Source organism: Magnolia sinica, chromosome 2 (assembly GCF_029962835.1).
Source record: "Magnolia sinica isolate HGM2019 chromosome 2, MsV1, whole genome shotgun sequence".
In the NCBI taxonomy this organism is placed as follows: Eukaryota; Viridiplantae; Streptophyta; class Magnoliopsida; order Magnoliales; family Magnoliaceae; genus Magnolia; species Magnolia sinica.
The window spans coordinates 1,227,597-1,290,142 of record NC_080574.1 but is presented as its reverse complement, the minus strand read 5'-3'; the positions used below and the strand labels follow the sequence as shown (position 1 = coordinate 1,290,142).

The window sequence follows — 62,546 nt, the reverse complement described above, 5'->3', positions numbered from 1 at the left end:
TATTTTTAATGGTCAACGTTTATTCAACATTGATTCCGGTGTGGTCCATTTGATACATTATATACCTCAGTTCTGGTATTATAACATAAACATGGGCCCACAGAGCACCGACCGTAGCCGATTTTGCTGGACGCGGATTGCCCGCACGAATTTCCAGCACTGGAAACTTGGGTGGGCCTACCGTGGTGTTGGTAATGAATCCATTTCGTCCATCCGTTTTGTGAGCTAATAGATTCAAGTGGGTCGCACTAAAGAAAAAGGTTGTTAGGGAAATCTTTACCGTTGAAACCTCCTGAGTTCGACAGTAACGTTTATATGCCACCCATGCCGTTAATATCGTCATTCCTATTGAGATAGAACCGAAAATGCAAATATTTGCATGTTTCAAACTTCTATGGCTCCACAAATATTTCAACTGTGGACGTTCAAATCTCACGTTTTTTGACCACTTGAGTCTTGGATCCTGCTCAATTTTGATCTTCTAACTTAAAATTAGCTAATAAAATGGATGGACGAATTGGATTCTTTACAAACATCACGGTAGGCCCCACCCAAGTTTTCATCGCAGGAACTTTCGTGGGAAAGGCTTTTGCAGGAAATCGGTTGCTTGCGAGTTGCGAAAGTGGGAACGGATTGGCTACTCCCCCTGGTCCGGTGGCCGGTGCTATGTGGGCCCTACCATCATGTATTTGTTTCATCCATTCTGTTCATGCATTTTTAAAGATCATTTTAGGGTTTTATCCCAAAAATGAAAGGAATATAAATCTAAGGTGGATCACACCATAGGAAAACAATAACAATGGATATCCACCATTAAAATCTTCCTAAGGAATAGTGTACTATTTATTTGACATCCAATCTGTTTATTAGTTCATATAGACAAAGATGAAGGAAAAAAAACAAAGATCAGCTTGATTCAAAACTTTTATTGCCCCTAAAAAGTTTTTAATGGTCTACGTTCATTCAACAATGTTTCCTGTAATGTAGTACAATTGATATTGGTATATATCTCATTTTTTGTATTATACCATAAAATGATCTAGAAAAATGAATGGACGGCATGGATGAAACAAATTCATTGTGTTAGGGCCCACAGAGAACCAACCACCAGCCATTAGGGAGTAGCCAGTCCGTTTCCTGCCAAAGAGGGAGTAGATTGTCTGGTGACGTTATTTAAGTTCCGTGGGTCACATGGTGAGGTGTGTGTTTTATTCAAACCACGCTGCAAAAAGCAGTGGGGTATGAAAGTCTACCATTGAAACCTTTTCTATGTCGCAGAAGTTTTGGGATCAATATGAAATTTGCTTTTCCTCTTCATCTAGGTATTCGTGACCTTATGAGCAGATTGGATGGAAAAAAAAGGTTATAACGGGCACTACAAAATTTTTAATGGTGAAAATATTATCCCTACTGATGTTTTTGGTGTGGTCAATTTGAGCTTTGGATATGATTCATTTTTTGGCTAATATTCTAAAATGATTTTTTAAAATGAATGAACGGCTTGGATATAATAAATACATTATTATGGGGCATGTAACTTTGATCTACTTTTAACCGTTCCTACCACTCGGTGCTCGAGGAGCTTCGGCACTCGTCTTCGCACGACACGTGTCTACAGATACATCACGGTGGGCCCACCCACAGAACTGCCCGTTCTCGCCGTAAAATGATTTGAGAAAAGGGATAGACGGCTTGGATATACAGATACATCACAGTGGGCCGCCCACAGAACTGCCCGTTCGGAGCTAGGGACGGGCGGGGGTAGTACGCAATCCGCGTCCCACCAGTGTGTGTGGTGCGCTTCCGCGAAGGGAAAAACGGACTGCGGTTACGTCGCACGCACCCTCGGTTGTGTGTTAACGTCACCAAGTTCTGTGGACCCCACCATGATGTATGCTGTTATATCTATACGGTTCAACAATTTTTCAGGATCATTTTAATTCATGGGATAAAAAATTGAGGTAACTCAATAGCTAAAGTGGACCACATCAATTCTGCGGTGGAACAGTGATGTACATCATTGAAACCATCCTAAACCTAATCCAACATGTTCATAAGGTCACACAGACCTGCATAAATGGAAAACTCAAAGATCAGATTGATCGAACCCTTCCGTGGCCTCCAAAATTTTAAGCATTCAATCCCTACTTCTCTCTGTGTTGTAGTTCATTTGAGCTTTGGATCTACTTCATTTTTTTGGGCCTGCCCTATACTTATCTTGCAAAATATATGAATGGTATGGATATAACATATACATTATAGTGGGACCTACATAACCTGGTGACGTAAACACGAGTACATGGCACGCGCAATCGGTCGCAAATTGGGTACCCCAGCCATCTCAGTTGGAACGGGCAGAGCTTTGATTTGCCACCGCGATGTATGGGTCTTATCCATACCGTCCATCCATTTTTTTTCGTATAATTTTTAAGCTATAAGCCAAAAAAATTAGTCCCATGGGTTAGCATAGGCCGAGAAGTACATTTTCTTCAAGTTTGCAATGTTGGAAAACAACACAGCCACATGAAGTAGTTATAAAATTTCTTTGTTATTTATAGAGGAAGCTATGGATTTAGAAAGCCAAGAGAGAGAATAAAAATAAAAATGAGTAAGAGACTGAGCATATAATATAGTCTTAAAGAAAAAGAAAGTAGCAGTAAGGATAGTATACAATAAATGCAATTACTAATTCATTTTTAATTAGCCGGTCATCATCCCTCGCACTCTCTTAGAGTACTTGTAATATCTTAATGAGATTTCCTATATTGCATCTCAGTATTAAAATAAGATATGTTAGTACTTTAAATATTGATCTACTTTTATCTTTGATAATCTAAACCATTTATATAATGGGTCTTACTTTGTATGGCATATACCAATAAATACATTCGAACAGGCAGAGTGGGTATCTAAGATCTTCTCTCTTTGTACATGCGGTCCTTTGTTCGGAATATCCAGATCCATGTGTTTTGATCTCTATCTTACCAAGTTTATTATTACAGTGTAATCTTATACTTGGGATTGCCTAACAAGGTTTTGGCACTATTGCCAGGGAATTGCACTGAGAATACTTAGGTCTAGATTAGGTTTTTGTTTTATAGTTATAACCTAGGGTTTAATTCTGGAAGTTCTAGTTATGTTGTTTTTATGGATTTTTTTTCTTGAATACTAACATCGTTTCTGTTTTTGTTTTGTAGCGTCCTCTAATCCTAGTTATTCTAAATAGTAACTTTGTTCCTCTCTTCTTCTAATTACTTCTAGTTTCCTCTATTTGCTTTAGAATTATATATTTTTCTTTTATTGTAGGATTTTTTTTTTTCAAGGTTTATGTTTAGAACTTAATTTTCTATGCATGGTACATGCCCAGGTGGGTAAGGGACCATACACAACGATTTCTAAGTGAAGGATGTTTAGTCGATGGGTTGTCTATTCACCGTCGAGTTTGAAAATACCTAAGGGCCTGTTTAGATTCACGTATTAGGGCGTATTGTATTGTATTAAAGGGCTTGATGTGAAATGTACGGTGTTTGGTTTGGAGTTAAAGACCATGGAAAACCATGTGTGTGAATACAACGTGGAACTAAAAAAATACAGCCATTATAATGTATCGTCAGACGTCTTAACTGCCATATTTACAGCCTATTCAATGCTTTGTATTCGCTTGTGAGTGAGTTTCAAAACCCTGTAGAGAGTTATCTCCATGAGGAGAATGGTCAGGTTTCTACACCAGTACTTCCTTAGATCATCTCTAACCTATTCGAACATCCACAAATACAGATGGAAGCATGCAGCCACTGTCTCCATTGAGAATGTGATCATAACAATCCTGTTTTCAGCTCATTCTCATTCAAGGTGGATTTCTTGGATGGGAGCATTAAGCACATCCCGTCCGGGTGAGTCGCCCCAAACCAGCTTCTTTTCTGCAAAACGCATATCAGCTTCAAAACCCATCGTTAATGGCGGATTCATCAGATATGGATTGATTCAACGGATAGGAATTAAATCTCCTTTGTTTACATGTGGTATGAGAGCTATGAGAATGAATGAGGAAGAAGATGTCGTTAATGGTTGTTTCTATTGTAGGCATCCCTCTTGAGAATTATATGTGGAAACAGCAATGTCGAATACCATCGACGACAACTGTTGCAATTCGTTCATCGTTATTACTGCTGGAGACAGAGACCTTTCTATGCCTTAGATCCTGGCACAATGCCCTCAATTCCAGAGCTGTGAAAGCCATCTCAGGCTAGAATCATTGGGAGCCGCTATCCATAATGATGGGGGTATCTATGTAGAGGGGTTTATTTGGAAATAAAATAAACCTGTACAAATGCTATTGTATGTTGTATAATTGTACAATATGCAGGCCTAATACGTTGTATCCAAACATCCATCTGTACAAGAAATTGTATACTTGCCCGAACAATACCTCCTATCCAAACATTGATTAATAGCATGTTGATTTGGATGTATTCTGAAAACCATCCAACATATACATGAACAGTACCTGGATACAATACAATACACCCTAATATGTGAATCCAAACAGGCCCTAAATACTCATGAACCATCCCAAACCATGATTGTAAATGCTCCAAACATGGTTGAGCAAGACCCACACTTTTGATGAGAATGTTGATGATAAACCTTACACGCCACCAGATAGGACGGTACGTGATGAGAACAATGCACACTACATTCCTCCGGTCAGAACTTTTAGAAAGAAACACACTCCACCCTTCGTCACTTTTCTCTCAAAATTCACATATCAACACAGTTGAGAAAAAGAACTCCACGACATGTTCTTTTGAGCTGAGAAGGCTAATAGAAGTTTTTACTAGCTTGGGTGTCGCCACCAAACTAGGTCAATGCATTTGCTACCCCATTTACCTCCCTAGGCACAAAGGAGATGATGACTTCTGCACTTTTGGAAAGAGAAACTACATAGGCCCATCAATACCATATAGCAAAACTCTGAGGGCGATCCTTGTTGAGAATACTAACCACTAGCTTTGAATCGCTCTCCAAAAGGATCTTGGGGAAGCCTCTTTTAATGCACCTTGAAAGACTGTCCATAATAGCTTTGGCCTCCACTCGAACATTGGAACCCAACCCATATCCACTAGAAAAAGCAAAGATGAACTCTCCACTTGACCCTCTACAAAACCCTCCTCTCTTGAGGCCTCGCACCTAAACCCAACACTTAAATGGCTAGTTGATTTGACAGGTTGTTGTCCTTAACAGGGGGAAGGAATGGTTGCAAGACTCTTAACCACCACTTAATTCTTGATATAGTTCTACTGCTAGAGACTTTCTACTTCTTAAAACGATCGGAGTTTTTTTACAACCAAAGTTCCTAAAAGAAAGGAAGTGTGGTATAAGGATTACACATTTAGTGTGATGATGTGTGTCTATCCTTAAGAGGTTCTGAAGCTTTCAAATGTCTCCAACGAGACATAACTTTAGTTCTACTTACTCAAATTAGATTGCGCATACTAAGTGAGAAATAGAAATAAAACTTTATATCAAAACCATCAAACTGTATAAAATGAGATTCTAAATGTCTATGAAAAACAAAGTACGCTCAAGCTCCCACTAACTAAAAACATCTGTGGGATCAATGACTCCCATAGATGTCACATGCTCTTGAAATGGCGTGATAGGGAGCCTCTTAGTGAGCTGATCTGTAATCATTTGCTTAATGCCGATGAACTCCACAGACACTTGATGATTCTGAACTCTTTCCTTTACAATAAGATATTTGATGTCGATATGCCTCAACCTTGATGAATGCTTGTTGTTACTAGAGAAGCAAATAGGGAGTTATTTGTCAGTTCATTTAAGAGAAAACATATACGTTAAATCATATGATGGAAAGCCTTACCTTGAAATTGATGGTCAGATGGCTTGATCTATGAATGGATATCATTCCTAATGGTTAGTTTATGTCAGGGCGAGGATGTAAGGCTAAGATAGTTGGATTGGCATCGTACACGTGACATATTAAGTAAATTTCTTGGTAACGCAACTTTCAATACTCGGGTATTGAAATGTTTAGGGCATTACAATTTACCCCCCTTAAACGTGATTTTGCCCCTGAAATTTAGTACTTCCATTATACAAGTCATTTGTTATGAATCTAATGATTCCCCATTTTCTATGCTCTATGTAATATGAATAGATGGTTGTAGTGGGTTTGTGCCTGATACACGAATCCTTTGCCTACGCGATACAGAGGATCTACCGATATCAACTTATAATCCTGTTAAATCTCGGTCCTTTGCTTGATTAGGGCATTGTGATCATTTGAGATTTTTTAGGACTTAGAATTTGAGCCAAACCGAGCAAATCTCGCGTAAACATATTTCCATCAATCCATAATCTCGATTGTTCTAAACTCATAGGGAATATCATGAAATCTTATACTCTCGTTAGGGGAATTTCTGTGTCGTCCATTAAGCTTTCACTATGTACTTTGATTATCTAATACACTACCCGAAATTACTTCTATTATCCTCACTAATTCATTGTGCTTAAATTATCCAACTTATTACTTGTGAGGTATGTATGTATATGTCTAGGTGCGGATAATTGGCTATATGAATCAGGACGCTATATCGGGGACCTAGCCACCTTAAATAGATGTTGTGGTAAAGAGAGTTTGAAACCCATCACAACTCTCTCTCACGGCTCCACAATGTCTTATCCTAGTTAAACTCAAACTGCTCTGCGTATCAAGCTATAACACTCCAACCCCTTATGCATACATATGCAGACACTGCGTGAATCACACTGAAGTGGGGTCCACTGGTTTACCCAATCACATAGTCTGACTATCAGATCAATCTAGACCGTTGATCAATAAGGCCCACCTTATAGAGTTCTAACACATGGTGGACCCCATAAAAGTTTCAACGAAGGATATTTCCCTCTTCACATTTTCCTGTGGTTAGGCATGCTCGAGTTTTAGATCTACCTTAATTTTAGGCTCATGTCTTAACATAATCATAAAGTGGATTTCTCAAAATCCTCATGGTGGGCCCCACCTAGCTTCCCACTTCAAGAATTTCCTAGGGTGGGGGTTGTAGGCCCCACCATAAATGACATGATACCTGAATGCTGCTAGTAGATAGGGATGTACATGAACTGAGTTAGCTCGGTTAGCTCGCTCAACTCGACTTGAAAAAGCTCTTCGACTTGGTATGAGACTGAGTTCGAGCCGAGTCGAGCTAATTTTTTGAGCTCGTGCCTGAGCTTGACTCGACGTGAATCGAACCCCAACTCAAATCGAACTTAGATCAAACTAGTTCGGCGACTCGGTTATTTTGATATTGATGTTGCTCTGCAAGTGTTTGATGAAATGACTCAACGAAGTGTTGGCTGGTGGCAAAGAAGATATGGATATAAAATAAATACCTTTGTATATTCATTTTTATGTTGTCCATTGAGTATTTGATGAAATACCTGTAAACTGATGCTGCCACTTTAGAGAAATTGAAGGTGCACTCCACATATTTGACAAAATGCCACGGAGGCTCGATCTTGGCTCGAATTGGCCTGAGCTACTGACCGAACAGAGCAGAGCTGGCCAATCAAGATCGAGGACTGAGCTGAGCCAAGTTCGAGTTGAGGTCAGCAAGTGGCCGAGCCAAGTCAAGTTGTGCCAAGTTCGACTGGTGTACACCCCTACTCAGTGGGCATAACCACGCTTAGCATATTTAATAAACCTGCACCCAGCCGTTGGGCCTAGTATCTCAGCCCAACCCCACTCAAACGAGGCCTAGCCCAAAAGCCTGACAGCCCAGTCCAGCCATTGACATTTCTCGTCTCATCTCAACCACAACTTAATGTGGTTTGCTAAGCCCGTGCGTGTGAAGCGCTTCCCATCCACGTGCCAATGTCTCACGTGTGTAACCGAGCTTTCCATCTTGTGGCCAAAACAAAAGGATGGTTAGTATGATCTTCGTAGCCGTCCATTAATTTGTACACTCTGGTCCACTAGATGAATGACCTGGCCTGGCTTTTAGGCGAGAAGTTTTGACAGTGGCCCACCTGATGGGAAGCTGGGAGCACGTGTGAAATATGGGCACTTGTGCTTGCGTGTGATCCACACGTAGGCAGACTTAGAGAAATGATCAGCTACAACTACTGTATCTGAACCTAGGAGACAGCCAACATGTCTGATTTAATTGTAGAATATCAAATTCATGAAAAAGGCGGTCCCACACGGTGATCAGCATTATCACCTGATATGAAAAGATCGCTGATCACTGATTGGTGTGGCCCACCAGTGCATGGTTACACAGTTGGCTGCCCATTGATTTTGATGTTGTGTTCTGATCAAAAATTGGATCGGCCTGATTTTCATAGCAGGTGATCAAGATGGTGTGGCCCATCTTTTGAACGGATTGGATATTCTACAGATATGACATGTTGGTGGAAAAAATCGCTGCATGGTAACTTCTGATACAGCCTTTGCATCTGATCACTCATCCATGAATTATATATAGAAACACAGTGTATAAACTATCTCAACCGTACAATTAATACAGCTGCCTCTTAGAATAGACGTGCACAAAATAGCACGTGTAGATTGATCCTGACCGTCTGATCCATAGAGCGGTTGACCGTAATTTTCAGTGACTATTGAAAATGGCGCGATTGATTGTACTAAGAAAAACAGGATCGATGCCATCGAAGAGGTGGACGGCGGATTGAACAATCTGGGTTGATGCACACGTGCAAGTCTGGATAAGATAAATGGCGAAAATAGGGCGATTGATTGGACTCAGAAAAACAGGATTGATGCCATCCAAGAGGTGGACGAACGATTGAACGATCCCTATTGATGCATAGGTGCAAATCTGGATAAGAGAAATGGTAAGTGCACCTCGTTAGGAGCATGGCTGATGAGGTGCGCTCATATGGTAGAGGGCTGCTGCGGGTCCCACGGCAACTGTGCGTTCGATCCACGCCATCCATTAAAATGCACCCTTCCCATGGGGCCAAAAACCAGCCTGAACGGAAACTCAGGTGGGCCACACCTTGAGGAAAAGTTGGGAGGGGATGCCGAAGTAATAAAACCTTTCCCAATGTTTGTGGGGCCCACCGTGTTGTGTGTATGACGTCTAATTCTTTCAACAGAAGATATCCACTACGATGAACGGTCACACCAAAAATAAGGCCATTCCAAAACAAGGTGGCCCACACCATGTGAATTCAAAGATCTTAAACATGATCTTACATTTTTCCCTGTGTTGTGATCCATCTAAGTTTTGGGTCGACATGAATTTTGATTTTGCAGGGTGATTATGTGTAACATACTAAATTTTCAATATTTTGATTTACCAAAGAAATCCTTATATATATATATATATATATATATATATATATATATATATATATATATATATATATATATATATATATATATATATATATAAACTAGATTAGGCTCAACATGTATTGACCTTTGATGGTCGAACTAAGCCTTGTACGTGAGTGGTACCAATAAAGAACCGTACAAATAAGAATATTCAACCGTAAGAATTTAACGAATTAGATCGATTACTTAAACATCGAGCTTAGCTCTATGATTTATTCACATAGGACCCAAGTCTAGTCGACCTGTCACTGAATAATCAAGATAATCGCAACTAAATAAAGATCTACCCAAAGTCGAGACAACTAGGGGTCGGATCTTAATTAACGAACCAAAGTGACCCAATTATCTTTTTTAGTCTAAGAACCAACGGTTGTGAGTTATTATGACCGAATCGCCATTTTCGTTAATCGCAAATAGGCCACACTATGAACATAGTTAATCCAAACCTTAATTATTGCGCATAAGGAATCTTGATACCTAATTCATTTTAGAAATGCCTTGACTATCCAAATGAGCTCTAGACTGCTCATTAGTAGGTCACTACTCCCGAAACTATAGAATAATGTCCATCTCACTGGGCTTGACACCCATGGGGGGTGGCGAACAAAGAAAATGCCTAGAACTACTCAACTTGGGCTAGAACCCAATGCTTGCAATGTGCGAATTCCCTAAGCGAAAATTTGAAACTTAAGTGAAATAGACATTCCGCTCTTTCACAAAGTTGTGGCTTTTCGACTGTTAGATTGCAACCAAATTTAAAGCATGAGTTAAGGATATTTTCTTGCTCATATCCACATAACTGTAGCCCCATATCGATCATCGATGACCGCCCATCGTAAGCGGGGCCCCCATGGTTGATCGAAGTGTCTGATTGTCGCCCAATTCTGACAAACCCTATAAATCGAAATTAGCCCCCTAGGGACAAGTTAAATATGAAAGAGGCCCCCACGGCCATTTGCACACTTATTTGGGGCTATAAATAGCCCAGATTTTTACTCCCTCACTCCCATATGAATTTTATTGTAGCGGGGAGAGGGAGTGAGGAGAAAATGAGAGAAGGGGCATGTTGGGGAGGTGAATTGGGAGATTTTTTCTACCACCACAGGCTGCAACATATCCCACGATCATGCCGTGCCATAGGAAACCAACCCGGCAACTAGAAAGAGGTAAATATTGGGCCCTCTTCGTGATTTGAGCCTTATAGGCCGGTTGCATGCGCCTCTTATAAGCTAATTTTACTAGCGCATGGCACCGACAAGCTAATCTACGGATCCCAACATTGGGAGCGGCATAAAAAAAATCGACAAATCACTTATAGGTGCGGACCATTACCCATAGGTTTCCGTTTATCGAACCTCATGTCACGATTAGTGATTTCTATTATGAATGGATGAATGTATGCTAACTTGTGTCAATCAATGGTTTGTGTCATGCGTAGAATAATGCATGCTAACCAGTGTCGATTATTGGCTTGGGTACGTATGAACGAATGCGTGCTAATTAGTGCCGATTGATGATTGATATAATGCGTCGATGAATGCTTGCTAACCAGTGCCAATTATTGATTTGGGTAACGTATGACCAAATGCATGCTAATTAGTGCCGATTGATTATTGATATAATGCGTAAATGAATACATGCTAACCGGTGCGCACTTGTATGACCGCTTACTTTCCATTATTTGCTATCTTAGTGTAATGCCACTTGCACGTTCGATGAAATGCATCATAAAGTAAGATTTTTTAAATTCATTATTTATATCCCCCACTGTTAGTCATGGTAGTCAAATTATTAGTGCAGTTGACTGATCGGGACTATCTGGGTAGCCGAGTTGACCGACAAACCGTAAATCTACAAGGTTAGCCCTGATTAGGTTGGGCACCTGAGACTAGTTTGATTGATCCAAGCCGAACACAGATAATCGATAGTAGTCAGACTACATGGGATGCTTGTACCAAATGCTGGTTACGCCGAAGTTAGTCTGAGTCAACCGAATTAGCCTAATAGCTGACCAACCATGTGTGTCCACCATATATGTTCACGTCGGCTTGAATCTAGAGCACCCTCATATCCTCGAAAGTATACTGATAATCATTAGTGATACGATTTTCAAGTCTCAGGAGCCGGGCATGGTGGTATGGGACACTGTGTCCATGCTGTCGGCCTACGCTAGGGTGACGAGTCTCCCTGTAGTGACCAATGAACAACCAATAAGGCTTTGAACCCAGTACATTAAACCATAATCATGCCACAACTGTTCCACAATTGCGTTTGGGTGATGACCCTTACATCATTTGTGGATGCCCTCCACCCATCGATGGGCGGCCTAACCTTGTACATCCGGGTCCTGAGTGATCAGTCGAGGCAGTATGTTAGCTCCACATTGATTGGGGAGTTATCGTCTAGAAGATAAACCTTAACATGAATCAAGGATGTGGCACAAAGCCTCTATGATCGCCCTGGGCTTAGCAATCTGGATAAGGCCATTGATTATATGGAGATGTTTCATCTTTCCCAATCTTACTGGATGAATGGACTTAATTAATTCACTTGGCTAACATGAGCATTCATTGTATTACATTAGTTAAGTATGACGACTCGGCAGTTGAGGTTGTGTGCTTGGGAGTGTTGGTCATTTGTGAACGTAAGATAAAGTCGCTATGAAGGAGTGTTGGATGGTGAGGGCATGCATCATATCATAATGACAGACATATGCATTAACAATAGTGTCTAGGGACTGTCTGCTTAAGTTACTTTTATTAATTGTGCATGTGGATATGATAACATGTGTAACTTAGAGTTAATGGAATCACTAAGTTGATCACTTACTCCTACTCTGGGATTGTTTTAAAACACCAACCAGATCCCATCATAGATGCAGGTACATTGAAGTCCAACGTGTTGGGCAAGGCATCCATGGACTTAGAGGAGGAGTCCACGTATATCCAGTTGCTCAATGGGCTGATGTAGGACGTCCGTAGGTCGTCGATGAGATCCTAGAGTTGACACATTTATAAATTTTGGACTTTATACTTTGCTTAGCGGTAGTCCCGTATTTTGTATGGACATGTTTTACTAATAGCTGATTTACTTACATTAAATTCATGTTTATTCTAAGGTACATCGCATTGTCTATTTTAATTATATAAACTGCTCAAATGCCTGGTGAAACTAATTATAAAATCCCGCTTCTGCAAAGCATAAGTGACACCCGAGATATCGGAAGTCGAGTATTTACTCGGCTCTCCAAATCCAAGGTGTTACATTATGAGTGGAGAAACAAAATGGACGGGGTGGATTGGATTAAAGGTCGATGCATGCCCCATGGGAGCTCGGTACCTATTGACCCCACTTCAACTTAATTGGATCTACATTTCAGCCCAGATCTGACCCATTAGTATGTTGGATGGGGTCCAAGTCCACATAAGCACGGGCTACATAAACATTAGATATGGGTCAGGTCCAAAACATCATGATCTAGACTCGACACATATTGAAGGTTAGTTATAGATTGAGCTTAGGTGGGTGGTCTGAGTCGGGTCTATTTCCAAGTAGTTCAAATCCAACTCATTTAAAGGTCATGTCTAGGTCGTATGAAGTCATCTTTAAGAGGTTCCAGATCCATCCAATTTCATAATCCAAGCAGTTTCGGACCCGATCTAACGCAGTGGGCCCACTTCTAGATCCACACCCTTTTTTTCTAATTTAAGAAAACAAAGATATTATGTTGTCTGGTCAGCTACAATGACCTAACCAATCGGGTTAACCAAACCCATTTCCAACCCTGTGCGGAATCGGTACTACCCCCGCTTATCTTGAGCTCGGAACAGGCTGGATCTATCAGGGTGTCACCGTGATGTAAGGATATATCAACACCGTCCATCCATTTTGAAATATAATTACAAATTTTATTTAGATCCAAGTCTCAAGTGGACCACACGGTCAGGATTAAACTCTGTAATTAAAAACTTCTTAGTAGCCGTGGAAGTTTTGGATCAAGGTGATATTTGTGTTTTTTCCTTCATCTAGATCTATGTGATCTTATTAACATGTTAGATGACAAATAAACATCACGGTGGGCCCTAGGAAGGGTTTCAACTAGGGGTGTACACTGAGTCGAACTGAGTACTGAGCTGGCCTCAGCTCATCTCGATTCGGCCACTAGCTGACCCCAGCTCGAACTCGACTCGGATCGGTCCTCGAGCCTGATAGGTCGGCTCGGCTCGGTTCGGTCAGTAGCTCAGGCCAGTTTGAGCCGAGTTCAAGCCAAAATCGAGCCTCTATGGCATTTTCACAAACACATAATAGACTTTCAATTTTTCACTGTATGTAAAACAGCAGTAGTGATTTACAAGTATTTCATCAAATACCTTATTGGCAACATCAAAATTAAGGGAAAATGGTATTTGTTTCATATACATACCTTCCTTGCTACCAGCCAACATTTCGTTGCACTTGAGCAAAATCAATATCAAAGTAACCGAGTCACCAAACCAGTTCAATCCGAGTTCGATTCAAGTTGGGGTTCAATCCGAGTCGAGTCGAGCTCAGGCAAGCTCGAACTCAGTTCGAAAATTTTCCGAGTTAAAAAAATCAGCTCAACTCAGCTCGCTTTTTCGAGTTGAGTCGAGCGAGCTAACCAAGTTAACTCAGTTTGTGTACACCCCTAGTTTCAACGGTGGGTCTCATTATCAACACTGCTTCATGTGGTGTGGTCCACTTGAGCTCTAGATCTGGCTCATTTTTGGGCTTGTAATCTAAAATGATATAGAAAAATGGATGTACGGTATGGATAAACCTTGTATCACGGTGGGCCCCTCAGAGCCACTACCCAATCCGAGTCCTTGCAAATATGTCCAACTACATCTGAGTCGACTCAGAGCTAACCGTGCCGATTTAAGTCTGTGAGTCTTCGATCCATTCCAAGCACCGTCCAGATCGGTCCAGTCAACTTTGAGACGATCTGGACCGTTCAATTTGATTATATGAACCAGGACCCAGATCCAACCCAGTGGGCCCAATTTCAAATCAAGAACTCTTATTATCAAGTTGGTCCCAATGACCTAATTAATCAGGTGGGCCCAACCAATTGCAAACCCTAGATGAGTGTCCTATGATTCTGATAATATTATCTTACCAACATAGCAACAACTATTTTTAGGTGGATGGAGATTGAGCCCTTGAAAGATGACAGTTAGGGGACAAAGGAACATGGTGACCCCCCTACTTTGGGACTTTGGTCCCTGAAATCTTAGCCCTCTGGGTGGAAATAGCTATACTAACCCCACACGCGCGTATAACCACACATGTGAAATATCCAAGCCATTCATTAAGTGGACCACTATTTAGTTTCCCGTCCCAAGAAACAGGTCGGTCCATCAGTCCACGGGGTCACAGCTAACTGAAAAAATGTACAGTTGTTAGAAAATCTGCTGAAGTTTTACAAGTCGTCCACTTTTTTCTAATATAGTGGCACATTTAGTGAGTGAACGAGCTTTATTTTTGTAGAAGTAGTATCTACAGGGTGATGCCTCTGTGATAGAAGGCTTGGATATTTCACATGCGTGCTATAGTGGCTTATGTCCTGGCGTGTGTAATATCTTGTACACGCGTGTGGGCTTATGATAGCTATGCGTGGCACAATGCTGTCTTGCATGAGTTTGATTTCTTTATTAGGAAAAAAAAGAAAAAGAAAGAGAAAATACCTTGTATAGCCCTTGCTATTTCTAAGAATTTCATTCCCTCCAAATGGGAGTTTATTTGATACTTTGCCAGCGTATGTCACTTGATACACAGGCACTCAAATATTGTAAACCCAGCATACATCAACTCAAATAAAACTGCAAAATACCTCACCTTTCATTTCTTAGAGAGCAACTCTTCATTGTACCGTGTAAGCACCAATTAAAAATAATTGGCGCGAATTTAGAAGCACTTCAAAATTTGATTTTTCAAAAGTTAATTTAAGTACCTTTATTAAGGATAGATGATCTTGTGAAATCAGGAGTCTAAGCAGGATCCCTGCACTAAAATGTCACTTTCATCCGCATAAATGCAATTAGCAGTCTTTTTAAGGATCCATTTGGGTAAGTGATTTTGCATAATTTGGATTAAGTCTAATTTTGATTTTAGTAGGCCCCATGATGTCTACATATGATTTTTTGTACTAAATCAATGCTTTCCTTCACATAAACGCAATTAGCAATACATTTTTGTTTAAATCGTAATTGACAGATATTGGGGCCTGCCAAAATTAGGATTAGACTTAATTCCGATTGTGTGGGATGTGTCGCCCAAATAAACTTTAGGAGCCAATAATGACATGGATTTTTTGTCAAGCCTTGTGCTGATTGGCCCACCTCCACAAGTTTGATTTGAATAGTTGGGCCATCAGCCATCTATGCGGGGGACCCACCTGGGAATTTTTGGTCCATGTGCTGATTGGACCAGCTAAAAAGCTTTCAAAGATGGGAAACATGGGAGCACCATCTTTACATGCACCTCACATAAATGTAATTCATGGTTTTTATGTTTTTTTTTTTCTTCTTCTAAAATTTCCTTAATTGCATTTATGCATAAGAAAGTACTAATTTAATTTATTGTGGCAAATCTCATATTATGGATATTGGGGGCCCCAAAATTGTGATTACACTTAATTCTTATCATATGGGATTTGTCGTCCAAACGGACCCTAAGAGTCAAAAATTAACATGAGTTTTTTTATATATTAGTATCATGTATGTCTAATGGCTATTAAATAAAAGAAATGATGATAAGAGTTGTAACAGTTGTTATGAAAAAATTGATCCATAAAAGCTGGTACAACTCCTATTATGTCCCCCTGTAAGGGATCATTTGGCACCATGAATCCGGGGGGAATTCAAATCCCTGCCATATTTGGCACCATAAGATAACTGGGGTTTCAAATTCCCTCAAAGAGGAGGTTTGAAATCTAAGGTGAAAGCTTGTATTAAATCTAAAATCCTTCTAAGAGTTGCATATGTAACATGTGTGTCACTAAGCTATTAATCTATTAGGCATATGACCCACCGATGATATCCCAAAACAATTAGATTATCAATTGCATTGCTATAATTACTTATAATACAATGATCTATGTCATCCAAATGTTGTCCATGTAAATCAACGGTTAAAAATTGCTAGTCATTCACTCAGATGTGATCTTATGCTTGTGTCTTATCCATGATTTGGAGGTTCATCATTTTTTAGCAAAATATATATTTCAATAGGCTTATTATAACCATTGTGTAAAACATTACATACATATACTACTTAGAGATATTAAAGTTGATTTAGCAATTAAATTCAAACCCCTTGTATATATTATACATAACTCCTTTTGTATTACAAAGGATTCTCAATCCAAGGTGCCAAATGTAACAGGAGGATTTTAAACCTAAGGGTTCCAAATCCTCACTTCCAAACAGCCCTGAAGGTCATAATAGCTTTGTAACAATCCATTATAAAGTTGATATAGATTTTTCAAACTTTTTTATGAATAAAAAACAATTATAATAGTTATTACGATGGCTATTTCATACATTATGACCCGTGTAATAGAGATAACAGTGGTTGCTGAGGCAGTCACTGTTATCGTTATTGAATACTTTAGTCAGTATCGAATATGTAATTAGCCTTGTGCCGACAGGCCCACTTAAGCAACTTTGATTTACATTGGTGGGCAATCAGCCATCTATGCAAGGGATCCACCTAGGTATTTTTGTTGTATTTTGTTTTAAAATAATATTAAAATTTGAATTTTCAAATTTTCGGTGTTTTTCCTCCACATTTGAAAAGCTTTGGTACTTTTGTGTTGTGGGTTTTGTCCCACATCGGATTTGAAAAGGTAAACTATCTTGTATATAAGATAGTCTTTTTGCCTAGGGCTTGAGCCCTTTTCAGGGGGCATGTGAATTTGGTCCTGTGGGAAGGCTATGCCAATAGCTCTAATCTATGCCATTGACCACACACGCGCGCACGCGCCGAGCCGAGCCGTGCCGTGCCGTGCCGTGCCGAGTTCGAGTCCGAGTCCGAGTCCGAGTCCGTGTGCGCGACGCGACGGGACGGGACGGGACGGGACGGGCTGGGTTGGGCGCGGGCGCAGGCGCGGGTGCGGGTGCGGGTGCGGTGTGTGTGTACTCGCGTGGATGTGTGTATGGGTACTCGCACGACTATATGTGCGGGAGTGTACTCGCACTTGCGCCTTTTCGTTTTAAACCAGAGAGATGCGTCCCTTCCGGTTAGTCGCACTTGTTGGGTTTAAACCCAACGGACCTAACCTTTTATAAAGGGTGCTCATGCACCACTTCGGAGTCTATATAAAGACAACCGATTCCAGTTTCATATATACGAAAAATTCTTCTCTTATAAAACGCTCTCTGATATTCGGTTTTAAGCATTTTTCTACTGAGTTCATCGCTGAGTCAACTCAGCACTTTCGGATTAAACTGCAAGTGGTTCGAGCCCGTGTATAGTGAGTGCACCGCTGGGACCAGGTCATAGTCGTTGTATCCTGGAGGTCGATTGCTCTGGAAACCTGTTGCACTTGGGACGCTGTCCAAGGGGAGCAAATTCGATTTCAAGCCGAGTGACTCAGTCACGCCTCGACTCAATTCAATAAGTTCTTCTTTCTCAAAATTTATTTTTCTTTTTTTGGTTCTCGATTTTAATAGTCTATTTAATTCAACCAAATATTCCAACAATCTTGAAATCGAATTTGTTGAATTACATAGACTATGGCTATAGTAACAGTAAATGCTTCTACTGAGTTAGCCAAAATCGAACCGTTTGCTGGACATTCATTTAAACGGTGGAAACAGAAACTGATGTTCGCTCTGACTACCCTGAAAGTTTCATACATTTTATCTAAATCATTTATTATAGATCCAGCAAATCAAACTGAAGTAACAGATGAAAATAATTGTAAAAATTATAATCTAAACTCTTTATCCAATGAACTAGTTCAGGCTTACCTTCAAATATGTGGGGAGAAGCAATTCTATCTACTTGTTATATTCTAAATAGGATTCCTTCTAAATCTTCTGAACAAACACCATATGAACTATGGAAGAATCATGTTTCTAGTTACAAATATATTAAAGTATGGGGGTGTCTTGCTAGAGTAGGATTACCTGAAACTAAAAAAAGAAAGTTAGGTCCTAAAACGACCGACTGTGTATTTATAGATTACGCACAAAATAGTGCGGCCTATAGGTTTCTATTTTTAAAAACTAAGAATAATATTCTAGATCCTAATACAATTATAGAAGCTAGGGATGCAGATTTTTTTGAGAACGTATTCCCTATGAAATCTAAATCTATAGGAATAGAGGAAGTCAAAGAATCAGATATTGCATCTACTAGTAAAAATACATACAAGAAAGTAGTAGAAGAGATACAACCAAGAAAAAGTAATAGGGTTAGAAGAGAAACTAACCTAAGAGATGGTTTTTTCACTTTCTTAGTAGAAGATGATCCAACAACCTATATAGAAGCAATTAACTCTCCAGATGCAATCTTTTGGAAGGAAGCAATAAATGATGAGTTAGAATCTATTATATCTAATAACACTTGGGAAATTGTAGACCTACCACCTGAAAATAAACCAATAGGTTGTAAATGGGTGTTTAGAAAGAAACTAAAACCAGATGGAACTATTGATAAGTTTAAGGCTAGCTTGGTAGCGAAAGACTTTAAACAAAAAGGAAGAATAGATTACTTTGATACATACTCTCCTGTAACTAGAATTACAACTATCAGGGTCTTAATAGCGATAGCCTCCATATATAAACTGGTGGTACACCAGATGGACGTAAAGACAACTTTCCTAAATGGAGACTTAGAAGAAGAAATATATATGGAACAACCTGAGGGTTATAAGATATCAAGAAAAGAAAATAAAGTATGTAGACTAATTAAATCATTATATGGTTTAAAACAGGCTCCTAAACAATGGCATGAAAAATTTGATGGTGTTTTAAAATCAAATGGTTATCATATAAATGATGTAGATAGATGTGTATATAGTAAAATTTCTGAAAATAATTATGTTATTATATGCCTTTATGTTGATGACATGCTTATTTTTGGAACTAATATTAAATTAGTTAATATAACTAAGAAATTCTTGTCATCTAAGTTTGACATGAAAGACTTAGGAGAGGCTAGTGTAATCTTAGGTATTGAAGTAACCAGAAAAAATGGTGTTATTATATTATCTCAATCTCATTACATTGAGAAGATATTGAGAAAGTTTAACCATTTTGACTGTTTACCTGTTAGTACTCCTTATGATTATAGTGTGACTCTCATGAAGAATACAGAAAATAGTGTGTCTCAATTGGAGTATTCCAGAATAATTGGTAGCCTTATGCATCTAACAAACTGTACTAGACCAGACATTGCTTTTGCAGTAGGAAGGCTAAGTAGATATACACATAACCCTGGAAAAGAGCATTGGAATGCTTTGTCTAGGATTTTGAGATACCTAAAAGGCAGTATAGCCTATGGTTTACATTATAATGGTTTTCCTGCTGTATTAGAAGGATACAGTGATGCTAACTGGATTAGTGATTCAGATGAGACAAAATCCACAAGTGGATATGTCTTCACTTTAGGTGGAGGAGCAGTCTCTTGGAAGTCTACCAAGCAGACATGTATCGCTCGGTCTACTATGGAATCCGAGTTTATTGCCTTAGAAAAGGCTGGAACAGAAGCCGAGTGGCTTAGAAATCTCTTAGCTGATATACCATTGTGGCCAAAGCCTGTATCGGCCGTATCTATTCATTGTGACTGTTAAGCAGCTATAGCAAAAGCAAAGAGTAAAATATATAATGGAAAGAGCAGGCATATTAGACTCAGACACAACATAGTGAAACATATGTTACGTGATAGAGTCATATCTATTGACTTTGTGAGGTCAGAAAAGAATCTAGTAGATCCTCTGACTAAAGGACTATCTATAAGGTTAGTCAATGATACATCGAAGGGAATGGGGCTGAGCCTAATATATGAGCTGTCAGTGTCGGCAACCCAACCTATACAAGTGGAGATCCCATGAGATAGGTTCAATGGGTAAACAACAAGACACGAGGTAGACGATTGCACTGAGTTGTATGAGCCCCTTCTATGGTGTACAGTGCGAGCAGCAACGCAGAAGGATGAGTTGTTAGAACTCTTAATAAATCCATAGCCATATATTTGGTGGTGTATACAGTTGCTGCATACACTTGATGGAATTCATCTATATGGGTGTGGAGGTGGAGGCCGCTTCCTATGAGAATCTAGGCGAATTCTCTAGAGCACTCATGAAATCCAGGTAATGGTGTATGGCCGAAACGCACAGAACCGCAGAATCACTTGCAGAGGAAGAGTTGTGTGAGTGGCATGTACTTGTGATCTACATTAAAAAGATTCAGGTTCAAGACTATGGTGTCACCTGATTCCTGTAGACCTGTCTTGCTTACTCTAATGTTGGTTTAAGTCTATGGTGACACCGGCACCATTGCACAACTACTACGCTTTAATCCGAAAGGGTTTATTTTAGAACATGTGGGGGATTATTGTATTTTGTTTTAAAATATTATTAAAATTTGAATTTTTAAATTTTCGGTGTTTTCCCTCCACATTTGAAAAGCTTTGGTACTTTTGTGTTGTGGGTTTTGTCCCACATCGGATTTGAAAAGGTAAACTATCTTGTATATAAGATAGTCTTTTTGCCTAGGGCTTGAGCCACTTTCAAGGGGCATGTGAATTTGGTCCTGTGGGAGGGCTATGCCAATAGCTCTAATCTATGTCATTGACCACACACGCGCGCGCGCACCGAGCCGAGCCGTGTCGTGCCATGCCTAGCCGAGTCCGAGTCCGAGTCCGTGTGCGTGTGCGTGTGCGCGACGAGACGGGACGGGACAGGACGGGCTGGGCTGGGCGCGGGCGCGGGTACGGTGTGTGTGTACTCGCGTGGATGTGTGTATGGGTACTCGCAGGACTATATGTGCGGGAGTGTACTCGCACTTGCGCCTTTTCGTTTTAAACCAGAGAGATGCGTCCCTTCCGGTTAGTCGCACTTGTTGGGTTTAAACCCAACAGACCTAACCTTTTATAAAGGGTGCTTATGCACCACTTCGGAGTCTATATAAAGACAACCGATTCCAGTTTCATATATACGAAAAATTCTTTTCTTATAAAACGCTCTCTGATATTCGGTTTTAAGCATTTTTCTACTGAGTTCATCGCTGAGTCAACTCAGCACTTTCGGATTAAACTGCAAGTGGTTCGAGCCCGTGTACAGTGAGTGCACCGCTGGGACCGGGTCATAGTCGTTGTATCCTGGAGGTTGATTGCTCTGGAAACCTGTTGTACTTGGGACGTTGTCCAAGGGGAGCAAATTCGATTTCAAGCCGAGTGACTCAGTCACGCCTCGACTCAATTCAATAAGTTCTTCTTTCTCAAAATTTATTTTTCTTTTTTTGGTTCTCGATTTTAATAGTCTATTTAATTCAACCAAATATTCCAACATTTTTGGTCCATGTGCTGGTTGGTCTACCTAAAAGCTTTGGACGGTGGGAGAAATGGGAGCACCAGGTCAACATGCACCCCCAGCGCATCCAAAATCTCCCCCACGCTGATGGGATTTTTGAAATTTTGTGCGCTTTTGAAGGGCATTATGGGAAAAGGGCAAAGAAGCACTTCCCCATATTTTTTCCTCGTTTGACTTCGGTGATTCCAACGCTAGGGTAAGGGAAATTGACCGTACTGACCTCCATGTTTGGTCAAATTTGCTAAAGAGATTCAACTATTTAAATAGTCCCAGGGTGGCCTTCTGTCAAGCTTGTGAAAATTACTTGGACCCAAATGCCCTTTGTCCTCGGTTCCATAGTTGTACGATTTTTTCAGTGAATAAGAAGTTATGTCGTATTTAATGATGTATACGGAACCCTTTTTTAAGCATGGGCAAGGCCTAATTGTATGATTTTTTCAGTGAATAAGAAGTTATGTCGTATTTAATGATGTATACGGAACCCTTTTTTAGGCATGGGCAAGGCCCAACTCGTGGGGGCCCACACTAATGTATGTGTATAATCCACGCCGCCCATCCTTCTTGCCATGTCATTTTAGGGTTAGGGCCCAAATATCAGCCTGATCTAGTGCTCGTGTAGCTCACATAATAGAAAATAATGATAATTGTTGAAACTTTCTAGGTTTAATGTGATGTTTGTTAGAAGTGGACATTGGCCAAGTCAGGACTTTTTGGGCCCACTTCTAGCTAGCCGACAAGGTGGATGGATCGGATCACCCTATTGTGGGCCTTAGGCTATGGTACTAATTGTTAGGTAGTAAAGAAAGTGAACACGTGGATCCATGCAACATGACAACTACAACCCATATAACATGTCAACTACGACCCATATAACATGACAACTACAACCCATGTAAACCATGATCCATATGGGCTCACAGTAATGTATGTGTATAATCCATGCCGCCCATCCTTTTTGCCATGTTATTTTAGGGCTAGGGCCTAAATATCAACCCGATCCAGTGCTCGTGTGGGCCACAATAGAAAATAATGGTGACCATTGAAACTCTCCATATTCACTGTGATGTTTGTTAGAAGTGGACACTACCCAAGTCAGGAATTTTTGGGCCCAAGGCAAGCTGGCAGATAAGGCGGATGGATCGGATCACCCCATTGTGGGCCATAAGCTATGGTATGAGTGGTTTGGTGGAAGAGGAAGTGAACACATTGCAAACCACGATCCACACAACATGACAACCACAACCCATATAACGTGACAACTATCACATTGATGTATGTGTATAATCCATGTCGCCCATCCTTTTTGTCGTGTCATTTTAGGGGTAGGGCACAAATATTAGCCTGATCCAGCGCTCGTGTGGGCCACAAAATAGAATATATTGGTGATTGTTGAAACTTTTCAGGTTCACTGTGATGTTTGTTAGAAGTGGACACTGCCCAAGTTAGGACTTTTTGGGCCTACGGTAAGCTAGCCGACAAGGTGAATGAATCAGATTACCCCATTGTAGGCCATAAGCTATGGTACTAAAGGTTTATTAGAAGAGGAAGTGAACACATTGCAAACCACGATCCATGCACATGACAACTACGACCCATGCAAACCACGACCCAAATGGGCCCACATTGATGTATGTGTATAATCTATGCCGCCCATCCTTTTTGCAGTGTCATTTTAGGGGTAGGGCACAAATATCAGCCTGATCCAGTGCTTGTGTGGGCCACAAAATAGAAAATATTGGTGACTATTGAAACTTTATAGGCTCACTGTAATGTTTGTTAAAAGCAGACACTGCTCAAGTCAGGACTTTTTGAGCCCGCGGCAAGCTGACCGATAAGGTGGATGGATCAGATCACCCCATTGTGGGCCATAACCTATAGTACACACGCATCCGCACTCACACCATAGTGGGATTTCACCACAAATGGAACTTATTAACATCCCACATAATATACTGTCCACATCAAGGTTGGCTCTACATAACGGATCATCCACATGAAGATCAACTCATAATGATGAATAGGTCACATCCAAAGCGGGTTCTGGTGGACATACTTTTAGACTAAGGTGATGACTCCTAAGTAACTGACACTTAGGGGCGTTTGGATTGCAAGTTACTTTGGATAAGCTACTTACGCCATAATTTTACCATTAAGTGGACCAACATAATTACTTTTTAGTCTTCAACATCATTAGTAATTATCCCTCAAGTTTGTTTGGTCTCCCTCACACCCATCATCCATTGGGTGAAGCCAATCATTGATGTGGACCATTCGTTGTGTGGGCCCCACCTTTGATGTGGGTTGTCCTTCATACCAGGCCCGCATTGGATGTTGCTCATTCATTATTATGGTCTGACCTCTAACGTGCACCATTCATTATGTAGGGCCTACCTTTGATGTTGGTCATCCATCAAGTGGGTTTCCCCATCAATGTTATTGTCCATCATGGGAGAGCCCACCTTCAATATCCACCTCCCACCATGTGGAGCCGAGCTTTGATGTGGACCGTCCATCATGTGGGCCTCATCTCTGATGTTGGTCATCTGTCATGCAGGGGCCCGCCTTGGATATGGGTCACTCATCATTATGGTTGACCTTTGATATGGATCATCCATCATGTGGAGCCTACCTTGAAGAAAATCATCCATGTGGGCCCATCTTGATGTGGATCATCCATCATGTGTAGCCCATTATTATTAATTGCCCATCATGTGGAGTCTACTTTTGATTTAGATTGTCTATCATGTGGGCCTGACCTTCGATGTGGGTTGCCCATCATGCCAAGCTTGCTTTGGATGTGGATTATTCATCGTTAGGGGCCAACCTTAATTTGATGTGGACCATCCATCACGTGGGGCCACTTCAATATGGGCCATCCATCATGTGAGGCCCGGCTTCAATGTTTGTTGTCCATCATGTGGAGTCCACCTTTGATGTGGACTGTCCATCATGTTGGCCCAACCTTTGAAGTGGGTTGTACTAGCCCACTTTGGATGCAGGCTTTTTATCATCATAGGCTGACCTTTGATGTTGACCATCCATATGTGGGCCCACATTAATAAGGGATCATCCATCATATGAGGCCTACCTTTTATGTGGACCATTCACTGTGTGAGCTCACCTTCAATGTGGACAGTCCACCATGTGGGTCCTCCTATGATATGGATAGTAAGAGAGATCCTAACAGTAAATTTAGCACTTCAAGCTTCCAACAGTAAATTTTTTAAACTGATTTTTCAGTTTATTAAACCGCACGTAAGTACAGTGGACCCTGGCAAACTGTGTTTGTGTAAGTATCTAGACGCGACTTCAGTGCATCCTTAACTATGGTGCCTACCTTAATGTTTTTTTTAATTATATCCATGCTCTACATCGATATCCCTGCATTAATTTATAGCATGAACTCAAAACCGTAAGCAAATCCAAATATCAAGTGGACCACAACATATTGGAAACAATGATGATAGTGTGTCATTAAAAACTTCTTGGGAGCCACTGAAATGTTTATTTTCCCATCCAACCTATTGGTAAGGTCACAAAGACCTGTATGAAAGGACCACACAAATATCAGCTTGATCCAACCGTTGATAAGTTTTTAATGGTCAATCGCCACTGTTTCCTGTAGTGTGATTCACCTGAGATTTGGATTCATTGCATTTTTGAGCCTAATACCCTAAAATGATCAGGAAAAATGGATGGACGGTGTGGTTATAAGACAAATACATTTCGATGGGCCCACAGTTAGGGATCCACCAACCTTGGTGGATAGGGGGAAACACCGAAGCTACGTCCTACGTAATCCCACTCACGCTGTAATCCTACATAAACACCTTTGAGTAAATCCCACTCCCGCTGGCATTCTACGCAACCTGCTCAGTCGAGGAAAGAATAGATACCTTCAATATAAAAACAAATACACCACACGCCCTCTGATCTAAAAACAAAAGACACCACACTTGTAACCGTAGGAATGGAAATCCACTCATCCACCCGATCTCCTTCAACAGACCATAATGACATCAGACCAAATGTAACAGACCATGTTGAGATCAAACCAAATGGTTTACATTTTAACGAGCCACCTCCCATCATGGAGTCACAGCGAGGAACCACCTTCCTTAGGGCTGTGCTCAATGGCATCAATGCCTTATCAGGTCTCTCTCTCAAGATTTTTTTTTTTTTTTAATTAATTTTTTTTAAAAAAGTTTTTAAGTGAGGTCATAGTGACAATGTTTTTTCCTTATTTTTTTTATTTTTAAGTTATAGTTGTTGAAATTTTGTTTAAGGTCCATGTTGTTCAATATGTGGACCCTGCTTTTAACATGCACTTGCTTAGTGTTCAACAGGTGGACCTTGCTCTTAACATGCACTTGCTTAGGAGTTGAGCAAGTCTGGACATTGTGGGCATTGATCTTATACGTTTATTGTGTTGAAATGTGTATGCGTGTTTTTCTAAATAAATGACATGTATGGTCCATGCAATTAGTGGTTCTAAATATGAAATAGATGGGGACCAAACCTTAAAGTGGAAAAGAGATTTACTAGTAGAGTCGGGATCTTCTACTTGCCACAAGTAGGAATTTTCCGGCTGTTGCAATGAGATAATTAGTCTATGTCATCATTGCCATTGTGCATCGCTACATTAAATGCAGGCAGTAACGATGTGGCACAATCATACTGCAACAACAAAAAAAATCCCAGCTTGTAGCAAGCACTGGATTAGGATTCAATATGTAATGTAAGGTTCTTCGTTAAAATACATTGGATCCCATGGATGGACCAACGACTAACCAAAATCTTTTAAGAAAGGGTGGAGAGAGAAAGGGTCTCAAGTAAACTTCCATCAGGAAAAGGAAAGGTATTGCTCCCTCTTTAAAGCCTCTGATTTTACTACCCTCTTTGCATGGGACGCAGTTTGCCTCCTCACTATGCCTCCATGTACTGGTCGGTACTATATATGCTCCACTATTATATATGTATTTTATTCACACTGTTCATCCATTTGTATAGATCATTTTAGGGGTTTATTATCTACCATTATATATGTATTTTATTCACTGTCCATCCATTCGTATAGATCATTTAATAATAAAATTTAGGTTGATCAAAATCTCTCAGGTGAACCATACGACAGGACACAGTGGTGATTGAACACCCACCATAAAAAACTTCTTGGGGCTATAAAAGTTTTAGATCAAGAAGATATTGTGTTTCCCCTTCATTCAAGTCTCTGTGACCTAATTAACAGGTTAGATGGCAAATAAATCTTATAGTAAGTCCTATGAAGTTTTCAATAGTGAATGTTTAATTACCACTATTTTATTGCAGCATGGTCTACCTAAGATCCAGGTCTGGTTTTGCGCGCATGCCCGAAAATGATAATTTAAAATGGACAGAGAGCATAGATAAAACACAATATATCATCGTAGAGGCTACATAAAACCGTCCAGCAGCGATCTAGCTACTTACCATGTCAGTACCCAATCTATTTGGGCCCATCATGATGTATCTGTCACATCCACACCATCCATCTATTTTATGAGATCATTTTAAGCATGAGCTAAATATTGAGTCAGATCCAAACCTCAAATGGACTACTGCCCATGCCATTTATTGTTGAAATTAACCTTCCCAGGGCCCACCATTATGTTTATTTGTTATCCAACCGGTAGGGTCACACAGACATATATGAAGGGAAAACACAAACATCAGCTTGATCCAAAACTTCCAAGGACACCATGAAACTTTCAATGATAGGTGTTTAATACCCAGGGCTTTCTATAGTGTGGTCCACTATAATGTATATGATGTACACACCCACCATCCATATTAAAAGATCATTTTAAGGCATGATCAAAAAAATGTTGTAGTTTTAAATCTCAGATGAACCATAGTGCAGGAAACAGCGATGATTGACCATTAAAAACTTCTTGTGAGCCACAAAAGCTTTGGATCAGGATGATATTTCTATGGCCTTCTTCAATCCAGGCATTTGTGACCTTATCAACAGGTTCGATGGCAAATAAACATTCCAGTGGAATTTATGAATTTTTTAATGGTGGAGATTCAATCACTACTGTTTCCTGTGCTGTGGTCTACCTGAGAATCAACTTCAATTTTGGTATCCTAACTTAAAATGACCTTTCAAAATGGTTTGGACGGTGTGGATTTAAGGCACATACATCACTGTGAACCTTAGAGCCAGGGGTCTCACCCACTACATAAAACAGCTGTGATTAAATGCCCACCATTAAAAATTTATGAGGGTCTGAAAAGTTTTAGATCAAGCTGATCTACGTGTCTTCCTATTGTATGGTACCTTAAAATTTTCTCATTCTTGGGGGCCGCAGATTGGATACTGACAACGTTAGTAGCCAAATTGCTACAGAAGTGACGTCACCAAACTCTGTGGACCCCATCCTGATGCATGTGTTGTATCCATACATTGCAAACATTTTTAGAGATGGTTTTATGGCATTGAAAAAGAATGAGATAGATCTAAATATCAAGTGGACCCACCACAGAAAACCGTGTGGGAGCAGTCACACCAACCGTTGAAACATTTATAGGTCCCATCGTGATGTATTTTTGAGATCCAACCTATTCATAGGTTAACATAGAGATATATGAAGTGAAAACTAAAATATCAGTTTGATTGGAAACTACTATGGCCCATAAGAAGTTTTGAACAGTGGATATCGCTGTCCCCACTATTTTCTATGGTGGGGTCCACTTGAACTTTAGATCTAACTCATTCTCTTTGTAATGCCATAAAATGATTTATAAAAATGTTTGGAACATGGATACAACACATGCATCATGGTGGGGTCCATAGAGCTACTTCAGTAGCGATTCGGCTACTGATCTTGTCCGTATCGAATCCGCGGCGGATTCTTGGTATATGCACTGCAATGACTTTGGGGCCTACAGCACAGACCAGTACCGAGACCTCGGTAGTGGAGGGTCACTGCCAAGTTCGAGTACCTCAACGACTGTCATACCTTATGATGAGCGGTCACAACCACCTCACTACTATATCCATGTATTCACCTAAATCCAGACCGTTAAAATTGTATGACCCATTGTGGACGGTGCATATAATGAAACTTTCACTGATCAAAAGGTCCTAACCTGGTTCTCTAAGGGATGGAGCAAAATAAAATGATTGGCATTCTCATTTAAGTCAAATCCACCCGTCTACCAGTTTCGACAGATCATTTTAAGACGTGGCCCAAAATATAAGCAGATCCAAAAACTCAAGTGTTCCATACGTACCCAGGAAACAGAGGGTATTGAACGTCGACAATTAAAACAGTCACAGGTCCATGATATTTATGAGAAATCCAGTGCGTTCATCAGTTTCTCTTGATCATTTCAGGGCATGAGCCTGGAAAATAAGGTAGATGTAAAACTTAAGTGGGCCGCCTGACGAGGAAAGGTGGAGACGGAACGACCACCATTATAAAAAACTCAAGCCCACTGTGATGTTTCTTTAAAATCCACCTCGTCCACCAGTTTTGCTAGGAATTTTTTGTGCGAGAGTCCAATAATGAGTCAGGTGGGCCACATGGCAGGAAATGGCGGGTATTAATGCCCACCACCCATGGGGCAGTTACAGGCCCACAGAAGTTTTGGACCATACTACTATTTTTGTGTTTTTCAATTCATCCCAGTGGAAATGACCTTATAACCAGCCTGGATGGAATACAAACAGCCTGATTGTCGAAGGTTCAACTATAACCATTTCCTACCATTTGGCCCACTTGAGTTTTAGATCTCCCTTTAATAAGAGCTGGCAAAGTGGATGGATAGGGTGGATTTATCAAAAACATCACAGTGAACAAATATAACCCCAGAATAATGGACATTAGTAAGTTGAATTTGGATTTTGGAACCATTTATTATTTCTCATTTTAGCCATCCATTAGATTGATGGATTTGAGTTTTTGCTTATATACATATTGATTATTGTGGAAGTAATACAAACTGATGTTTGGTTAAACTAATATGTTTTTAGGTATTGGAATAATCTCAATTCCGTATGCACTATCAGAGGGAGGATGGATGAGTTTCATACTTCTCATACTAGTAGCAACGATATTTTGTCATACAGCAATACTATTGAAAAGGTGCATGGATGCTGACCCAGAAATCAAAACTTACACGGACATTGGTGAGCGTGCACTCGGTCCTAAGGGAAAAGTTGCAGTAGCCATCTTCACGAATTTTGAATTGTATTTTGCGTGTGCTGTTTTCTTGATACTTGAAGGTGATAACTTAGCAAAGTTGTTTCCAAAGATGGATTTCAAAATCAAGGGATTGAAAATTGGAGGGAGCCGAGGGTTTGTTATACTATCTTCCCTTATAATTATACCTACCACATGGTTAAGGAGCTTAAGCCTACTAGCTTACATCTCTACTTGGGGAGTATTGACTACTCTCATTGTCGTGGCTTCTATTTTTTGGGTTGGTGCATTTGATGGTGTCGGATTTCATGCAAGAGGGACCTTATGTAATTTCCATGGATTTCCTACTGCTATGAGTTTATTCATCTTCAGTTACAGTTGCCATCCTGTTTTCCCCACCATGTACACTGGTATGAAAGACAAAAGACAATTCTCTAAAGTAAGTGAAAACAAAAGTACCTTCTCAGTTTCGACTTTCCATTTTATATGGTTGATTTATAGATTTATAGATGATGGTGTTTTTTTATGGTTTAAAATAAAATTTTAATTTATAACACACACACACACACACATTAAACTGAAAGAACTTTATTCAAGAGAAGCAAAGATGTACAATCCTTCGGGCCGGCCCCAACAAAAAGATCCAGGACACGCCATCGTGTGGAATCCTAGACAAAGCTATACAAAAGGTTGCCGGAAAAATGATAAAGAGGGAGAGCAGGGGGGGCTGAAGGCATAAAAGGGCCTGCGGTCCAGCAAAACTGCCCGCCAGATTTGCCAGCATCTTGGACCGAGCCCATAAGCGCTGCGAAAGACCGGCATCGGAGCCTGCAGACAAACCAACAGGAAATGGCTGCAGCAACAGGCCCAATTCGACAGAGGGATGAGAAACTGGCAGAGTGACCAGAGGAGATCGCTAGAGCAGGAGGAAGCCGTTGGTGAGAGGGGCCACCAGGACAGAGGCCCATAACCTTTCTTGATTTTGCAGAGGCGGATCTGCCCTACTCCTGCTCTATCTAAAACCAAAGATCCCTTAATGTGCCTGGGAAGATCAAGACGATTGAGGAAGAATCTATCCGGGGTGCCATCGCTAGCGATGTTGGCATGACCATCCGCTACAGAATTCCCTCCCAGTAGGTGTGGCTGAATTTGAGGTTGAGGGGATGCTTGAGTTGAAGGATGGCTTCAAGGATATACCAAAGTTTCCATCCACAGGGTGTAGAATGGTTTGATACTGCTTCAAAGAGAACTCGGGAGTCTGTTTCCACAATGATTGAAGAGAGACCCAAGTCCCTGCATAATTTGAGGCCATCGATCATCGCATGGGCTTCAGCTAGCATATTCCAGATCTGACCATAGGAGTGGTGATAAGCAAAGATAAGTTTATTGGAATGATCTCTGCATACACCTCTGCCACCACTGGCCCCTAGGTTTCCACATTCAATTTCTTCCAGCTCTCAGGTGGTTTTAACCAGTGAATGATAGAGACTTTCCTTGCTGGCGAGTGGGAGGTCGACGCTATCGTTGGGAGACCTTGCAGAATAATCTTTGACCACAATATATATATATATATATATATATATATATATATATATATATATATATATATATATATATATATATATATATATATATATATATATATATTGATGTGCTTTTTAGGTACTTAATATTGAGATTACTTCATAAATTTGTCATGATGTTTCAAAGACTGGCCTATGAAGTCCATGTGGTGTGTGTGTGTGTGTGAGAGAGAGAGAGAGAGAGAGAGAGAGAGAGAGAGTTTATAAAGTCAGAAAACTCAATTCAATTTGATTTGATATTTAATGATTAAACTGGGAGATTTAATTAAACTATAATAATATACATTTAAAATACTATGAATAAATAATTTGTAATTTTTAACATAAATAACCACATGGTCCGCTGATAATTATGACACGGAAGTTATATGGTATGATGTTCTTCCTGTCATGCTTGAGTAACTTGAATTTTATATGTAAGGTTTTATATAAGTGATCAATCAAGTAATTGGTGTTATTTTTCTAGATGTTTTTTTATAGCTTCGCTAACCTATTTTCTTATGTTGTCTTGTATTCTAGATGATTATCCTCTGCTTTTTTCTTTGTACCATCATTTACGGAACAATGGGGATTATAGGCTACCTAATGTATGGACATGCTGCGGAGTCTCAAATCACATTAAATCTCCCAACAGATAAGATAGGCTCAAAGATTGCAACATACATCACATTGATCACCCCTTTTGCTAAATACGCTCTGATAATGACACCAGTAGCAATGGCCATTGAAAACAAGCTCCATATCAGCGACGACAGAACCATTAGCATCTTCGTGAGGACTTTTTTGGCGATAAGCAATGTTATTGTGGCCTTGACAGTACCCTTCTTTGGATACCTTGTGGCTCTTATTGGGTCATTTGTAAGCAGCGTGGTAGCGATGATATTTCCATGTATATGTTACCTTAAGATTTGCAAATCTTATTACATGGCTTCTTGTTATCGTCAACTTGAGGCTGTGATGATTCTGGGAATTTTAGTAATTGGGGTTTTAATTGCAACAGTAGGCACTTACACTGCTCTAAGGCAAATTATACGACATTGGTAAGCAGTGTTCTTCTTTTTCTCTTTCATATGTAATTTCTCCTTCCCATGTATTCGATTGCAATATTAAAGGTGACAATTCTATATTATAAAGTCGAATCATATAATCCTCGTGCAAGGATGTGTACCGTAGAAATTTTCAAGCGGCTACATTATAGAGTTTGTGTTGTTATGATTTTTTATTTTTTTTGGTGGTATTACTGTAGATAAAGAAGGAGAGAGGGTTTAAAAGATCTTGTTGGAGATTTTTAACAAATATACATCATTCTGGTAAATAAATGATCAATTCTAATTAGATTTGTCCTGATCAACTTTAACATCCCTCTCAAACTTACGGTGGTTCGAGGGAATAATATGAGTTTGAAAGGCATACATATTTATTCAGCATAAAGGAAAAGAGAAAAAAAATTCATGGCAATGTGATGATTGGATTTTAGAAATGCAATGCAATAATAGATTTTGAAAATCCAATTTTAATTCATTAATTAGGATCCTCATTTAAATATGGTCATGTTCCTTACAAACTAGAAAATTCTAATTAATTAATCCATACCTGATGCGGAATCGTTGATGATATGCCCCTTAACCATGGAGTTTCTCTAAGATACATTCAAGGTGAAGATGATGGAGAGCTATATAGAAGCTAGATATGACCTTTGAGTTGTCCTAAAATGAATCACCATACACAGGTGTGGAATTGTAGACCTATAAGGGCTTGGGCGTGGCCCACCTCATCTCTTTCTCACTTTTTCTTTCTTTTTCTCCATTTTCCCTACAATAAGGACATCCACCACCAAAAAGAGAGCATAGACATCTAAGACTCTCTCTTTCTTAAGATAAAATCTTAAAATAAAAAATGAGTTAACATAGCAATTCTTTGGTGACAACTACAACAATCTCACGATTGTCTAGATTTCTCGTGCCTGTCTCACGACCATTCAAAATTGAAAGATTGTCAGCACCATGGCTATTTCACCATCAGGAATAGCCGTTGATATTTCGTTTTGCCTTCTTTATTTTATTTATCAATTGTACTTCATTTATATTTAAGATCAATAAAATTGAAAAATAATCTTCTTCTTCTTCTTATTTATTTACTAATGTATGACCGAATTCGAATTCGGATCATTCATTTGAATTGGATAGCAAAACCATGCCACTTGAATTTAAAGGTTTTTGTGTATAAATTTAAGGCAGAGTGTCTAATCAACCTTTTTATTTTATTTTAACTTTTACTTTTTTTTTTTTTTGGATTGAAACGAGGTATCTTAACCCAGTCTACCAGTTGAGCTAGGGATCTGGGTGTAGTTTTGATTCAAAATTGAACAAGGGTTGATGTAACTGATGGATGGAGGATTTCATACACGATGCGCCAATAACCGACAAATCGGAACCATTCCAAGTGATTTCTCTTATTGTGGCTTTAAAATGGATGGTAAAAATTTATGAAAGCGTTTAACTGTTTCAGTTAAGAGGACAGGTGATAGAAAGGGATAGTTGATATTGTCCAATTAGTTTCTGAACCATGGACCATCTTAGACATAATCAACTAGGCAGAAGGTCCTCATACGCCGTCTATCTTTCCACGTGGACGGTGAAAGGTGGACCTATGGGAGTGCTCTATCTTATCATTTTACTCACAGGAAATACGACTGGTTCGAACTAGGTCCGGATCAGTCCAGGGCATACCAGATTCGTATCAGGTCAGGCATGCTGGACTCAATACTGAGCCGGGTCGAGTTCGGGTCAGGCATATTTCAAAAGATCGAGTCGGGTCAGCCCTAACTCGGTCCGAGTCGACTCGATGCCCAGCTCTACTTTCCATGTGGACGGTGAAAGGTGGACCTATGGGAGTGCTCTATCATATCATTTGACTCACAGGAAATACGAGAAGAAAACGAGTTAGCAGGGTCTCTAGTCACGGACGCAGATTAGCTACTGACATGTTGAGCAGTGAGACAACTGAAGTGACGTCACCAACTTGTTTGGGACTCACCATGCTGTATGTGTTGTATCCACACCATCCATCCATTCGGAGAGATCATTTTAGGGCTTGAGACAAAGAATGAGTTAGATCCAAATCTGCAGCTGACCCACCAGTGGGAAGAGTGACGCCCACCGTTGAAACCTTCCTAAGGTCCACTATGATGTTTGTCTAAGATCCAACGTATTCATAAGTTAAGACAAACATTAAAAACGGGAAAACACAAATATCAGCTTGATCGAAAACTTTTGTGGCCTTAGAAAATTTTAATGGTGGGCGTCACTCTCTCCACTGTTTTCCACGGTGGGACAACTCGAGCTTTGGATCTGAGTTTTTCTTTGGCTCAGGTCCTATATTTATATCTCCAAATGTATGGACGGTGTTAATACAACACACACATCATAGTGGGTCCCACAGAACTTGGTGACGTCACCTCAGTAGCGAGTCTCGCTACTCAAACCTGTCAGTAGCTAATCCGCGTCCTCTAGTCACCTGTTTGGGTCGTTGGAGGCCTCAAGATTTTAACGATATTTTCATGGCTACTCGAGACAGACCCCAAGATTTTCATGATATTTTCATTGCTACTTGAGAGAGAGATATGACAATCTCGACTCTCCCTCCCAATCCCATGTCTCCCCAGATCCCAATAACAAACGACCCAAACAGGCACCCAATCCCCAAACAGAGAAAGCCCCCATACTACCCTGCCTCCATCTCTCTCCTCTCCAAATGCAAATCCCTCAAACAGCTCCAGCAAATCCACGCCACCATAATAAAATCACAGCTCCATAAAGATACCCCCACCCTCACAAAGCTCATCCACTTCTGCTCTCTCAACCCCTCCACAACCATGGACTACGCCCGACACCTGTTCGACCAAATTCCCCAACCAGACGTCGTCCTCTTCAACTCCTTGGCCCGTGGCTACTCTCGCACCCATACCCCAATTCGCGCAGTGTCGCTCTTCGCCAATATGCTCAGTTCAGGCATCTTCCCTGATGATTACACCTTCCCATCCCTCCTCAAAGCATGCGCCACTGCCAAAGCCTTAGAAGAAGGAAAACAAATACATTGCCTGGCTGCAAAGCTTGGATTGCACCGTAACATCTATGTCCATCCTACGCTTGTGAACATGTACGCTGAGTGTGGCGATGTGCAGGCCGCACGCCAGCTCTTTGATCAGATGGACCAACCTTGTGTAGTTTCCTACAATGCCATGATCATGGCGTACGCAAGGAGTTCTTTGCCCAATGAAGCATTAGCTTTGTTTCGAGAATTGCAAGCGAGCGATCTAAAGCCGACTGACGTCACGATGCTCAGTGTTCTGTCATCGTGTGCATTGCTTGGAGCACTGGAGCTGGGGAAATGGATGCATGAGTACATAAAGAAACACGGGTTCGATGTGTATGTGAAGGTAAACACAGCCTTGATCGACATGTATTCTAAATGCGGGAGCTTGGAAGATGCGGTATGTGTGTTTGAGAAGATGGGTTGTAGAGATACACAGGCATGGTCTGCTATGATTGTTGCTTATGCGATTCATGGACATGGAAACAGAGCCATCTCTTTGTTTGAAGAGATGAAATGGGCGGGAATTAGGCCAGATGAAATTACATTTCTAGGCGTCTTGTATGCTTGTAGTCACACAGGATTGGTGGATGAGGGCCGCCAATACTTCAATAGCATGAGAAACCATTATGGGATTAATCCAGGAATTAAGCATTATGGGTGCATTGTAGATTTGCTAAGCCGAGCCGGGCTCCTAGATGAGGCTTGTAAGTTCATTGAGAGCTTGCCAATCAAGCCCACACCTATACTCTGGAGGACCTTGTTGTCCGCATGTGGGGTTCATGGCAATTTGGAGCTAGGGAAACATGTGATTGATCGGATCTTTGAACTAGAAGATTCGCACGGCGGCGATTATGTGATCTTATCAAATATGTGCGCGGCTAATGGTAGATGGAAAGACGTAGATTATATAAGGAGGCTAATGAAAGACAGGGGAGTGGTCAAGGTGCCGGGGTGTAGTTCAATTGAGGTGAGCAATGTGGTCCATGAATTCTTTTCTGGGGATGGAACCCATCCCCAATCAGTCGAGCTGCATCGGATGCTCGATGAGTTAGTGAAACAATTGAAGCTGGTAGGCTATGTGCCTGACACTTCTCTGGTGTTTCATCCGGATATGACAGAGGAGGTGAAAGAGGTTAGCCTCCGGTATCACAGTGAGAAGCTCGCGATTGCATTTGGGCTTATAAACTCTCCACCAGGGACAACCATTCGGGTGGTGAAAAACCTTCGGGTTTGTGGGGATTGCCATTCTGCGGCGAAGCTTATATCGATGATCTTCAATAGGCAGATAATACTCAGAGATCTCCATCGCTTCCATCATTTCAAAGATGGGTCATGTTCATGTGGGGAATTTTGGTGATTAAAACATATGGAAATGTGTACTATAATAGTTATGTGATTGAATTCATGCTGCCTATGTGTACTGTAATAGTTGTGTACTATAAATCATTTTGGGTATTCTAATTTGTTCTTTGTGGAGAAATGAAAAAATAATGAAAGACTAAGGTTGTTGTTTTGAAAGAAAAATGTTTTGTCCATGCTTCTTGGTAACCATAATAGGTATATGCAGTGTTTTAAATATCGACGATATCCCACGATATATATCCCATGATATATCTTGTATCCCACCTGTGCGATACGAAACACACTGACAGTGTTGATATATCCCACCTATTCGATCTGGTGAGCATTTTCAATTTTTGATCCATGTTTTTACTGTAAATCACATTAAACCAATGTTAAATGGTTACAAATCTATGATTCTTCATGTTTTCCATGAAAAATCATTGGAACTTTGATTTCGAGATTTGGGGGAGATGGGCTTAGTTGTGGAAAATTGAGAAAAATCTAAATTTCTCAATTTGTCGTAAATCAGTTGCAATCTTTGTATCCAAACACAAAATTAAACATGTATGTAACCTCATCTAGTGATTCTTCTTTTGCTTTTGAATGTATTGCTTGGGTTTCCAATTCCATACATGGCTTCTTGCTTTTATAAATTATATGAATAGACTTTGAATATACTTGCATAAGTTCAGTTGGAAAGCGCATATATTACGAGCCCATACAAAGGAACCCCTATTATGTGCACTTTTGTTTTTTTGGTAATGTTTTGATTTTTATGTGCATTGATGTCTTTTTCAATTATCCCTGAAGTTTCAATGAAAAATTCAACCAATTTTCCAATGTTCCCATGTTTCCCAACATCAACGATAAATTATGCGATACAATCGATATATCCCATGCGATAACCAATATGTATCCATATCCTAAGGGTCCGATACATTACGTGATAACGATATTTAAAACATTGGGTATATGTAGGGGGATTAAAAGGTTGAGAGAACTGTCTTGCAGTATTGCGGTTTTGTTTCCAATCATTGTAAGAGAGGACTTGTAAAATAACACATTTTGAATAAGAAATCTTGTTGGGTTTTTTAGGATCTAGGATATAAGTAATTTGGCAGGAGTCTGTGTCTGCTAATATAAATTCATAATATTTCTGCATTTTTGTCCCTATAGTAGCGGGCCTGTGCCATTCTGGTAGAAAGTGCCATTGTAAAGTCTGGAAGATATCCTGATTTTGGTATGCTTAGTCAAGGGGTAAGACGAGAAGAATATCTGATTTGTAAATGTATTGTGGATTGAGATTAAAAATATTCTGAGGTTGTTCTGGTGTAGAAGAAGAGGATTCTACTATGTTATTTTTTGTTCCTGTTTGAGCAAAAGTCTTGGGTCTTTTTTTTTTTTTTTTTTTTTTTTGTGCTAGTGAGGTTAAGAGGTCAAACTGGTTCTGTAATTCTATGGACTGATATGGAGGAAGAAAAAGCCTGAATTTAGGCGTTAATCCAGATGTGGATCCTAAAAGAATTCTATTTAGACTAGCTGGTTTAGGGTAACTAGACTAGGCGAAATGGCATAATCTTGTTTTGAAGTTGGTTTTGGCCTTTCAGCCATTCTTTTTTTGAAGAAATTCTCTGGAAAGAAAATCGGAAAGAGAATTAGATTCTCCTTTTATAAATTCTATTTTAAAATCAAAACTTGATAAAATAGTTTGCCATCTGGCAAAAAGTTGTTTACGAACTAAATTTTTAACATCCTTTTCTAAAATATATTTGGCACTTTTGCAATCTATTCGTAATAAGAATTCTTAATTGAAAATATCACTTTGAAATTTGGTAATGCATAAAACTATAGAAAGCATTTTTTTTTTTTTTTTTTAATCTTACTATAATTCTTTTGAGCTTGATTCCATACTCCTAAAGTTTATCTAACTATTTGTTCTTGATTATTTTCTGGTGATTTTTGTTTGAGTATGCCTCCGTAGCCAATATCAGAGGTGTCTGTCTCAACTATTTTATAGTGTAGAGTGTGCTAAATTTAGTAAAGGTAATTTTTTAATTCCTAATTTAGTTTGTTTTACTATATTAGTATTTTCTTGTGCATAGGGAGAAAAATTCTTTTTTAATCTATCATATAAAGGTTTACATATTTTATGTAAATTCTGGTAAAAATCTCCTGTGTAGTTTAAACTATCTAAAAATCTTCATAATTGTTTATTGTCTTTTATCTCGTTTGGAAATCTATTAGAAAATTCTAAGCTCATTTCTATAGGAATTATAGTTTTATTATATATATATATATATATATATATATATATATATATATTGTGTCCTAAAAATCTGATTTTTGTCTGAAATAATTTTATTTTTGTTGCAGAAACAACTAGTCTATTATTTTTTTATTATTTGGAGGAATATTTTAAGATATTTCCAGTGTTGGTCTATATTTTCTGAGAATACGAAGACATCATCTATATATACTATTGTATAGTGAGTATAGGGATTAAATATCTCATTCATGATATTCTTGAATTTTGAAGGTGCATTTTTTAATCCGAAAGGTATAACATTCCATTTAAATTATCCAAATGGAACATTAAATGCAGTCTTGTATCTATCTTCTTTAGCTATTTGTATTTGCCAAAATCCTGATTTCATGTCAAAATTTGAAAATATAGAAGCATTAACTAGTCTATTTATTAAGTCTTTTTTATTTGGTATAGGATATTTAATCCATTGTAAATATTTGTTTAGTGGCTTATAATTTATAACTAATCTAAGTAGTCTTTCAATTTCAGAATGTCTATTAACATAAAAAGCTGAGTAACTCCATGGTGCTTTAGAGGGTCTAATTAAAATTTTAACAAGTACTACACCAAAATTTTAAATTTGGAATGGCCTTTTTTTGGTTTAGGTACGGATTTTAGCTGTACCAAATTTGGTACAAGTTTAAACCGTTTCAAATACAAAAACAACCCTAAAATGAAGGCATCGGTACCATCTATCTCTCTCCCTTTCTCTCTTGCTCGCTCTCCCATGTTCTCTCTCCCTCTCTCTCTCTCTCTCTCTCTCTCTCTCTCTCTCTCTCCATCCCTCTCTCACTCTCCCGCGCTCACACTTCCTCTCCCTCTCTTGCAAATCCCAGCCCTCCTCCCAATCAAACTCTCTGACGATCATCCGCCCCTGCCGCAACTCAGATTTGGTCCGACCACAGTCTCAGCCCTTCACCTCTTCTCCACCTCCCTTCTCTGATCAGGTATTTCGATTCGTATTTCCATTTTTTGTTGTCATTTATCAAATGAAGATTTAGGGTTTCTTGTGAAGAAGCATGAGCTTACAAAAGCTCTTGTAATGACAAGCTCGATAAGGTGCTGAATCCATGGCGACCATACATTTCTCTAGCTCTGTAACAAGCAGGAGCTTGCAATCGTTTGATGGGCTTCGGCCATTAACGGTTAGGATTTCTTCAATTCAACCTTGTAATGTGGTTGTCAACCAGAGGAGTTTCCGAGGACTCACCGTCACGGCTGCCACCATCGTCACTCCAAAGTACACTTCAATTGATGCATGTAAAATGTGGGATGATGATCGATGCCCACCAGTTGTTCGATGAAATGCTTGAAAGGAACTCAGTTTCTTGGAACACCATTATAGGAGGGATGGTTTGAGTTATTTCATCTGATTTATGTCATTTTCTTTCGTTCCTTGAACTCATACTATAGCTTGGAGTCTGTAAAAGTGGGTCCCATGGTTTGGTGATGCAGACCAGTGATTTGATGGAGTTCTCTATGCATAGACTAAGGAAATCCTGATGAATTGTATGTTTGGTGGGGCACATTGTTCAAGTAGTCAATCTGGTGGGTGCAAGAGTCACCCAATTTGGAAGATCTTTAACTTTGGCCTCTTCCATAATTGAATGTGGACATTGCTGCATTTTCTTGTTCTTAACCATCTATTTGCACACCATGAATTGAGAGGTTAAGATTGTACTGTTGAGGAGATCTTCCACCGTAGCATGGCAGATTAATGGTGAAGTTCATCAGATCAGCAGCCTGTTTCACCAAAACATGGGCCTTTAATGGATATCCGATGACTCTACACATGTTAGGACTTGGGACCTTGTAATTCTTCATTACATAACAAAACTCCCTACACCTTTTACTGTTCTCTGAAATGCATCAGAAAAGCTTTAACACCTTGTAGAACTGATAGTATCTCACTTCTACTTTAGAATCCTGAATACATAACTGGCAAGAATACACAACTTTCACTTCACCTAGTTGATCTTTCAAGAGTCAATGTACCTCCCGCTGGTCCGTCTTGGATTTCCAATCGAAAAATGATCACATAAGTTTAGAAAGCTTTCTATTCTTAACTATCATGTTGCAACTTATCCAGTTCTTGAATCATCCGCATTCATGAAGCAAAGCTTTTTAAGAATTTAAAGTACTTTGTACTTTGTACACATGGTTTTGGGACAACATGATAAATGGAACCCATCTGAAGATGGCTAGCATTTCCCTGCTTTTTTTCCCCTGATCAGAATTCATGATAACAATAAAGAGGGGATAGTCCCATTTTGCTCTAAACCATGAAAAAAAATTCAGCTGAGTTGGTTGTTATGTTGTTGGAAGTGCTGGCACGAAACAGAAGGCACATCTTTTGTTGGAATTACAACCTTATTAGCATTGAGGCATATTCCCTTTATGACACAGATAAAATTTCAATGATATGTTTCAAGTTGATCTTTTGAAGAACGAGCTAGGCTTTGATGAAGCTTTCAATTACAAAGAGGAGCTAGACTTGGATGCAACCTTGAAAATGTCAGTTTTTGAAATTCATATGCAATATGGTTCTAAAATCTTACCTTTTCTGTTTTGGAAATATCACATTTTGCAAAATCTTGTATGGAAATCTTGAATATGACTTGAGACTATCCATGCATTCTTCGTATTGCTTTTGTTCATGCTACATGTATATTAGGGGAAATTTATTGGGCCTTTGCTGATGTGGAATGACTAGCAATTTATTGGAATGAATTATTTATCTTATGCTTCAATTGACGAACTCAAGAATAGAATCGAGGTTGGCTAGATTGATCTCAAAGTATGGTCCCTGGGCAATGCCAACATCTTTGATGTGCACAATTATTTTGGGTCCTTAGACTTGTTTGCTCTACATATGACTTGGATTGCTACAATAGCTTTGGCATAAGTTGGATCTTATTCTGAATTGTTGAAATAGCGTGTTCTTCTTTCTACAGAGTTTATCTTGGTAAAATCACCGCATCATTGTGCATTTGTATTATCTCTCCATCCTTTCCATGCACACAAATACTGGGTCCTTGCTACTGTTAGCTTTACTCACTGCAGATTTTTTTAAAGAATATTGGTACTTGGGAATTATACATGTAAAAAGAGTGATTCAGTGACATGTTTTACTATTGTTCGATTTTCTCTTGTATATATATATATATATAGAAATTAGGGTTTGGAGATGCTTTCTTGAGAAATTCAAGTTTTTTCTATCTTTCTTTCTTCTTATGAGGTGAGAATCTGGAAATTCGGTCTCATCTTTGTAAAAGTGGATTAGGTTTGTTTTGGATTTTTGGGTTTTTAATTCCAATTGCTTAATCCAATGCAATCATTCCATTTATTTATTTATTTATTATTATTATTATTATTTTTTTTCACGATGATTGATTTCCTTTATTTGGTTGGGCGTTAAAAAGGGTACTGATGACCTACAACTGGTTGTAGTTTACCTAACCATATAATCCACTTTTGCAAGCATTTTGTGCCAGGGTCCAGCATGGTATGTGCACCATGGAACTTTCAGATGGACATTTGTGTAATATATCTTCTTCAAATGACCAAATGCATGCAGTCTTCTGTTCTTCTTACCTTTGTGGTTAAAACCTATATTTTTGTGGTTTTTAGATGAGGTTTTATGTTCTTGCCATGGAAGGTGTTAACTGTTAGTTGCCCCTTCTTTGTATTAGGAAGTCCTTCCATCTTGGTTCTGATGCAGGACATGAAAATTAAATATGATATTGAAGATCTCAGGCTTTAGATTATACTAATTCAGAAACAATCACATAAAATTCCACATCCCACACAAAAGTTCAAACATTCAAGCAAGGGGAATCTGTGCGGGTCCAGGCCTACACAAGCTAGGGCTGGATCAGTAAAATTATGGACCAATTGATACTCAAAGGGAAGTAAAAATCATCTACACATGCACAACAATCAGTCCCTAATACAAAGGATTCACCAATTTCAATTCAGAGAACCGTAGGGTAAGAAAATGGGCATAAAATTGGAGATTTGAGTAATTTAGGGTTAGGTTTAGGGATTTTGGGTGAAAGCGGATTCAAAGAGAAGAGAGACGAATCAGAGAAGTACCGCATGCTTGGACAACAAAAATGGCCCAGACACACGTGCGTGTGATCCCGGCTGCACGTGTGTGGGGCCCACTATTCAGAAAAAGGCTACCTTGGCCTTGGTTGGCTAGGGATGGACTCCAAAACTCCCAAATCTCAGCTCGATCTGATGCACGGTTTGTGCGTGGTGCTCCGCCGAAGTTTCAGTCATCCTATAGGGCCAGATTTTGGAAATCTACTGTAGAGAAAAAAAAACAGCTGCAATAGAAGATGGATTTGAAGCATAGATGATTGTAGGAGAATAGAAATATGGATAGAAGAAGGTGGGAAATATGGATGATAGAAGACCGGTGGATCGGGATAGATGTGGCTTCGCACCACGGTAGTTAACCCTTCGATGAAGGGAGGGCTTCGCACCCAATTAGGTTTCACAACTTAGAGAGTAGGAAAACGCAGAATTTTTATTAATCTTCAATGAATCAAAAGAGCTACAAGGGATGCCTATTTATAGGAAAACCCTATACCCTAAAATTCGCTCCATGTGCGCAACCTATTACTTGGCCATGAAGTAAACCAAAATAAAAACTAATCAAAGAAATCTAAAGCTTTCATGATGTTCTAAATAACATAAATAAGAATGTCGGGCCCATTGTTTTGAATCAAAACTTCGTCTCCTAACTAGGAGGCCCTCCTTGGACGTCGTTAGTGATTCATATCGACGGTGGGGTCCTCCTTCAGGCGTACGTGTGTAAGGGGCGGCGCGCGCGCGCGTGTGCGTGTGATGTCCCCATCAGGTTCCCTCCCGATTTATAAAGATCATCATAAATGCATCTTTTTGTGCTTTGAAAACATTTATTGTGAGAAACCTAATTTTGATGATTTTTCATTTTTAATGGAAAATTTATTTTTATTTCATAATTGGCATAAAATGGAAATCAATGGCTGTTCTACGCTAACATACCCACGTCTTTTCTTCTAGGTGGGTTGATGAGGTTATTCCTGATGCACCACGGGTTATCACACAGGAATTCATCGACAAGCACAAAATAGATTATGTGGCACTGTCACACGACTCTCTTCCGTAAGATTTATCTATATAAATGCATTAAACTCATCTGTATTGATAGTTCTAACAAATTATAACAGTCAAGATAATCTTGTTTCTGCTTACCTTTTGCATCGTTAAGTCCTCTTTGGGGGTGCCAGTCTCAATTGTCTCTGATTTTTTATCTGAAAGGATTTGAAATGTGAAAAAAGTAGACATTTTCTCTATCCCAATTCCAAAGTGTTCCCTCTTGAACTGGGCAAACATAAAAGGGCACTGTTTTTTAATGACTTTCATTGACTCCAATCAAATTGAAAGAGGAAAAACATAATAAGGTGCTATTTCTCAATGAGTTTCTTTATGGTCATATAGTGATTGTGGAGGTTGAATATCAGCTGTTAGTTTCGTATGTTAATATTTTAAGTCTATGTTTGGTTCTGCTGGATTCGAGTTTCAATAAGTTGTTCGGTAGAGAGATAAAAATGACCAAATTGTAGTACCTATTCACCTTCTCTCTTAAAATTCTTATTGAGGCTCTAGGCTCCAAACTGCAGCCACGTTTGTTTCGAGTAGGAGTTGGGGAAATCTTAACTGCAATTCAAGGGCTAGTTTCTCATTATGATTGCCAAGTAAGTCTTCATTTGGGTCATTGCCTCTCTATTCAACCAGCTATTTCGTTCAATTCAATTGTGCATCCATACACAGCCTAGATTATGCTTTTACTCGGCTTTCTAGACATCTGTGTTCTGGACTCTTGATTTTAATTTTAAATTTTTTTTTTAAAACTGATTGTGTACAAGAACTTTCTTGTTTGGATTGTGTGTATGGATGCTATCGAATTTGGTTGCAATTAAAAGTATACTAAAGTGGAAATAAGCAAAAGTACATGGCAATCATATTCAAGGACTTGGCTTCCAGTTTCAACTATGCCACTTTCAAGTCAGATTGGAAAGGAATATGGTTCCAGTTTGAGGCTTACTTCTTCATTACGATCAATAGGGAACAACATAGCTTAATTGTACATACAAACATGGGCTCTTTTTTTTCTTCTTCTTAAATCTTATTTTCATAAATTCTGTACTTCAATTTTTAAAGACAGTTGGAAACATATTCTGATGTCTTTAGTGTTTGTGGTTGATAGAAATTAAATGTAAAAGTTGATTTTTGTTTTTCGTTATTTGTTTTCCTTTAAGATTTATGTTTCCATGGAGGGTGTGGAGCAAGAGAAGGTGGAAACTGTTTTCAGGCCAATGTCTGTTGATATTAAATTCCATGATGTTCAAGGGAAGAATTACTGTTGTGCCATACTGAAGTTGAACAAGGAGATTGTGCCTGAGCAATGCAAGGTGGTTGTTAATCCCAACCGAGTCATTGTCACAGTCTAAAGCTTCAAAAGGTAATTGGCTTGATTTGCACTTCAAAGATGATAAGGTAAATGCCAATTTTTCATTTCCTCTTTCTTATTGTAATTACTATGAACTAGAATTAGGAGAAGTCAGCCCCTGTTTTTAACAGTCATGCCCCGAAAATGGAGCCCCAATTCCATCACATGATTGTGTGTTGTGTTCACAAGCATGTCATAAATTCCACATATTCACGGGGCTGAACAATTTGCTGAACGGGCCACACACACATTACAGTGGGGTCATGGATGTGCAGTACACAAGGCAGGGCCTACTGTCCAATCTGGACAGCCCTCACAATGGGCGGGGTACACTGTCAAGAATGGGAACTGTTCTTATCTCTGGGTCTGAAAAGTGCCCTGATCTGGAAACTAATGCTGTAGCTTTTCCTTGGGAATCATGACAAGAGAGATGAAATTCTACCAAATATTGCAGTTGCTGCCTGTTCAAAGAAAAAACTAATGATCTCTTGTTTAATTGTCTTGTAATTTTAACAAATATTATGGTAAGATTTAAATGTGTGTTAAATTGATTTTAGTCATTCCTTTCTTGATATGATAGTTTTATTGGAATAATAAACTATGCGATGATGATTTCCATGAGAATTATTGAAACACGGAATCCAATTTTGAGTTCTCGTTTGGATAGCAAGCGGAAATCTCATGTTCCTCTCACAATATTTACCTAGTTTCTTGCGTCAAGAATCCAAAATATGGAAAAATTTAATGATTATTTGGTGGAATCCACCCTTTTCTTTGCTATCTAAACAACACAAATCGTAACATCAAAGGAGAACCTTTCCCCTTTTTCAAAGAGTAGTTCTTGTAACTGGGGGCGTTGGGATAGAAAAAACTGCTACAGCTGCTCACAGGGGTGGTTATCAGGAATCAACTCTGTATATGCACCGTTCATTTGGTGGGCACCACCATGTGTTGTGAGCAAAAATCAAAACAGTCCTGTCATCAGCTGGGGGAACATACATGTTAAGGGTGTGGACTGTTGGACATTTTTTTTCCTTAACCATCTTATACATGAACTCAGCCAAGGACATGTCCAGCCTGATTTTTGGGCTGTGCATATGCGCAATTGGCACCAGATCAATGGCCCTGCATCAAACATATGCCACACTAGCACATGTACAAGAAATACGGATTGGATCAGATGAACGACAGATCTGGCCTGATTTTTTTGCCATAATGCATATGCAGAAGCACCACCAGATCAACAGTCAGGAGATTGCGAAGAGTAGTATTCAGATGGCTTCCTGCACTTTTCTCCAATAACATGGTGGTGAAACTGTCTTGATCACGTTGATATGGTGGGCCACAATGTGGATGATGAGACAACTCTTTGACTATCCAATTGCTGTGAGTTTTACTTTGTTGAGTGTAGACCACTGCTGTTGACTCTTCCTTTGCAATGCTACTACTTGTGGGAGGGTTCCTGAAGTCCAATCCTATTCTCTTTGGGATATGGCTAGGAGTATATATATCCATCTTCTCCTACATGTATTGGCCATCTGATTACTGGATCAGACTGACTTCTGGGCCTGGGCATGTTCATGGTGGCACCCACCCAATGAGTGGTACAGATCTCACATACCTGTTCATGGTGGCCTGGGTGTGTGCTGCAAATTGCCTTCTGATCAGATGATCCTACCCATATGATTGAGGTCCATCAAATGGATGGCTTAAAATCACAAATTTTATTTCAACAGGCAAGATTAAATGCCTAGAATCAGTTCATGTACCATCTGTGATGGGGGCCAAGAGCTGGATTGATTTCTTAGCATTATGCTCATCCTTTTTCTTCTACTACTAATGTCCTCAGTGCAATAGTTTCTGGCCCCAGGTGGACAGGAAAATCCTGATCAAAGAAAACTTCCAAGCAAGATAACCAAAAATGCCGAGATCAAGGTGAGAAATGCAACTCATTTGGCCTCTGGATCTTGTGTTCTAAAGTTCTATGTAGATTTCATTATTTTCACTCCTGTTTTTCCCAAGACGAGATTATTTGATGACATCCTTGACATAATTCAACAATAGTTTTAAAAAAAATTACTTTCAAAAGGATTGGTACTACCAAACATTGAGACCTCGTGTTGTGGTTTACTTAAATTTCTAGCCTGTTGTTGTGACTGTTCAGTCAGTTGGAATCGTCATCACTGGCCATGGTCCAATATTACTCTGATTGAACGACCATAATAGTGATGCATTTTTTGCATGTCTGCTTAATTAGATATTAAGATACAGTTTTGGTCCTGCTTGAATGCCCACTTAAAAATGAGTTCCTCTCATTTTAGCTAGCAGTTATTATGTATCAGAGATTTGGGCGAGGACTAAAAATAATCTTGATAATCCATAATTCATATAAACTATAATCTCTAATATATAACTGCTGTTACCTAAAAAATGAGAAGAGAACATTTTTTAAAGTCGCAACATGACCGTAGTATATCTTATCCATATAATAGTTGATCACTACAGTAAATAAAGTTCCTAACCTGAAGGAATTGCTTAACATGATTCAAATGAGCAGGGGCAAAAATGGTTTTTAATCTTCTCACAAGTCCGAACATGAATGATTCCTGCCTTTTCCCTACAATTCTTGTTGTATTTTTTTTTTCCTTGTAATTGTCTATTTCTAGGCTACTATACAACAGTAGGGCCTACAATTAATGCTCTGGACAACAGAAGCATGGCCCTTATTTGTGCATATTGGTGCATCAGGAGTCAGGACACTATCCCTGTTGTTGTTCACTTCTGATGCATGAGCACTTCAAATGCCTGCCAAACATGATCTGTGGAAATGTTTGACATTTCTACCTCCTATAATTTTGTTTTTATTTGAATGCTGATATTTCTGTTTCCATTTCTATATTGCTTATAATAACTAGATCTTTTTTTTTTTTCTTATTTGGGATGCTATTTTCAAGGTTGAAGATGTTGTGTTCGCAATGGGTTACCATCGACGCCCAAATTCGGTTCGACAATCCACCTCAGGTTGGTTTGTCATTTGCAAATGGCATGTGTTTGTTGATTGAAACGGTCTCTTGTACGATTCTAGTATGCTTTTCAAGAGATTAGACAAAGAAATTAGTGTTGTCCTTGTTTTGTATTCACATTTTGTATGAGTTGAGTCATTGATTTAATACATTATGAATGAAGTCTACATTTGTTTCTTTCACAAACAAATTGACTGAATTTTTAGTAGATTTAAATTCATAACATCACTGGTATAGTTTGGATTCATGCTGACTTTTCTTAGATGTTAAAACTTCAATTTAGATATTGAACTGGCAGCTGCCGTCATAAATCCAGGTCTTGCTGGCATTGATTTCTATGACTACCCTGATTGGTTTTGCATACAACCATTTTCATTTTGGGATTTGAGGTAGTATAAATGGGGTTTATGCAAATCAGCATTGGTGGTGTGCAAAATCAATTTTTCGTAGACTCATTTTTGTTTCCATGTTTTAAATATGGGCCACATTCTCTTGCAGAACTTCATTTTTAGCATTGTAGTGGCTACCTTCCTGATTCATTGATGGTAAGCTTCAAGAAACACAGTTGCAGAACTTCATTGAATATAGACTAATGGTTTTTTTTTTTCCTTAATTGTATAGGTGGATTGATCCTCTTGAGGCCTGAAGCCCGCTCCAGTTTGCGGCAGCTGCGGCATTTCTTAATAAATTATACAAAGACTATCTTGGTATTATTAGGAGTTGTGGAGGGAGTTGTGATTCTCAGTCATTTTCCATGAAGTATCGTTTGTTGACAATGGGTTTGAAGCTCATCTTGTTGTGTGCATGATATCCAATCTGTCCATTACATTGTCCACCACATTTTCTTCTTATGTACCAAAACTCAGGCTCATTCAAGACTTAGAATTCAACTACATTAATCATTTTGGTGGATTAATCTAAACCGTCTAAAATTTATTTCTTGATTTGACTTTCACTACACCAAAATTGTAATTTTGGGACGGTTACATTTTTGGTTTAGGAACGGGTTTAAACCATTCCAAATTTGGAATGGCTCTACCACTACCTTTTTTTTTTTAAATTATTTTTTTCTTTCTCACTTCTCTTGTGGCCCACTTGACTTTTGGATCCACCTCATGTTTCGTCTCATGTATTAAAATGATCCCTAAAAAAAATAAATAGTGTAGATTTCTCACAAACATCACGGTGGGCCCCACCTAACATCCCAAAGTTGATCTGGATTTTTGAACGAAGCCTTTCAAGAATGGAAGGGGATTGGCTTGTGTACAACACGCACGAAGCAATATAGCTGGTATATCGACGTCAGCCAGTTTTGTGGGTTCTATCATGAGGTATGTGTTATATCCAAACTGTCCATCACCTTGGCGATCTCGTCTTAAGGCTTAAGCTGAAAAATAAGACAGATCTAAATATTAACTGGACCACACTGCAAAATGCAACGGGGGATTGAAAGTCTACCATTGAAATCCTTTTGGAGGTCACAAAAATTTTCAATCAATATGATATTTGTTTTTCATCTTCATCCAGGTCTTTGTGACCTTATGAACAGATTGGATGGAAAATAAACGTTACGGTGGGCCCTATGAATGTTTTGACAGTGAAAAGAATTATTCTCACTGCTATTTGCGGTGTGGTCCAATTGAGCTTTGTATATATTCATTTTTTGGCTCATATTCTAAAATGATCTCGAAAAATGGATGAACGGTGCGGATATGATAAATACATCATTGAGCCCATGTAACTTTGATCTCCTTTGAGAGGTTGGTACAACTCGGCGTTGGAGGAGCGTCAGCTCTCGTTTTCACACAAGACGTACCAGCCAATCCGCTTCCTTTATGAAGTTCTGCGCAAGATGCTGGGTGGGGCCCACCAAGATGTTGTTGGGAATTCCACCCGTCCTTACGTTTTGTGAGCTCATTTTAGGACTTGAGACAAAAAATGAGGTGTATCCAATACTCAAGTGGGCCACACAAGAGGGAGTAGTGGGCATTCAGTGAGCACCGTTGAAGCATTACCATGGCCATAAAAATTTTTGTATGAGGATATATTTTTGTTGTTTTCACTTCATCCGGGATGACCTTATAAACGGTTTGGATAGCATATAAACATCAAGGTGGAGCCCAGGAAGGAATCAAGACAGGTAATTCTCATTTTCAAAGATGGGTTATGTTCATGTGGGGAGTTTCGGTGATTAAAACATATGGAAACGTGTACTATAATAGTTATGTGATTGAATTCATGCTGCCTGAGGGTGTGTCTGGTTCCACCAAATATCATGATATTTCATGATTAAGCAATCTAATTTGGTGTAAAATTTCATGACATTTCATGCGGTGCAACCAAACTGTAACATCTTAGATTTTTGTAAACTGGAAATTAGATGTCCTGGCCGTTACCTTTGATTTTTCGACTTAAGTGCATATCCATGTGTGTATTCGTACGTGTTTGAGACTAAAAGGAGTGACCTTGGATCAACCAAACTGCTTGACCGAGTAATTTGTTCTAGATGCCTTCGAAACCTTTGTCATGTGGACCACGTTATCGTTGCGGTCGCTATGGCGAAAACCGTGCGTCAATCCGACGCTCCGTTAGTAAGATACGACCCATCAAATCTGCAGCCAAAATTACGTATCACATAATATGAGCAATATTGATTATGCTAGGCTCATTGGACTTGGGCCCATGTGGGCCTAAAGCTCAATTTTTAGAACATAGAAATTATCACAAAATAAGACAATTACTACATGACAAAAAATGAGCTAGCACATATAAGACAATGCACATGAGACAAAAATAGGTTCTACCCTAAAATCCATCATTAGTCCTCTCCCCATAACTTAGAAACTAATCATGTCTCATGTCCACTTCATCCTACACATGCATCCAATGCATACCTTATTTTGTGTCACATCACTTCAAACAACTAATTGTAACACTTCACTTCATCATCCACCATGTATTACCTACAACTCACAACTCTTATGCATCCACTAGCCAATGTATGCCTAGATTTCTTCCACCTTAGCTAATGCATGATTAGCACTATCCACCTCATCCATCCACTACCCATACCATACACTACCTTCTACCTCACTTTTAGCATCAATAAGACCCCACAAACTTGTCACATCATCTTGCCACCTTAATCCCCAATTCCCTGTATAAGAGTATGAGCTCTCTTACACTCATCTTTTTACTATACTTAGAAAAATCCTGAGATTTTAAGAGAGAGTGAGAGATGGTGATAATGCGAAGAGCAGCATCCCAGTGAGGCTTTCTCGGAGCATGCATAAATTGGCTTAAAATATTAACTGAGTATGGAATGTCTGGCCTTGTAATTGTGAGATAGATTAGTTGTTCAACTAATCTCCTGTAACGAGCTGGATCATGTAGCAGATCATCTTGATAATCTGTGAGCTTCAGATTCATTTCTATAAGAAAGTTTAATGGTTGAGCACCCAAGTATCCAACATCTTTTATGATCTCTAAAGTATATTTTCGTTGAGAGATAACAATACCCGCTTTAGACCTTGCAACTTCCGACCCAAGAAAATACTGAAGGAGACCAAGATCTTTAATATGAAATTGTTGATGAAGAAATTATTTAAGACTTTGTATAGTAGTTGCATCATTTCCGATTATTACTATGTCATCTACATATATAGGTTTCCAACCATATAGAGCCTTAGATTCATCTAGACCATACAAACAATTCAATGTTCATCTTTATGGAAGTATTTATTGGTCCAGAATTTCATAAATTTTATCATGAAAGAATCTAATCATAGGGACCATATATATGATTATTAACTATCTCAAGTAACTTAAGAATAAATATCAAATATAGCTGACCGTTGGAATCACGGATATGGCCCACACAAGAATGGTCATGACAAGCCCCTAAATACATTTTCGTCTAAGGCCAAGATCTTAGTCGTCCGAACTCTGATCTAGGCTTATTATATATTGTTGGAAAGCTGCTTCGATTTTCTACGAATCCAACGGAACATATATTTTTATTGTATTCAATAAAGGAAGTAAAAATGGTTCTATTTTTGGCAAATTGGAATCGTACATGTACTGCTGGACATTAGCCAAGTAAAGTTGATGCCGCTGATGATTGGACTGTTGGATGACTACGAAATTTGGCCCAGAGTCAACTCATATTATGGTTCATATTATTCCTAAGTTTCAACTCCAATCGTAACACAGTTGATTTTATATGATTTTTAAAAGTTGCTGTCCAGATATAAAAACGGGATGTTCATCAAGGTGGACCATACTGACGTAGGCCACCATGCCGACCACCATAGCCATCAACACATACACCCATGGGACTCTACACTAGTGGGCCTCATATGCATCAAGAAAATATAAAAAGTGGAAAGATGAGGATGAGGATGATGGAAAGTGGGGTGTAGACTCACCTCAAATGGATGGATGGTTTGTTGTTAAGATTACGTTAACTTAAATTAAGGGATATTATTTTATATATATATTTAGGAGATTTGTAATCCCTTCAATTAAAGAAATTAAATAGATCTTTATTTTATTTTTCTATAATTTAAGATCTTGATTTGCTCTTGTAAGCTTATATATAGCAGTCCATTTTGACTGTCGAATACACACAGAGAAAAACACAGATTTTTCTGTAAACTGATTTTTCTCATGGTATCAAAGCGCCAATGATTTCATTGCCTCTATAAATCATTTCCGCCTACTCTAATCACGCTATGTCTACGTCTGCAATTGATTTCGAAGATCCTTTTTTTCTCCATCCTTCTGATCATCCTGACATGATTCTTGTTCCAAAAGTCTTAGATGGAACCAATTATGCTATGTGGAAGAGATCTATGCTGGTAAGTCTCAGTGCTAAAAAGAAACTGGTGTTCATCAAAGGAACAATTTCCAACCCAGATGAAAAAGATCCAAAATACTCTTTATAGCAGCGCTGCAACGATATGGTGCTTTCCTGGACACTTAACTTTCTAAGTCAGGAGCTTACAAATAGCGTACTCGATCTATGGTGAAACGCCTTCAGAGATTTGGACAGATCTTCAAGAACAATTCTCTCAAGGTGATTTTTCTCATCATTATCAAACTCAACGATCTATTGTTGAATTGAAACAAAATCAAGAATCAATTTTTTCTTACTATACAAAGATGAAAATATTGTGGGATGAGCTAACTACCTGTAGTCCTTCAATCACGTGTACTTGTGGAGGACAAAAAGATCTAAAAGAAAAGAAAGAAAAGATTCGGCTGAGACAATTCCTTATGGGATTAAATGAGACATACTCTATTGTGCGAGGACAAATCATGTTAATGCACCCTCTACCAACTGTCAAAAAGGCATATTCACTTCTATGTGAAGAAGAAAAGCAGCGGGGACTTACTGAGGCCAAGGGTACTGATCTCATTCATGCTATGAGTATCAAAACCTATGAGAACTCTAAGGAATCACAATCTGACGCTCAACAACAACACAGACAGTGGTCATCCTCTCATTCCAAGTCACATGGCACTAGAAAATCTCTGTTATGTTCTTATTGTGAGGGCACAACTCATACTGTGGATCGTTGTTACTACTTGAATGAATTCCCAATTGGTCACAAGCTCTATGGCAAAGATGTCCAGCCGCCAAATCGAAGTAGAAAACCTCATGTACATCAAACCAGTGCCAAGATGCATCAAGACTCAATCAAGATACCAACAAAACAGACTCCCCAATTCACCTCTGAAGAGCTTGCCCAAATAAAAGCCTTTTTTCGTAATGGTAAAAATTCTGCCAGAGCAAACTATGCAGGTATCTCTGCCCCTTTCTGCTTATCCTTTAGTGTCCAAAAGACAGTTTTAAATCATTGGATTATTGATAGTGGTACAACAAATCATATAGCATCTTTAGTATCTAATACCTCTCATTTATCTTCTCAAGTAACCTTGCCCAATGGTGTATATTCTAAGATAACTGACATTGGCTCCACACAACTTTCAGATCATATGCATGTTAAAAACATTTTATGTATACCATCTTTTTATGTCAATTTACTATCAGTGAGTCAACTCACAACTTCCATGAATTATTTAATTCACTTCTTTCCCACTTTTTATATATTATAGGACCTAACTTTGAATAAGATGATTGGATTAAGGAAGCAGCTTAATGACTTGTATAACTTTGTTCCTCCAGTGAAGTCCGCACCAACTTCTTATCATGTTGATTCTAGTACAAACCTTCCATGACACAAGCGGTTAGGACATCCCTCCAAGGCACCTTTACAATTTTTGAGCCATGTTATTCCCTCATTTGTATTTGATTCTAAACATTCTTATGAAACTTACCATTTGGCTAAGCAAACACGGCTACCATTTTCTTCAAGTTCTATTCAAACTTCACATTCATTTGATCTTATTCATTGTAATATTTGGGGACCCTTTCGTACTGCAACTCATACAGGGGCAAATTATTTTTTAATCATTATTGATGATTATACTCGATTCACGTGGATATTCTTAATGAAATTCAAATCTGAAATGCAAGAATTACTAAAAACCTTTATCTCTTTTGTCAACATTCAGTTTAATTGCCAAGTTAAATGCATTCGAAGTGATAATGACTTAGAATTCATCTCCATAAAATCTTATTTTTCCAACCTTGAATTTTATTTCAAAGCTCTTACCCATTTACACCTCAACAAAATGGTGTAGTTGAACGAAAACATCGACATTTTTAAAACGTTGGCAGGGTCTTAAGAATTGATGTTAATCTTTCCTTGCATTTTTGGGGGGAGAGTTTACTTATCGCTGCCTATCTTATTAATCGTCTTTCTACCCCTGTGCTGCGACATAAATCCCCATATGAAATGTTGTATAACAAACCACCTATCTACTCTCACTTAAGAGTTTTTGGATGTGTTTGTTATGCAATCAATTTGTAACTATCTCACAAATTTGACTCTCGCGCTAGAAAATGCATCTTTGTCGGTTATCCTATAGGCCAAAAAGCCTATCGCTTATATGATCTCAACACTTAACAATTTTTTTCAAGCCAGCCGTGATGTCATTTTTCATGAATCAAATTTTCTTTTTCTTGCTCTAGAACCTCACCAGAAAATATTGTTTCCCAACCTGAGATATCTGAATATATCACTGATTCACCTCCACTTGCAAATCCTCATGTTTTTTCATCATCCGAGATCACTCCTCCATCCTCTCATTCTTCTCCTTCTTCCTCTATATCTCTTGTTGCTCCTCCTCTTCGCAGAAGTGAATGTGTTAGATAGCCATCCACACTCTTTCAAGATTTTCATTGTGGACAAGTTAGTACAACACCATCAACTGCAACTTCAAAACAGACATCTTTGACTAAGTCAGGTACTCGGTATCCTTTAAGTACCTATCTTTCCTATGATTCTTTGTCTTTTGCTCATAAACACTCTGTTAATACCATTTCGAGTGTCCTAGAACCCACCTCATATGCTCAGGCTATCTTAGATTCCAAATAACAAGATGCAATGCAACATGAACTTAATGCTCTTATTACCCAAAAGACATGGTCATTGGTTCCCTTGCCTGCTGGGTTATCACTCCATTGGCAGTAGATGGGTCTATCGTATCAAAAACAATTCCAATAGCACAATTGAACGCTACAAAGCTCAATTAGTCACTAAAGAATTTTCTCAACAAAAAGGCTTGGATTACACCGAAACATTTGCTCCCGTTGCCATGTTAACCACTGTTCGCTGTGTTCTTGCTGTTGTTGCTGTTAGACATTGGCCATTGTATCAAATAGATGTAACCAATGCCTTCCTATATGGTGATTTAGAGGAAGAGGTGTACATGACTCCACCACCAGGTCTTTGTCGACAGGGGGAGAAACTCGTATGTCGACTACATAAGTCTCTTTATGGGTTTAAACAAGCCCCTTGAAATTGGTTTGCAAAATTCTCGCATGCTATCAAATAGGCTGGCTTTGTTCAATCACATTCAGATTATTCTTTGTTTGTGAAGACTAAAAGCTCATCTACAACTATGGTGCTTATCTGCGCGGACACCATAGTTTAATTATATCTTTATTATCAGCCCCATATTTATTAATTTTTATTATCTCCACCTCGCTTTGGATCCGTTAATTTGAATTGCGCTACTCTGACTGCTCGTGTGTAAAATGAGTGTGAATATGAATGATGTCACATGTGAATTTTTTTGGTTAACACTCAGAAACTCGGGATCGGAGTTTATGTGATCGGGTGCCGATTTTCAGAGTGTTACACAAACACACCTTTGAACAAGGAATTTGAAGGCCATTTATCATATTCCTTGCAATCGAACCATCTACATAAATTTTTAGGGTTCTTTGGGATGCATGGACAGCTTGCTTAAGAATGTCCAATCTCGGAACTTAAATCCTGGACATATTGTGTTTGGGCGCATGAACAGAGTTGTCCATGGATGTTGTTGTTTTGCATCTGCATGATACTTCCTGGACACCTTTTCCTGAAAACTGTACTGGAAGATAATATGTTGAAGAGGTGAGCTGGATAACATGCATTAATATGGCGTAAAAAGAAGTCGGTTTTAAAATGTGAACATATCCTCCCTCGTAATCTCTTCCATGTCGGAAGGTTTTATTTGAATTACTTGTATACCTTGTATACAAATTCTAAATAATTTCTTGAGCCTTTGTTTTGTAAACCACCTAAAAATGAGTACATCCCAATTAATTACTTGGCTTGAGCCCACCACGTTGGCATCTAGGCACGGTGCGAATCTTGCTTCCTCAAGTGTCACGGGGCCGACCACCGAAAGACAATTTCACCTCTCGCGTGCTGACTAAGGAGGAACAATTGCTTCTTTTATAGAAATTAAGAAAGGTTGTAAATGGGCCAGGTTGATGCATGATAAGGTTCAGCCCATGAGTTAAGGACCTCGTTTATGCCCACGGCTCACGCCTGGCAACGAGTTGGGTTGGGTTGGGTTGGGCTGCCCCACAAGCTAAATATTTAAGAGTTGTTGTGCAGTTGGGTTAGGATGAATCTAGCCTTTAGGCAGCTCAGGTGTAGGTATAACCCTTGGCCTTTAAGCCTCAGTGCCAAACCAGTCCAAAGGACTACTACAAATTGGGCTGGAGCTGAACTCGAGCCGGTCCTGAGCAAGTTCAACTGAGTGGCAACCTGCACATGCAATCGCCCATATAATGCGTTCTTGGATTGGTGGAAACTAAAGTGGAAAAGAAAAATATCTTCCATACATGTAATGTTTTTCATAGAGAAAAAGAAGCAGAAGGAAAAAAAAAAAAAAACTTCAAATTCTTTGAAAAATATATTTTACTTAAAGGAACGATATATTTTACTTTTTGACCATTGATTATTTAACATTTTTTCTAAAAGCTATAAAAACTTCTTAGGATTTTTTCTTTATCGGACTTTTGTATTCGTGGTTTACTTCATCTGCCTTTTGGATTCTGCTAATGTGAGCATTCTAAAGGCCTATTTAAATGCATGATTAAATGGTATTGAATTGCAATGGGTGCAATTAACACTATTATTACACAATGATCATATCTCTCCAAAATACTATGGTATTTTGATAGTCGGATCAACTTCTCCATTTAGGAAAACACTTGTATTAAGTGAAACCCGCCTTTGATAGACCATGGAATTGTAATTGACAGGTCAGATTTCACAATGCCGGTTACCTGTATGCATAAGCAACTCAATTATCACATGTAAAAGGGAGCACACGGATGAGCAACGTGGATAAAATATATACATCAACGTGGGGCTCACAAATGTAGCAGATTTTGAAATCCATTGGAATTTCCCCATTCTTCTCTTGCTGGGGTTGGATGATATGATACTTGGATTGATTCAATCATTTCCGTCGTTTATGTAGAGTGGGTCGCGGACGTATTAATGGTACAACTAGATCAAAAGAAGCCCGAATGGAAGTGGATAGTCCATCATATCCGAGCCCAATCCTCCATAATTGGGCCCCGGGCGTTTTCGAATTGAATAAATTCACTCCAAGTAGGATAACAATTTTAAGAGCTTTGTTGATACGAGTAGTTACATATAAAGGCCCAAATTTGAAGTCTATTCAAATCCAATGAAGCCCATAGCTAACACCTTCATAACTGAACCTTGCAAATGGGTTGAGAAGAGAAGCTTAATATTATATTTATATGTATACTGCTCATAAATCTCATGCAACGTGCTCATATCCATATATGGATTAGAGTTACCACTAGCTAAAATAAAAGCTTAAGAAACCACAGTTGGATATAATCCATGGAATCACTTATAAATCGGAAAAACCGAAGAATTCGTAACTCGAGTAACTCTTGGATAAATTTGTGTTGCAGATTCAAGATATGGGCTTTAGTTACGAAAAAATGAAGAGGTTATGTACCATTTTTCTGCCTATGTCAAACATAATATCTATTTTAACAGATTGTGAACTTTTAAAAGGGATTCAGGGAACTTTCAATAAAACATTAAGATTTACATGTTTAGACCATAAAACATAAATTCAAAATAAAAAGAAAATAGTAGAAAAAGATTTTTCCGATAAAAGCATGAAAAAGAATAAGAATGTAGAATTTTCATTTACTCATTTAGGTCACATATTCTGATACGGAAGATCTTCAAAAGAAGCAAATGTTGAGTATACATGATGTGATGTTAGATTGGAGCCTACTACCTTATGTGTCCAGAGTAAGTAAGGGAGTTGGAATGTACATACTTAAAAAAGAATAAATCAAGAATACCACTCTCTGTCTCGTATCTCTTTTCACTCTCTCTTACAAGCTCTCTACTTTTTTGAAAGGAGCTCTCTTTTTTATAGACATTTGAGAAGATAGGTTCAGCAAATCACAAAGTTTGGTTTGAAAGATATGACCGTGTGAACCGTAATATTAGATGAAGCATGGATGGATAGAAATGAGGCTTGTGTGATCCAAACTCACGTGTAAGCAAGTGATTGGTCGACAAGAGCCCGCAAACGTGTAACCTACGAATTTTAGTTGAGAGTGGAGCATTGGTCGTTTCATTGTCATCCGCAATTTGTGCCGTACTTTCATGTCCACTTGATTGGTGAACCAGCTTTGCTTTTGAACCAGTTTTTCTTCAAACGTGTCCTCTATCAGATTAACGGCCCCTGTTTCGTATACGGATGCCACACCCACACGTGTGCCGTGAAGCCATCCCTCCATCTAACGCGAGTAAGTACCGTTACCATTCCCGATAATTTGCTGAGATGTTTGCTAGAGTACATACCGATATATTGCAAAATGATCCATCTCGGACTTCAACCGTTGGATCTGGAGATCCAAACCGCTTCACATGAAGGATGCTCACTGATAAAATTCTCCAATTGGAATAATTTAGTACTTTGATTAATATGGGACCATCTGCTCAACCGTTGCTTTGTGAGCCATTGATTTTAGAGTATAGGATTTTCAATCTTTTTTTTTTTTTTTTTTTGAGACAGCCACCTTTATCGTTTTATTTCATCAGATGTTGGTTTGGATATCTGAATATGATCCCAAATCCAACGGTTGTGGTTCCATTATTTCGTATAGCAATAAGTGGGAATGACTTGGAGCAAAATCGACGGGAGATTTCGGTTAATCCACCTTCCATTAAATTCCCTAATCTTGTAACTCTCACGCACGCCCACCAATCATCATTGCATGGCTCGTTTTTTCCCACGCAACGGCGCACGATCTCCTATTCATTGATGCACCCCACCTTTCTTCCTCCATTTATTCTCTCTTCCTCTATCTTTAGCTACCCTCCAAGTTTCTAACGAGAGAGAGAGTGAGAGATTTCTCCATCCAAACATGGATAACGAGAGCTGGCCTTACTTTGAACGAGAGGAACTGCCCTTCTACAGGTAATATGGGTTGAGATACACACACACACCCCCAGATCCATAGCTCAACTGGCAGACTGAGTGGAGACACCTCGTTTCAACACTTGAGGTCTTGGTATCGTTCCCTAGCGGGGGTGGCTAACATGGAGTGTGTGTACTAACAAGCTAACCCAAATATATATATATATATATATATATATATATATATATATATATGAGAGATGTTCCAGTGATTATAGTGCTTCTAGTTTCATTGGGACGCTTAACTGTCCAATCGATTAATATATAGATGTTCCAGTGATTATAGTGCTTCTAGTTTCATTGGGACGCTTAACTGTCCAATCGATTAATATATACCGTTCATTAGGTCCAATTCACATTTCATGGGCGACCATTCAGATATTTCACTTAGGTGATGATCTTAGCCATCTGATCAATGACCTATAATATGGACGGTCAAGGTCATTTGTACAAAAATACATCTAACCAACAATTTGATCAATCTATTTGATATAGTTCTATCATAGATTGTTTATGTTTCTAAAGACTCACTTCTATTAGGCAATCCCCGTCCATAGGTTGGAAAAAGGATGGCCGTAAACAATAAGGCCAAATCCTTGCTAGCCCTTGAAATGTGATCTTGACTTAATGAACAGTTTGGATTGACCAGTTGGACTGTACAAGTTACCCAATCCAAAAGTGGAAACTAGGGTGCATGTGTTATCAAAACGTGTGTGTAAATATCACTTACAAAAAAAAAAAAAAAACCCAGGCACTCACACCCTACAGTGGGATTTCACTTCCTCTTATATAGCTGGTTTCTGAAAGTTTTTCTCTTTCTTTCTAGTGGTCATCCTCTTTTGGAGTGGGAGGGTGAATTTGTTAGAGAAGATGATGTGAGTGGAGACATTCCTTTGATGGAGAGATATGTTCATGGCCCTTTATATTCATCCATGGAGTCCTTGCCTCAACATAACATGTTGCACGGTAATTTTCTTTTGGGATTCATACCTACATCGAATATTATTGATTTCCAGACGCTCATCTTCATTTCTGAAAATTAATTAATCAAATGTGTACTGTTTCATTTCTCAAAAATGAAAAAAAAGAAAAAAAAGAAAAAAGAAAAAAAAAGGGTGTGCAAACCACTGTACACGTGGCATACATGTCCTTATTTCCAACTGTCCAAAGTCGCAGGGCCCACCTTAGATGGGACATAATCCAGAAGTTACATGAACCAAATGATACTAACCTAGGCGATTGGCGGACAGGTTATGGACGGTGACAGTGGAAAACAGTCAGCTATACGAATTGAAGAGACAAATGTCTGTTTATCGGAGCACCGGATTGACCAATCGATCTGATATTGGGGCCATGTTCCATCAACAGTGGGTCCCACTATTTGATCGGTTTGGATCTGGTTAGATCCATGCCACGTGTACCACGTCTAGGTTCATGACCATGACTTTCATTCATCTAAAGTGGGTCCCACTTTGACATGCCCCAGGTGAGATTTTCAATGGGTTAGATGGTGAGATTGGAACATGGGATTATTCTAGCTTTGGGTTAGAAAGCAACAAAGACAAATACATGGCTGGGATTAGTTATGAAGAGACTGCGGAGGAGTTGAAAGAGAAAAAGATAGAGAGAGGTGGAGATTTGAAGAGCATGACCGGAGAGGAGCTGTCTC

At 39.1% G+C, this 62,546-nt stretch overlaps 2 protein-coding genes and 1 long non-coding RNA gene across 8 annotated transcripts; all 3 read left to right on the top strand.

Annotated features, from left to right (window-relative positions):
• The first annotated feature begins 25,822 nt into the window (after window positions 1-25,822).
• On the top strand, window positions 25,823-32,454 carry LOC131225775 (amino acid transporter AVT1I-like). The gene is made up of 3 exons (XM_058221372.1): window positions 25,823-26,098; window positions 29,962-30,585; window positions 32,233-32,454. The coding sequence occupies exons 1-3, from the start codon at window positions 25,915-25,917 to the stop codon at window positions 32,349-32,351; spliced, it is 927 nt and encodes a 308-aa protein (XP_058077355.1). The 5' UTR covers window positions 25,823-25,914; the 3' UTR covers window positions 32,352-32,454.
• A 2,735-nt stretch (window positions 32,455-35,189) lies between these two features.
• LOC131231329 (pentatricopeptide repeat-containing protein At2g02980, chloroplastic-like) lies at window positions 35,190-37,743 on the top strand. Its single transcript, XM_058227499.1, has one exon. It carries the CDS (start codon window positions 35,336-35,338, stop codon window positions 37,163-37,165), a length of 1,830 nt encoding a protein of 609 aa, XP_058083482.1. The 5' UTR covers window positions 35,190-35,335; the 3' UTR covers window positions 37,166-37,743.
• A 2,508-nt stretch (window positions 37,744-40,251) lies between these two features.
• LOC131231315 (uncharacterized) lies at window positions 40,252-49,843 on the top strand. 6 transcript variants are annotated; one of them, XR_009164293.1, is made up of 7 exons: window positions 40,430-41,971; window positions 44,510-44,611; window positions 45,769-46,006; window positions 47,187-47,894; window positions 48,914-48,980; window positions 49,481-49,527; window positions 49,604-49,843. It is a non-coding gene; the product is annotated as an uncharacterized LOC131231315 (long non-coding RNA). The 6 variants fall into 6 exon arrangements; XR_009164289.1 differs by lacking the exon at window positions 49,604-49,843 and adding an exon at window positions 40,252-40,404 and having other exon boundaries at window positions 40,566-41,971; window positions 48,914-49,587; XR_009164290.1 differs by having other exon boundaries at window positions 40,428-41,971; window positions 48,914-49,527.
• Window positions 49,844-62,546: the final 12,703 nt, after the last annotated feature.

Excerpts from the sequence above, each read along its gene's own strand:
- LOC131231329 (XM_058227499.1), top strand. The coding sequence starts at position 35,336 with ATGACAATCTCGACTCTCCCTCCCAATCCCATGTCTCCCCAGATCCCA.
- LOC131225775 (XM_058221372.1), top strand. The coding sequence starts at position 25,915 with ATGGAAATCCACTCATCCACCCGATCTCCTTCAACAGACCATAATGAC. Across the intron at positions 26,099-29,961 it reads TGGCATCAATGCCTTATCAG|GTATTGGAATAATCTCAATT; the intron begins GTCTCTCTCTCA and ends ATATGTTTTTAG. Across the intron at positions 30,586-32,232 it reads TAAAGTAAGTGAAAACAAAA|ATGATTATCCTCTGCTTTTT; the intron begins GTACCTTCTCAG and ends CTTGTATTCTAG.